This window comes from Cynoglossus semilaevis, chromosome 4, assembly GCF_000523025.1.
Source record: "Cynoglossus semilaevis isolate Cse_v1.0 chromosome 4, Cse_v1.0, whole genome shotgun sequence".
Lineage (NCBI taxonomy): Eukaryota > Metazoa > Chordata > Actinopteri > Pleuronectiformes > Cynoglossidae > Cynoglossus > Cynoglossus semilaevis.
In genome coordinates, this window is record NC_024310.1 from 17,749,237 (window position 1) to 17,802,746 (window position 53,510).

General features: G+C 38.2%; 5 protein-coding genes and 1 long non-coding RNA gene across 7 annotated transcripts in view; 2 read left to right on the forward strand and 4 right to left on the reverse strand.

The window, feature by feature from the left end:
* Positions 1-11,751, forward strand: part of LOC103378503 (cGMP-inhibited 3',5'-cyclic phosphodiesterase A-like) — a 30,214-nt gene extending 18,463 nt beyond the window's left edge. The window contains exons 3-15 of the mRNA XM_008309751.3: positions 2,339-2,484; positions 2,568-2,683; positions 2,764-3,007; positions 3,214-3,290; positions 3,516-3,703; positions 4,366-4,503; positions 4,615-4,726; positions 5,383-5,490; positions 5,693-5,892; positions 6,052-6,255; positions 6,405-6,566; positions 8,610-8,871; positions 9,325-11,751. Of these exons, the coding sequence (XP_008307973.1) occupies positions 2,339-2,484; positions 2,568-2,683; positions 2,764-3,007; positions 3,214-3,290; positions 3,516-3,703; positions 4,366-4,503; positions 4,615-4,726; positions 5,383-5,490; positions 5,693-5,892; positions 6,052-6,255; positions 6,405-6,566; positions 8,610-8,871; positions 9,325-9,671 (2,304 nt within the window). The 3' untranslated portion in view covers positions 9,672-11,751. The remainder of the gene's footprint in view (positions 1-2,338; positions 2,485-2,567; positions 2,684-2,763; positions 3,008-3,213; positions 3,291-3,515; positions 3,704-4,365; positions 4,504-4,614; positions 4,727-5,382; positions 5,491-5,692; positions 5,893-6,051; positions 6,256-6,404; positions 6,567-8,609; positions 8,872-9,324) is intronic.
* A 4,495-nt stretch (positions 11,752-16,246) lies between these two features.
* LOC112486913 (uncharacterized) lies at positions 16,247-30,922 on the reverse strand. Its single transcript, XR_003049491.1, has 4 exons — positions 30,817-30,922; positions 30,119-30,201; positions 29,630-29,698; positions 16,247-16,270 (listed from the first exon to the last, which is right to left on the reverse strand). It is a non-coding gene; the product is annotated as an uncharacterized LOC112486913 (long non-coding RNA).
* LOC103378502 (solute carrier organic anion transporter family member 1C1-like) lies at positions 20,683-39,103 on the forward strand. The gene is made up of 14 exons (XM_008309750.3): positions 20,683-22,351; positions 25,116-25,257; positions 26,910-27,042; positions 27,761-27,882; positions 28,186-28,332; positions 28,691-28,789; positions 30,008-30,256; positions 30,764-30,928; positions 31,574-31,769; positions 34,936-35,101; positions 35,825-35,997; positions 36,980-37,044; positions 37,232-37,349; positions 37,866-39,103. The coding sequence occupies exons 1-14, from the start codon at positions 22,247-22,249 to the stop codon at positions 38,101-38,103; spliced, it is 2,118 nt and encodes a 705-aa protein (XP_008307972.1). The 5' UTR covers positions 20,683-22,246; the 3' UTR covers positions 38,104-39,103.
* A 1,440-nt stretch (positions 39,104-40,543) lies between these two features.
* bcap29 (B cell receptor associated protein 29) lies at positions 40,544-44,146 on the reverse strand. 2 transcript variants are annotated; one of them, XM_008309753.3, is made up of 8 exons: positions 44,002-44,146; positions 43,327-43,433; positions 43,080-43,180; positions 42,792-42,939; positions 42,556-42,691; positions 42,299-42,401; positions 42,083-42,183; positions 40,544-41,449 (listed from the first exon to the last, which is right to left on the reverse strand). In XM_008309753.3, exons 2-8 carry the CDS (start codon positions 43,416-43,418, stop codon positions 41,414-41,416), a joined length of 717 nt encoding a protein of 238 aa, XP_008307975.1. In that variant the 5' UTR covers positions 43,419-43,433; positions 44,002-44,146; the 3' UTR covers positions 40,544-41,413. The 2 variants fall into 2 exon arrangements, with proteins under 2 accessions (XP_008307975.1, XP_024911046.1); XM_025055278.1 differs by lacking the exon at positions 44,002-44,146 and adding an exon at positions 43,518-43,658 and having other exon boundaries at positions 41,319-41,449.
* Positions 44,147-44,746: 600 nt separating this feature from the next.
* Positions 44,747-46,760, reverse strand: dus4l (dihydrouridine synthase 4-like (S. cerevisiae)). The gene is made up of 6 exons (XM_008309755.3): positions 46,414-46,760; positions 46,038-46,159; positions 45,770-45,887; positions 45,524-45,646; positions 45,174-45,400; positions 44,747-45,059 (listed from the first exon to the last, which is right to left on the reverse strand). Exons 1-6 carry the CDS (start codon positions 46,503-46,505, stop codon positions 44,785-44,787), a joined length of 957 nt encoding a protein of 318 aa, XP_008307977.1. The 5' UTR covers positions 46,506-46,760; the 3' UTR covers positions 44,747-44,784.
* Positions 46,761-47,520: 760 nt separating this feature from the next.
* Positions 47,521-51,430, reverse strand: rflnb (refilin B). The gene is made up of 3 exons (XM_008309757.3): positions 50,823-51,430; positions 48,994-49,088; positions 47,521-48,885 (listed from the first exon to the last, which is right to left on the reverse strand). The coding sequence occupies exons 1-3, from the start codon at positions 51,018-51,020 to the stop codon at positions 48,567-48,569; spliced, it is 612 nt and encodes a 203-aa protein (XP_008307979.1). The 5' UTR covers positions 51,021-51,430; the 3' UTR covers positions 47,521-48,566.
* Between the last annotated feature and the right edge of the window lie 2,080 nt (positions 51,431-53,510).

Below are 53,510 nucleotides of genomic sequence, written 5' to 3' on the forward strand. Positions count from 1 at the left end.
TAGTTGTCCCTTTTTACCCAATGTCTTTCCTCAGCTCATGTCCAGACCATCTTAACCTCACTTCCAAACTGCTCCACTTTAACTGCCCCCTGACCTGCTCTAACTAGTCCTGTCCATCCTGCTCACTCCCAGTGACAACATCAGCATCTTTCTGCCACCACCAGCTCAGTACTTCAAAGCATGTCTCACTGTCTCTCCCAATGCCGGGCCATGGATCAATATAAAATAATCCTAAAATACTTAAACCAAATATCATGTACTGCCTTAGTCCAACAATATAATACACAAAGATGCAGTATATAAATATATATTTAATATATATACATATATGTTTATATATGTATATATATATATAAATATATATATATTTATAAATATATATATTTTTATATATATATATATATATATAAAAATATATATATTTATAAATATATATATTTTTATATATATATATATATATATAAAAATATATATATTTATAAATATATATATTTTTATATATATATATATATATATAAAAATATATATATTTATAAATATATATATTTTTATATATATATATATATATATAAAAATATATATATTTATAAATATATATTTATATATATTAAATATATATATATATATAGTGTAATCTATCTTTTCCTTATATTTACTTGACTTGTCTAAGTCTTGGAAGTCTAACAAGTAAAGTTCTGTCCTGTTGGGATGTTTTTCCCACTGTCCTATAAACATCAGTCAGACCAGAAATTGTCAGCACAGTAGCAACAAAAATAACACACCCACACACACACAGATGTATCTTTCTCTGCATTCATCACCCCAGTTTTTTTTTTTTTTTTGCCGCCTCACTCCCTGCGTAGCGTGGTGCTTTCATGTAGCTCACAATGACGCGATGCCCTCCCGAGGGCTTTTAATGTTTTACAGGGTCGGTGCTTGGAAATCTGTGTCACACTTAAGGAGGCAAGGAAACTAAATAGAGTGTGTGTGATGCAGTGCAGAAACAGTAAAGTGAAGGGTAGCCTTAATGTTATTAGACTCTTGAAAAACTGCAGTTTTAATGTGATATATCATATAGTTAGACATATATGTAATGCAAACCACTTTCTGCTGCATGGATATACAGCACAATAAATTACAAAATAGTTTATATACTATAATTCGAGGCGTGGTCCAAATTTCGAATACAGTAGGTATTTCAATCGTTTCTGCAAAGAAAAATAACTCACTGTATAAATATCCATCTTTTCTTTGTCACCCACGTCTATAATTTTATCATCCTACAGCTCAGTGCTTCAGATGTGCTCCAAGAATGCATTATGACAAACTAATCAAATTCAGTGCAGCAGAGGCAGACGCCATATGCTTGCAGTGATTGATATTCACCTTGTATTTGAGAGTTCTAGGATTTGATTATGAAGAGAAAAAGAAACCCCCACAAAACCTGGAATTACCGTGATGCTTCAGTGCATAGAAAAAGAAAGCCAACCTGAAGGAAGGATTTCCCTTTTTTCTCTTTTTCTACTGCATCACATTCAACAAATCCACTAGATGCATTTTCATATCTAAACACATTTATTTATGTATAAATATATATAAATGTACTGTATATATCTACTGTATATATACACATATGTATATAGACACACATATTAGAAAATATTGATACACTAAAATATCTGTATCGATATTCTACAGTGCTGTATCAAATTTTTTTATATTAACAATTAACATGCATTCATGGCGCTGGTTCATTTTATTTTGCTGATTTCTTCTCTACCAATTACATTACAGTGCTGATTTGCTGATTTCTTCTCTACCAATTACAAATCTAGATTCCTCTGTTCCTATTTCAGTTCCTGATGTTAGGATGGAACAGCATTGTGTGTTTACTATGACAGTTTTCCTACAATTACATTGTTTAAAAAAAATCAATATATTGTTGTGCCTAAAGTATTGCAGTATATTGCAATATTTCACATCGTGTCCCATGTATCATGTATTGTATCGCCGCACTTTTGCCAATACACATCCCTAATATATATGTAGTATATACATGTAGAAGAAGGAATGGATGGATGGATGGAAGGATGGATGTATGGATAGATAGACGGATGGATGGATTGGTATATGGATGATGGATAAATGGATGGATGGATGCTAGATGGATGGATATATGAACGATAGATGATGGATGGGTGGATAGACAGACCACTGACCATAAAATGCCAGAAAATTCGAGAACATCTTAAAGACTGTAAATTTCAATTTCAAATTTCAGTGAAGATAACTATTATTAATTAAATAAATTAAATAATTATCGGCCTCTTCATTTCAGCGTCTAAGGCGGAGTCTCCCCCCAGGCCTACTGAGGAGAATCTCATCCACATGGACAACAACCACCTCAGCCACAGGGCTGCCCACCATCGAGCCAGGCCCGGTCCTGCGTGACCGTTCAGCCAGCATCAAACACATCACAGACAGGTAATGTCCCCTGCAGACAGACTGAGTCACACTGAGTCAAGAAAGTCTTCCATTTGTCCTCATGTTTCTTCTTTGCAAAGCAGTGAATCATGGAACAACTCGATAATGATGACCATCTCTAAGAGCCGCTCCATGTCCGCCTCCTGTGCAGCCTCCGTCACGTCCAACCACCTCTGTAGCAAACCACTGGGACGACCAGGTGTTTGTCAAAGCCAGTTTTACATCATGTACTAAACAGTAGTTCATATTTTAAAACCCCAAACCTGTTTTTTCCCCCAGGTTTCCCCCCCTTGCATGTATCCTCTCTAGGTTCTCCGTGCCCATCTCCTCCAGTCCAGGGTTCTCCGGTCTCCAGTCCTACAGTAAAAACTTGTTCAGTGCAGCTTCCTGAGGTGGCCAGGCCACTGACAGAACGGGCCCCTGGTTCTGTGGCCCCCAAGAGCCATCACAGAGCCTTAACTCACAGCCAGAGTGCTCCGAGCTCCACCACCACACACTGGCAGCCTCCATCACTCTGTGGCAGGTGACCAACTCTCTCCTGCATGAAACCAATTTTAGTCCGTCAAAGGCTTCCAAGGAATCTGATCATTGGGAGCTGGTTTTCAATTTCCATCCCCCATACAGCATAATTGCAGTAAAAAATAACATACCCGGAGCAAAACATTCCAGTACTGATTTGACTTTTAACTTAACCATAATGTCTATGTTTCTCTGGTTTCTATAAATCAGCTGCGGGAGGCCCTTCAACAACCGCTTGAAGCGTGGTGTTGAATCTGTTGACAAAGGAGACAGAATACTTCACCCAGGTAAACAAATAAATGTGGAATTCATTTTCACCTGGGGCCACATCAGAAAAACACTACACTGTACTGTTCTCTATATTTAGGTTATAATTTGAACCCACGCACAATCGCAGGCAGACATGTTCTGCACAAGTCACTGCAACTGCCATGTCTATATGTATATTTCTACTGTTGAGCCACGGCTGGGAACAATTTGATATTTGTAAAACTATTTCTGTGTTTCTGCAGACGAGCGAGCTGTAGCATCATCAGACTATGAAAGCACCTATGACAGCACCTACGAGACCAACCACAGTGACAGCAGCGACTTTGCACAGAATGACGAGGAGGGAGACGGAGGCAAGAAGGCGTCTGACGTCAGGGAAAGTTGCAGGGACTGTCCAGTAGAGGGCCATGCTCCACTGCCATCACCAGAGGTACATATTTACAGTATTTCTTGACATGGCCAATAAAAAGGATCTTAGATGCTCGCCAAAAGATAACTTTATTTACCTATTTATTTTTTCTAAACAAAAACAAAACATTGCCTTTAAAATGTAGACTTTACAAACAAAATATTTAATTTTTTTCATTGTTAAATTTTTTTATGATAAGACCTTATAGTTAAATATACTTGCTTGTTGTTTTATGTCAGTTGTGATTCAGAGTAGGGAGTCAAAATATTCTAAGACAGATTTTCTAATTGCAAAATCTGATTTGAATAACTGTCAAGGAACATACCTCTGACAGCTTTAACAATAATTTGTCATAATAATAATTAATAATAATTTATATTTTTTTGTGAACCCCTTGGCTGTGTTATACTTTTTTATTTGTTTTTTTAACCCAGAATTATAAATTTAACTGAAATCAGAGCAGACATTAGGAATCTTATGAGAAAAATAAAAATGAAACAATGAAAACTGTTTCCAAAAACCTGAGCCTTTTGATTTGTCTGTAAACTTTTGGATTTACTAATTTCTCCTGTTAAAGTTTGAGCAAAGAAAAAACCCAAACTGTAAACAAACTAAGAATAGAATAAAATAGATTTGATTTAAAAAAATTGGCTTAAAGCTAACTGTTGATCTGTGCCTGACAGGACAACCCAAATGTAGATCTGGACACACTGGTGATGTCAGATCTGGAGCCTCTGATGAGTCAGGCCAGTAACTGGAACTTTCCCATCTTCAGCCTAGCAGAGAAGACTCATGGAAAGACAGGCTGCATCCTCAGTCAGGTAAAAGACTAGTTCACAGAGTCGGATAACTGCAGTTTAATTCTCATCACACAAGCTGGAATATTATCTGAACCTCTGACAATATTTTCTTCCTCCCCCCCGGTGGACCAGGTTTCTCATAAGCTCTTCGAAGACACGGGTCTGTTTGAAACCTTCAGGATTCCCATGCAAGAGTTCATGAACTATTTCCATGCTTTAGAGAATGGCTACAGAGACATCCCTTGTGAGTAGAACCCTTACTCTCAACTGTGCTCACATTGCATTGGGTTCTCAAACTATGGTGCGAGGCTAAAAAACAAACAAAGAGAATATTAATATTAATTGTATCAGCGAATTGGCCAAGTAAAGTTTTGATGAAAGAGAGGGGACAATACATGAACAAGAGGATAAAATGTTTGTTTTCACTTTTTATAATTATTTTTATTATATGTATTATTATATATTAATACTACAAGACGCCCTCAGAGAGCGTAGTGGATAACACAGTGGCTCGTCTGAATTGAGTACCAGTTGTGGTGCCATGTCACTGAACAATAATAATAATCTAGTAGGAATACATGTGATTCTTCTAACACGGTGCTCAGTTAACTAGAATGGGTCTCTGTTGCTGTATTTTAATGTTGTCAACATAATACTCCCGGAAGTGATACAGTGTAAAAAAAAACTTTGAATTATTAGCATATAATAGGACAATACTTCTTTCTGCCACAAGGGGGCTGTATTGCCCAAAACTTAAAAGTTACTGTATTTGTAACGGGTCAGTAAGCACACTACAACCTTGACAAATAACTACATCTTTCAAAAGACGCGTTGATATTTTTGACAATATCTGGTTATTAAATTAAATCTATATTTTTATTTTTTTTGTTTTTTACACAGATCACAACCGGATCCATGCGGCTGATGTGCTGCATGCAGTTTGGTATCTCACCACTCAGCCAGTGCCAGGCTTGTCAACCCTGCTGACAGAGAATGGAATTCACACTGGTGAGGGCTATTTATATCCACTGCAGCATCTCATGATGAAAATTACCATCAGCTCTATCTGTTCAAATTCTAGGATATATATCTCTGGGTTTCTGAGCGGTTTTAGTCTACAAAGAGAATGTATTTTAGACATTGGTACAATTAGGCAACAAAAGCAATAACATTTAATAAAGTATTTCTTATTTGATCTGTGACGCTGTAGACACGGAGAACGGCATCAGACCTGGAGCCACAGGCTTCCTGGTCTCCAAGATGAGTTTTGTGAAGGAGGAAGGATACGGATCCCTGTCGGGCCTCATTCCAGCTCTGGAGCTAATGGCTCTGTATGTAGCTGCTGCCATGCACGACTACGACCATCCCGGAAGAACCAATGCCTTTCTAGTAGCTACCAGTGCACCACAGGTAAATACAAAAAAAAGTCACAGCAGATAGAAGCAATTCAAATTACAGTGAGTGTTAAGTAAATGTAAAACTAAGCTCCAAGCTCCAGTTTTACTGCAAAGTTAGAACGTCAAACCACCAGTGTAATCTAAGTTGTTTGGTTTTTTTTCCCCCCTGTAGGCTTTGTTGTACAACGACCGCTCAGTCTTGGAAAACCATCACGCCGCTGCAGCTTGGAACCTCTTCATGTCACGACCCGAGTACAACTTCCTCACTAACCTTGAGCACGTGGAGTTCAAGCGTTTCCGCTTCCTCGTCATTGAAGCCATCCTGGCCACTGACCTCAAAAAGCACTTTGACTTCCTGACGGAGTTCAATGCAAAGGTGAAAGGGCAAATCTGCACTAGCTGAACGTGTTGATGTCAACGCGTCTATCGTCCAGATTTATTGAGTGTCAAGAGTATTCCGTTGATTATAACTTGAAGATCCTTTTGTTTCACTAAAAACACCTCATCGCATTCTTGTCCCCATAGGTGGGTGACGATGGAGTGAACGGCGTCGATTGGACCAATGAGAACGACCGATTGTTGGTGTGTCAGATGTGCATTAAATTAGCAGACGTCAATGGACCGTTGAAGTGTAAGGAACTACACCTGCAGTGGACAGAGGGCATCGTCAACGAGTTCTATGAACAAGTACGTCTATACAGTTGTATATATGGTGTGGTATATACAGTGTTTAAAGTCCCGCATGAATATCTTTATCGTCCAGGTTATGATATCCTTGTCGATATAATTCAAGAAGGCGGAGATAAGAGATAAGACAACATATATTGCTGAAGTTGTTTCTATAACAATATTACTATTTTCTTGACACCGGCAGCTGAAGATGCTTCTTACCGTGATTACATTTGGAATATAATCAGGAAATGGAGGAATGATTTTCTTCCTTTTCCTTACTTTCGTATTACAAGTGTGTCATTTGAGCACTTGAAGGCAGCAAAATTCTGCACAGTTTCTGACCTCATACATAATATTATTTTACATGTGATTACAATAGGGTGGCTGACAGTGAGGCTGGAGGATTGTAAAAATTAAAAATATGAGTGCAAATAAATATAAGTGCAATATAAATTACTGTTACATTTTTAAAATCTTAATAAAACCAAACAGCATTTTAAGCCATCTGTCTACTGTTTACCACAGGTCTATGTACATAAAACAAATCACTTGAGTACCAGCTCATGAATAACCAAAGAAACCAGTGTGGACATCTGCCTGGCAACAAATCCTCCTTGTAATACAAACAGCTGTGATTGGTCGATGCAAGCTGATAAATATTAAATTGGATTTAACAGATAATAGAAGATATGCTAACTTGCCTAGCGACCATAAGCACTTCATGAATGAACGGTACTAATAGAGTCTAATTAGCTGTAATTTGTAGCCACTTACATTAACGTTGGTTATATTTAGTGAGGTAATTTATTTGTGAAAATAAAAGACAAGGTTGGAGGTTTTGTTCTATAGAAGTTTGACTGGTGTGAAGTACAGTAACTCTCAGGGTGGCTCTGTCTGATCTGTGTCTGATGCTTATCATTCTGCTCAGATTAAAGCCACTGGCATTTTGGGGGTCGGGTGGGGGAGGAGGGCACTGAGACAGAGAAAGAGAGAGAGAGTGCGTGAATATAATTGGCAAATGAAGGCAAAAATGAATGATGTAAAATGGGTCATCCTTAAGCTCTCATTCACAGTCACGAGGAGGTAAATCACAAGCATGGAACTCAGTTTAAATGTATACACACATACACGTGCGTGCACACACACTTTCACATACGTTAACATTGCCATCTGAAACTGAATCTGGCACTCTGTTCAAATTGGCAATCCATTGCTTATGTTAATCAATCCACTCTATAGTCATTATTGGACCTCACACACACACACAGGCTGGTTTTTCATCAATTGTGAAACCGAACTCCGAACACAATCTTAAACCACAAAACCCTCCCAACCTTCACAAAGATTGGTTGAACAAGCACACACAGAGAGACATACACACACACACAGTATATACGTGTGCCGGAATTGTTACAACACCATGGCGGCTTCTGGTTGCCACGGCAACCATATTCCATGCCCCACTGCCATTCTGTTTCAAAGCCACTATGTTGGAAAGGTAACATTAAAACATCATTGTCACAATATTCAGTGTATTTGTAAAGAATACGCTATGTTGCTATATGGAGTTCAAAAAGTACATAAAGCACAAGAATTTTTTTTCCGTATGTTTGTCCTAGCTGTTGACACGAGAAGAGAAAAAATGTAGAGAGAAAAATCTATGACATTCCTGCCAAGGACATACACTGAAGTCACAGCTCCTCTCCGGATGCCATTGCAATATCCATGCACAGTTGATGTAATGTGTAGATACAGATAAAACAACAGACAGCTTGGGGGCGGGACAAATGAAATAAAAATCACATTTTTGTTATTATTGATTTCCAGTCCAGTCACAGGCCAGATTGGACAGTTCAGAGGCCCTGATTCAGCCCACGAGCCACCAGTTCAAGATCGCTAATCTAGACTTAATGCTATATGCCAATGGTCACAAGTCCAAACCCCCCCCTCCTGGGCATATTAAAGAATGCACGCCACTGTCTCTGTGTCATGTTTAAATCACAAGGGTAAAAAAATTTCTTTACACATCTAATATTTTTGCTGCATTTCTGCTGCTAGGGAGATGAAGAAGCCAGCCTGGGACTTCCCATCAGCCCCTTCATGGACCGCTCTGCACCTCAGCTCGCCAAACTGCAGGAGTCATTCATCACTCACATCGTGGGGCCGCTGTGCTCCTCCTACGACTCTGCTGCTCTGATGCCAGGACGCTGGGTCGATCCGCCCGGCACCGTGACAGAGCCAGAGGAGACACAGGAAGAACAGGACACGGAGGAGGAAGACACAGTGGAGGAAGATTCATCCACAGGATCTGACAGCTCTCGTACGTCAGGCCTTACACATTGACACACACACGGCTCAAACTGCCACTCATATGGACTGACATATCAGTTACACTGTAGGTTCCAAGGTTCCACACAGATTACAGATGGGAAATAAATTACTATTTATAGTCACTTCCAGTAGCTATCTTTTATTGGTTTCTATTTTTTATTGTAATCATGCTTAAAAGATTATGTGGGCTGGCAGAGACAGCCTTGTCTTCATGGGTTTTTTTATAAGCACAGTGACAAGGCTTGTTTTGTAGAATAAAATTAGTGTCTATAAACTTGACTGGCCAGCCTGCACTCCAGATCAGTCTTCTTTAAAAAATGTCTGGATTATCAGGACCAAAAAAAACAAAAAAAACACAGAAAACCTAGCAGCTAAAGTCAACTATTACTAGGAAAATACCATATGTAGCGTTTTGTCTAACTGTTGGGCTTGTTTCTTACAGAGCAACAGGAAATTAAAATGGTGAAAAGGAGGAAAGTATTTTGCCAGATCATGCAGCATCTTTTGGAAAACCACGAGATGTGGAAGAAAGTTATCGCCGAGGAGGAAAAGGAGGAAGAAGGGGAGAAGGAGGAGGCGGCCAGGAAAGAGGAGCCAAACTGCATCAGCAACCCAACTGTTCCGATCACAGCCATCCATGAGGAGGAGGAGGAGCAGACGAGCAGAGAGGAAGAGGACACCGCCGACGTCCTGGACGACAGGGACGAGGTGCTGGCTTTAGTGGAAGAAGAGGAGGGAAGCCTTCCACAATCAGAGACTTCAGGGGGAAAAGAGGAGGAGCCAGAGTGACATCATAGACTGTGATCTCCTCCTTAAACAGGAGTGTGATATTTGTCCAAATATGTTTTGGGTTTTTTTTTCTCTCATATAACTAAACTCTTGATATGGTAGCCAGCACATCACTTTGACACAACACTGTAGAAATATTGTTATGGGTAATATGTGCCTAACAAAAACAGGGTCTGAGAGCAGGGACGACGATGATGATGATGATGATAATAATGAAAATGATGCATACTGGCCCAGTGCATCGGACAAAAGAGACATGTTTTAAGCAAAAGATGAAGAGGCTGAAAAAAAAATAAGCTGAGAGAAAAGAGGAAGATTAAGACTGTAACTGATTTTGTTGTGGTGTTTGCTTCAGTCTGGATTTGGTGCTCTGCTCCGGACCAGGCTGCCCATCCTGCACTTTGAGCCAACTACGCTGGTCCACTCATTCACTCCACTAGTAAGTAACATAATAATGCCACCCCCTTGCCCCTCACCCTGCCACCCTTCTCGCTGGAGCCATGTCTACTGCCATCTTCACGGCATCTCCAACAAGCTCTGTCTCTTTAAGGACAACGGGCTGGAAGGCAGGGAGAAATGCTTCAGATGTCTACAGCAAAAAAAAAAAAAAAAAAAAAAGAAAAAAAAATAGCCAGCTGCAGTACAGTGTGTATACAGACACACACCCACGCGAACAGGCACACACACACATACTGTACACAATGCTGCACTAAAGACACATTCCCTCCACAGAGCCCATAGGAAGTTCAACAAAGAACCCTACTGCTATGAAAGCTTTATTCCTGCTCAAGGAAAAAACATTCAAAACAATGTTTTGTTGGCTTCAAACAATGCCGTTTCGTAGGTGCATGTTTTCTCCCCGTCCTTTGTTACTAGAGTGAGGTAGACCATAGTTTCAAGGGTACACAACTCAGGAAGAAGGGAGCCCACAAAGGAAGAAACAAAACAAAACAAATATGCTCCGTGTGTTCGTCTCATGTACTTTTATTCGGCATCACAATACTTTGATTCCATCTGTACAGCGGCACCTGCATTTAAACCGACTGACATTCACCGCGTTCAATCATCTACCTGCTTTATTATTTATCTAGAACATATGTGTCAAACTCAAAGCCCGGGGACCAGATTTGGCCCGCCAAGCTGTTAAAAAGCATTTAGTAAAGTCCATGCAGCAGAGTTTCCAAACCTATGTGATTAGAAGTTTTTATAATCAAATAATACTCAATTGCAGACTGATCAGCCAGTACCACCCGTTACAACAGACGGGTAGCAAGGTGCTAAGCATCAAAGGATCATTAAAATTTCAAAATAACACATCTTTTAGACACTGATTCTGTTAGTATCAGAGTTTGAATTACCTATTATTTCAAAATTAGATTATCTTTTGCCAGATTATCTTTAACTAAAGAAAGTAAATGCATATGGCTGGACTTAAGAAGAAAATTAGTAAAAATTAAGTACATTTTTTTTCATCGTGTCCCACTGCGGCCCAGTACCAAATAAACTATGGACTGGTACTGGTCCGCGGACCGGGGGTTGGCGACCCCTGATTTATACAGTCTTCCATTTACAACCGGCCCTTCAAGGGGAACTGTATTGCTGATGTGGCCCCCGGTGAAAATGGGTTTGACACTCCTGATCTAGAATATATAACAGTTTTGAAATCAACTCTAAAGCCGCAAACCTTGAGGGAGGGTATAGTTTTTTGGTTGTTTTTTTTGCTTAATCATTACAACACTGTATTTACACGTGGCAGACGTTGTGTATTATTTCATATCAAGGCTAAATGGGCAGAAAATGTCAACTTTTTTGTAAGTAGTTTAGTTACGACACTATCAGAGTGACACGATCTGCCTACAGCCAAAGTGCTACAAACTGCCTCTGTGGTCCTGCTACAGTCGTTTTCTCCTGGACTGTAATTTGCCATCATCACAAACACATACAGTCCTAACACGATGAAAAAAAAACAGTTCCAAGTACTGTGTATTACTATCTAGGAGGTGCTGTGTGCAAGAAAAATACAATCGTATTTGATTAATCGATTAACATTTGCTTTACGTTATATACATACTTCATCTAACTTCTCAGAAAAGTTGATCATTTATTCAGTCTGTGTCACGGTCTACTACCAGTGCTCCAGTCCTGAATGTCCTAAATGTCGAACTATGCACAAGTGACTGTCGTATTTTGTGGGTAATCAGTTTTAGACTATAAAGCAATTTCTTCATCTTAAGTCCTCAATAACGGCACTGGAAAAAAAACTAATTTATAATATCCCTAAATAGTCAAATAATGTGACAAAAGAAATGTAAACAGTTGGGCTACGTAGTAACAGAAAGAGGTGAAACAAAGGGGAACAGAGGGTCGGAAAGATTATTTAACCTGGATACTTCCTGATGATTTTTTTAAATACAGTTAGTATGTTAGATTCTTGAATATTTTATGGGCAAAATGTTGCTAACATTTCAAAATGTTTGGGACTGTCAAAAATTTAAATTTCAAAATCTAATCATTTCAAAATGTTTGGGACCGTCAAAAATTTAAATTTCAAAATCTAATTTATCACAAAGAAGCAGAAGCAATCACGATTATTGGTGATAAATCAAGATAAATCAATGTTATTACTGGAACCGAAAGACGAATAGCACGTAGACGTTTAAGCATCATTATCGTGGATCTTGAACGCCTCGGTCCCTGACAATCCACGACTTATTCACTGCCCTTCGCTCAGGGAGGCGTCTGACCTGGAGTTGTAGCCTCCACAAACACACGCGTACTGTTGAGATGGTATATAAAGCTTGAGGTTTTATGGATGAAACCAAAAAAAAAAAAAAACTTCCCCACAACATGTGTAAATGACAACCTGAGACTGTAAAACAGAAATGTTAACAAGTGGACCAGGAAGACACTTAACTGTAGAAGCTCTTTGCACTGGCTGAACTTCCCACACTTGAACCCTATTGCTTAACTCAATTAGAGTTTTGCCGGCGTTAATTCAGTCTAAATCCTCAGCTGTATCCATTGCACTGTTAGCTAAATGCTTATCGTGTTAAAGAGGGTCCAAACTTGGAAACATAACACCCTTGGACTGCTTATTTCCTCTATGGCAAACACAGAGAGTCTGTTCTAACCAAAGCTGGAGCTTATTTTGCAACCTTTTAGTGTCAACTCATAGTGTGACCTTTGAATAGGCACTTACTGCCAACACTTTTGTTTCCTTATTTCCTTCAAACAGGTTTTGAAATCCTGAAAAATGTAAACTATGTGAAAAAACCCAAACTAGCAGTAAAAACCAACTGCGTGTCCTACAAACGAGTCTACTTCTGGAACAAATGTCTTCCCGTGAGGTTACCTGTAATAATATGTGGTACAGTGGCAGAAAATATACATTTGAAATCAGCTGATGAAGAACACGAGCCAGGGTATTTCCACCAAGTATTCTCAAACCCTTGTGCAGCAACACTACTTTACCACTACAGTACATGTTTGAGCTTCAGCAACTGTAAATACCCCGTAACAATGCCTCACAGGCGGCTTAACGCTCTTACTGATGCAATGCATTCTCACATAATTACACACACACAGAACGCACCGTCACATGTTCCTCTGTGTTTCAACAAACTGGTTTCCTTCGATTCATCAAAGTCCATTTTTTTTTCTACATGAAGTCTTTGATATAAGCAAAATAAGCGAAAAAAAAGAAAAGTTTTTCCAGCTCTGATCTCATCCTCTCATCGCCCATGCCTCACTACAGTTGTACGTAAAAAAAAAAAGCAGCAAACCAAGAGACTATCTAAGCTGTGATAGAATTTCTGGGTGGCCATTTGCTGTCATGCACAAATAAAATAACTGCAGGTTGCATGCGTAGTCGTTCGGAAAGCTAAGAGTAAGTTGTACGAAAGTGGTCATAGACGAAGTACAGTAGGGCTTGACCGATATTTTTGGCAGTGAAATAATAGCGCTGGAATTCTTCGTTCCGACTTCCAGCCTTTTAACAACATGTACGTGTTATTATCAGATGTTCATTGAAAAAAAAAAAACAGGTTAAAACGGTTTAATAAACTTTCCATATTTGGTGCGGCCAGCGTAGCTTAAGAGATTCAGTAGAGTATAGAAAGGTACAGGACCCTGATAAATTGTAGAAGGTTCTCCGTGTGAGCAGCAGGTCTGCATTATATTCAACGGTTATTTTATTATTGTAGCATCTGTAATACAGGTTAAGGGTAGAATAATTCGCGGTTATTTGGCTAAGTACCTGACGACATGTTCTTTTAAAAAATTTCTATCGAGAATGTCACATATGCGGTCAGTAAGATTGTTAGAAAGTGACAAAAAGACACGGGACCGTGGTTCCATGAGCACTTTTAGGAATTGTAAGGAATTGTTAGGAATCTTATTTTATTAAACCAAAATAATATTTAAGATTTTTCTTTTTTGATCATCCTAGATACATTGGCCAATGTGAACTGAACAAATACAGGGCATTTGCTTGTCTGCTTTAACAATTCTCTTGTGTTAAGTTTAGGGAAAAAACCCTTCAGGTTCTACAGTTGGTATCAGTGATCGCTTGTAACTTGTGCAAACCAAAGAATCTTTGGGAACTTGGTTGTTTTTTTGGTGGGCATTTGCACAAATTGAGTCCTAGAAAAAGACAGACGAAAACAGCCAGACGTAGCGCTACAGTGGAGCTGTCCAAAACTTTGTGTTCTCACACTGAGGCCCCTATGTGTTTTTTTTTATTTTATTTGAGCCAAAAATATTTGCTTTTTGTATTGTTTGTTGTTCCATTCATTCTCCAAAGGGAGCTGTGCGTCTGTGCCATAAGGTTTTCACGTGTGTGTGTGTTTCTGTGTGTATACATACATACATTGTTCAAATGGGACATTGTCAAGAAGGAAACCAAAACAAACTTCTTTTTTTTTCTTTTCCCGCCACCTTTACAACGGGACGTACGAGGCAACAGCAGGCGCTTTACACATTCACTTCTTTTCTTCTCTCCAGTATCTTGCACTTAACAAATGTAGCAATACCTACAGGATGGGGAACTTGTGTGTTTCACCAGTATTTGTTTAAGTGGAATATGAATTTTATTTCTAGACATGGTTTGACTTTGTATTAAAAAAATATATACTGTACAGATTCAGAAATATATTACAGTAATAATGAAAAGAAAACTTTTAGAAATTATTTATTTTTAATGTTTTGTAATGTAGACACAATACTGTAGCTCCTCTATTGCCAGATTTACTGGAAGTGCCTCTTGCCAATGTATTACAACATAACTATACGATATATTGGGATTATTAGAAGCTGTCACTAGCAGAGCAGTGTTGATGTTGTAATGTGAATAATGTTAAATAATAAGATTTATAAATGCTCAACGTGTGTCTGTCCTGTTTGTCAAAGTATGGTATGCAGAAACTTCCAGAAAAAAACATAAAACAATAGAGTCATACATATAATCAATTTTGTTTTTCTTTTTTTTGTCACTGAGATGCAGTAAGATTTTGGGCTAGGTTGATCGGCAGGTAACTCCTAACACCTCAACCTTTGTATTTCTCTTGTTTTATTCTTGAGTGTTTGTAAAAGAGGATTACAGCAATTTAATAGTAGTACTGCCACTTCGAGGCCGAAGAACAGCCAATAAAATGTTAAAAAGTAAAAAAAAAAAAAAAGCAGTTAGTTTAGCTCTTTACAGATAAGATTTTGTGCAGTGAATTAAAGATTATTTTTAAGGTAAGAATGTACTGTCAAAATTGGCCAATATTGTTGTGTTTGTTAATGTTGGAGGTGAAAGGCTGCACGAACAAAGGAGGAATGCTTGATCCAGTTATAAGGGCTTAGAACAGGGTTTGCCAAATTCTATGGCGCACGGGCCGGTTCAGTACTGGTTTGATGTTGGGCGAATCAATGTTTGTACATAAAATGTACAAGCATAAACCTAAACCTTCAAAGATAATTTAGCACATTTTAGGTCTACTGCCATCTAGTGGCATCAACAGAAATGACAGGCGATTCGTTATAATGCATGAAATAGAAGGATTGACATCATTCTTTACCAAACCTAGTACTAGTGTTTGACTGTGGGCCACATTAGAGAGCCTAGTGGGCCCCACCTGGCCCACAGACCATAGTTTGTCCATGTCTGTCTTAGAGAAATTTATATAAAACATGCTCTACATTTAACAAACACCTTTATTATCCAAAGGTGCTAATAATTTGTATACAATATATTCTAGTTACATTACTGACAATCACATATAATGATATAATGATGAATCATATGACTGAGTATCATTTCAATATTTCATAACTAGTAATTAAAACTCAAATTACTTATATATCTCACCAAATTATTCTACCCTTATATTACTATTACATTTCTGGCTCTCACAGATTTGAAGATGTGCAACAAAGATCATCCTCAGCATATAGAAACCAAACCGTTGGTGTGGTTCATCACAAAAGTGTTACACACTGTCTGCCTGTAATTTGATTACTGTTGTGTTTTAACTGTAAGACTTGTAATCATTGTGTGTTTTCTGCTGCCTACCTTTAGCTGCCCTTGAAAAAGAGGCGATGGATCCCAATGGGATTTCCTAGGTAAATAAAGAAACACATTAAATAATATTTTTCACTGAAAAATTAAATGAACCCCTCAATGACAATCTCTTGACTCCTGCTGCTGCTGACGCACAGTCCGTGTTGTTATGGGTGTGAGTGGGATTATTTTGGTGGAGCTTTGAGTAAAGGCACAGAAGAAGCAGCAGTAAGTTTTTGTCTTTTCTCCATACTGTACACGGTACGATGGTGCATGCAACCCCTCAAACCTGATAAGGTCATGTGATACGTCTGGTTACTGGGAATCAAAAGTCATACTGTGATAACTCTTAAGACGTACAACTATCTCAGACTGTACTGGCACATGATATCCTATGTTAATGTCTTTGTTTCATATGTGCCCGTGTCATTCTCACATATCAGCCCAGCCACCAACTGGGTGTGTTGTTTAAAAAGTAAAAGTAATTAAGTGGTTCTTAAGGAAATCCTCCAAACCAGAACCCTGTCACGAAATCTGTCTGAAGTCAAAGACCACTGTCAGCACTGTCAGCCACAGCAGCAGCCTCCGACATCTGCTTGAAATAAAGCAAGAGCACCTGAATTACACTGCATGTGTTTCTGATAGACGCGCGTAACATGTCGTAATCCGAACGACCATCGAGGGTGCCGCAGTGTTTTCAGATCGGTATCATTGCGAGCAAAATACCAGAGGTATTAAGAAAGAATGTTGTTCATACTGACGGAGGATAAATGTAGTGAGCTGTTCTGCAGTAATGTGAAGCAATTATTGCTGTGGTCGGTTTTATTGTCTACATTTTTGGGTATCAAAATAGTGCATGCTCAAAATGTACTTACAAGTACAATGCAACACGAACCGCACTCTAACAGGATGTTAATTTGTGGGTTGTATTTATAGATCACTATATCAAAAATGCTGAGCAGAAGTGAACCAAAGGACGGTGCGATGTAAAAGCGACAGAAGCCTGTATGATTCCAGGTTAATGTGTTCAGTCTGAGTATGATGCAAAACTGCACAACTCATGCTATAGTCATAAACAAATCTGCTCATAATTCATTCTGAAAAGATGATGATGTGGAACCTACTGCATAATTTGCAATTTATTTCAGTCAGTTCTAATTCAAAAACATATTCACATTTATTAGTTGGGACCTGGTCAACCCAAATGTATTATGAAATAAAATAATAATAATAATAGGAATAATAATCTCTTATTAAAGTTCAAGATGGGACTGAATAAGATTGGCTACTGTGTGTGATTGACAGCAAAATTGTCTATTAGAAGCCCAAGCACACAATGATATCAGAGAATAAAGAACTTGATGTCAGTGACGTTCATTATCTAAAGGCCCCTTGGACAAATATGATGATATAAATAAAACTAACACTTATCCACAAAGGGACCTGCTGCTGTCCTTTCACAGTCTGAATCTAACAACCTCAGTCTGTTGGATGTAAGGACAGCACTTGACATCCTACAGTAAATGCTAAATATGGAACTGCATTTTTTCCCCCATTTACAGCAGTTGATCAGTGTACCGTATAGTGTCAAAGGGGCGTCCCCTGGGGGGAAATGTAAATAGACTTTTTTTTTTCCTTTTACCTGAGAAGGAAAGATGTTGGTCATCATTGTTGAAAACGGATGTTTTTGTTCATTTTTTTTCTTAGGAAATAACTAAAGAAATATATAATATTACATAATATCCGCTCACATTTCACAGAGGTTTATTTATTCAATTCTAGTATGACCTACGTAGATGCCCGTAAATGACTGCATGGCAGTGGAAAATGCTGTGCTGTACTGTGATTCTAATAAACCTTATTTGAATTGTACAGAAGTTAGAGAGGAGAGGAAGGAGGAGGAGGGTCAGAAAAAAGGGGAGGCACCGAGGCAAAGAGGAGGAGGTTGAGTCTCTCTCTCTCTCTCTCTTACTCACACAAACACACAGACGGACAGAGACCATCCACGCCTATAAACATGTGTACATCTGACCATTCGCAGCTTCTGTCGGCACCTCTCCTCCTTCCTTCACCACCTCCTCCTTTCCCCTGATCGCCCTCCTACTCCTCCTCCTCCGCCTCTTTCTTTTCCTCGTTCTCTCCCATCTCTGTCAGAAGTTTGACCAGAGCTGGTTTCGAGCTGCTGCTACTGTTGAAGCTCTCCTCTACACCTGTGTTTCCCATTGGCTGATTCAACCTCTGGACTAAAAAAGAATGCAGATGGATTTTTGACAGGACAGTGAGGTAAGGGGGCGTACATCACAAATGTACTATACAACATGTTTAATTAATTTAAAAAAATTATCAGATTAATCACAGGGCAGCTGTAGATTAATCAATTATGTGTGGCTGAAACAGGAAGACAAATTTCAGCAGTTAGAGGCGTGTCTCACACCTGTTTGTACTTGCGACTAATATAAAGGATTGGATAACATAAAATGTCAAGACAATTATGTATTATAAGTATATTTGAATATATTTATATATGTATGTGTTAACAGTGTATGTATGTATTTACATGTATGTATGTATTGACCTGTATGGATAAAGGCCAATATATGCTCATATGCTATATGCTCTCATTGATAAAATATTCATAGTGGACTTTCAAAACGTCAAGATCAAAACAAGATCCACTTGAATACAAACTGGCTGTGGTCAACTGAAACCAGGTCAAGCAAGAAGAAGGGAAAACATATTACCATGGACCTCAACAATGTAGTTAGACTCAAATTAGGTTACACATAATGTAATGTTTTAGGAGGAAGAAAGTGACACGGTGACGTGGGGACAACATGAGAGTGAATCTAGAGAGAAATGATCCTGAACTAAACAGCGGCTGAAAATGAACTCACCCGAAAACAATGCACACAGACAATAATATGCAGACAATCAGTTAGAGGTTTTAACTATTGACGGCAGCATAGAGGCACTACAGTAGAAAACACTGTTTCTGGACTGTAATTCGTTACTAAAATAGTGTAAAACACTACATTTAATATACTGGATGGAATTAGAGCCAATGATTATCTTCAAAAACACATCTTTACTATAGACAACTTCCACCCATTAGGAGTGAGTCCTTTAAATTAATTAATGCAACCAAAGTATCTTTGCTGGTTTTCATTTCCATCCAACGGTTACATTTAACAAACATTGTAAGATTTTTAGCCCTAATATCATCATACAAACTCATTCAACAATGTCAAACTATCCACTCCCGTTGATTTGAAAATTCTTCTCACAGCACAAAATACTGACCGTATGAGCTCCAAGTTTACACAAGGAGACAGACACAAACACTAAAAAGCGACCAAAACAACCTCAAAGAAGGAACTAAACCTACAAAAACCTTTTAGCGCCCCGTGAGATCAAACCCTTTTCTGAGAATAATAAGCAGAGTAAATCTCCGGCCTCAGCTCAACATCACGAACGGCACATCACATCAATAAACAATGATTTATTTTAATACAGTACGGCGGAACATACCATACAGCCAGCATGATAAATGAAATATGCTTTGTATTTTTTTTTTCTCTTATCGTCTTACCGTGATCGTTGTTTATAGGTTAAAGGTCATGTTGTAGTTGTTGGGATTTAGATGTAACATTTCGCTGTTACATGTGCACAAAGCTAAAATGAACCTGTACATTTACTTTACTTAGACCAAACACATTAAATGACACAGTGAAGTGATATATATACTATATATATTGTAGAAAATCTGTGAAGTGCCCACTTTCGTAGATAACAATGGCTTTTTAAAAAATAAATAAATAACACATTTCCAGATTCATATTATTCCACTCAAAGCTGCTGTGGCTCTAATTCCTTGAATGTAGGTCAAAGCTGGTGCGATTAGCCAGCTCTCAGGAAAACCATTAAGCGAGTAATAATCGCATGTTGCATGTGACTTTACTGGCCCTCAGTTTTCTCCAGCAGAAAGGGTGACGGTGTTACGCTGGTGAAACCACAGAGCCAGTGGCCTGAAGCAATTGCATTTGCTATTTCACATGACTGGTGGAAATGAGAGCCTAGGGGGAGCAAGTGGGGCGGGTACATTTTAATAGGCAGGACCAACGTGTGGAGCCATAGTCAAAGGAGGAATAATATCAGTGAGATGAAAAAGAAGGGAGGAATGAATAAAAATATAATTTCTGTCTTCACATATAAGAAGTCAGATGAGTCTTTATTCTCTTTATTCCTAGATCAGAAAATGTTGGTGCCGTGACTTTGATCGTTGAGCTGATATAATTTAAAAACAATTGATAGATGTATGGATAGATTCTTGCATTCAATTAATCAGCACTACATTCACAGATCAATACAAACTCATAGTACAATTACAGCCATTGTATCCATGACTTTTTTTTTTAGTATGGATAGATTCTTGCATTCAATTAATCAGCACTACATTCACAGATCAATACAAACTCATAGTACAATTACAGCCATTGTATCCATGACTTTTTTTTTTTTTTTTTGATGAACCCTGTCATCATGTCTACTGTGGTCTGGCTTGTCTGGAACAGGACTAGCTAGCATTAGCTCTGGTGTCTGGGCTGATAAGTGAGAGTAAGAAGAAAACTCTGTGTTGCTCAATTTTCACAACCATGGTCTTATCCCAGCTGCCACTGGGAACTTAGGTTTGTATATATAGGTTTGTCCAACAACACTTCACAACCCAGTCTTGTTCCTCATTACTGTTTACCAAAATGTTTATGTATTATCTTGACTGTAAATGAATTAATAGATATGAACACAACAAGATACCAGCCCTAATTCCAATGCAAGAAATTGGTTTATTATGAGCTGTTAGCATTTTTCTAACAATAGTAGATGTTGATTTTCATTTATACAGTGGTTCAACAGTGCTAAGAAAATCTTACTTTGTCACAACCAGACGACGGTCCGTTCACATGAACGGCATGGATACTGCATGGGTCGACTCAAGAATGTGTTGCTGCAGAAGCATTTTCAAGCAGCTTGGCACAAAACTAGTTACAGTTACTCTGTAATGCCAGTAGAAATGCCCGCGACCATGTGCATGTATACGAATATTATACTGTGCCCAAGTGCACATCGTTCATTTTGGGGTTTGCTTGGGTCAGGGCTACAAAATCAGCATGTGAAGACTGTTAGATTTGAACAAATATCGTTAGCAAACTAGCAATAGCTTAGGACGGTTATAATCCAAATTTAAAATATCTGTTAGCATTTCCGTCGATAGTGTGTGTCTGCGAGTTTTACATGAACGTTAACTGAGGTTACACACCATCATTTCAAGTATAAATAAGTGACATAGTAATGTTGTTGACGTTCTGAATCACTGGCATCACCAGCGAGAGTGTGTTTGTGAGAATGACTGTACATTTCTTCTGGCTCTCAAACCATTCGGTGAACAATGACATCAACACTTCCCTTGCACATCAACCAATTATCAACAGACGGAAGACTGTCTCCACTACACAGTCACACTCAGCGTGTCATTGTTGTCTGTGTTTCTGACACGCAGGATAACGCCGACGATAAGCATGCGCTCAAAACAGATGTCCATCAAGACAACGGAATCTTCTCAAATCAGTTAGACATCATTCGATAACATCGAGCAGGAGCTTTCGCCATTCATCACAATTAACAAATATACTGCATTTACTTCAGTCATGTGATGCCTGACACTGTCTGAACAACTTAGAGTTTTTCCAACTGCAGCTTATGCGAGAAACAACAAGCCAACAAAATAAATCAATCTTTACGTTGAATTCAAAGTGGAGACTAACAGCCTAAGATCTGAGACAAATACAGAGAGAATTATTGTGTGTTTGTGTTTAACAATGTCACTACTGGCATGATTTTCTTTCTTTCTTTTTTTCTCTCTCCAAGATAAAAAGTAGGTCACATGCTTGAATTATCCATTTGCAGGGTCGTATGCATCACTGCCAAGAAATTGCATTACGTAAGGGACTTCTGATAAGGAGACGCACAGACTTGGAGGATGGCGGACAGAAATGATGAAGGATGCACACGAGAGAATGGACGCAGGAAGAGCGAGGCAGGAGAATCACACCCTTCTTCTTCATCTTCCTGCACGAGTCTCAAGGTAAAAATTAAAAAAAGTTTGAGTAGATGGAGTTTTGGCCAAATCTTGTCCAATCTTGAATCTATTTGGATAATTACACAGGAAATTATTAGGAAATATCTGGCTTTACTTTTTCTATTTTCTATTGACAAGTAGGTCAAATCTGAATATAATTAGAATATAAGTTGTGGCTCAGATTCTGTAAAATACTGTGTATTCTGTTGTTTAGTTCTTGGATATTTTGGTTATATTTTGACATTTTAAAACACCAACTTTCTTTATCATTCTTTGAATCAATTTTTTAGCACTTAACCCACGGACACAAGAAAAGAAGTTATGTTACAGAAGGGCTATCAGTTACTACAGAGATCAAACCAATGATCTTCCGACTGTGGCCAGGGCTTTACCCCTTCATCCACTGTGTTGCCGTAATTTAGTACATCATAGCATAACTTTATTAATCTATTCACCAATAAGGTACATTTTGTGACATTTTATAGCTACAATTGTATTGTCTGTCTAATGGTCAAACACCCCACTCCATCCTGCTTCTGTTCACCTATGTGAACATTGGCACCAGTGAGAAGATTAAAGCAAAACCGTTGTGCTTATAAAACCATGGAAGTTAGTTAAAAACCCACGGTGAAATCACAAACTATTGTTTCCTGTTCGCCCCCATGAAAGCGAAACAGCACAATGGTGGTCGTGCAGAGCGTCATAACACAGCCTGTGGTGAAAGAACATTTTCTCAGAATTGTTTGCGTGCCCGACCAAGTGGGTGGGTTGAGGCACGGCCCGATTTTATCCTATCCAGTTGTGCGCTTTTTTTTTTTTCTTATTATTCCATTATCGGAGATCAATTACGAGAATATTTTCAAACTTATTTTCGCCTCAGATTTTGTTGGTGTTTATGGCACCAATGTGACCTATCACTGTTGTGGCCATTGTGTCTCAAAATGGCATTTTATTGTTCATTGAAGGCATCACAGGTTAGTTAGTTAGATTAGATGCATTTGATAGATGGGATTTTATTTTTTTAAATCATACACCGAATCAAAGTACTGTGTAAGATTGTGGTATGCACAAGCAAGTACTTTCCTATTTTATGGCAACAAAGTGTTGGAGGATTACAGATTAGCTTTGCAGATTAAGGGAATATTTTTCTTAAGATGATTAGCGTGAGTCTGATGTATGATAGAGGCCATGCGCTTAATACTGGTCTGTCATGGAATAAATCTTTGTAGATTTGAATGTTCACCGTAGGGCAGTGTGATTTGAATGGTAATGTACTTATTATTATTCCAGCAAAGTAAAACAAAACAAAAACTGAAAAATGTAGATTAACACTGACAGTATTAGTGGATATTCTAGTGGAAATACTGAAATTACAAAACACTGTAATTCAAATATTAATAAATACAATTTTCCAAAGTGGCCAGCACTAAAAAAATAACAAAAATAAAAATAAGAAAATTCACACAAAAACCCTTAAATTTGATACTAGTGTGGGTTTTCAGTTTGGATCCCTTGTAGTTGCTCTAATACACTATGCACTGTGTGGATTTTTTTTGCCATTGATTTTATGCCATGGCTGCTTATTTTCTAAAATGTTTAATTTAATTACTACTTGTTTGGCTATCATTTATTCATTCTAGTAGGGTTATTTAATTTTGAATTCGAATTTGAATTTTGAATTTGAGGGATAAGACAAAAAGTAGCTGCGGTACTTCTAAGTAAATATCCCGACCCCCACACAATTTCTGTTATTTTTCCTACTTAAAAAAAAAAAAAAAAAACATGTTCCTGTCTCTAACTTTGTTATGGTTTATCTACCAGCACTAAGAGTCAGCTGCTTTCTATTTAACTACTAATATACTGTGTGCTGCATCCGGAGAGTATTTGGTTTTGACATACAGTCAAACATAAGGAAATTATGATGTTAGTTCACCCACTATTATCTGAATGAAATACTATTTAAAGCCACTGAATGCACTTGTTGGATAAAGTGAAACACAAAACCTGCTTTGTTTTTAGCTAACTGCTAATTACTTATGTATGTATCTTGCCGTTTTCTATGGAATTCTCGATGTTCAAATTATTTTTATAGTGACCTTGAGTCATTTATTTCCATTTCTTTTTGTTCAAACTTAGCTATTCCTACGAGTGAATTTGTTTTCTGTTTACAGTTAGCAATTTGGCTAACTACTTATTAAGCAAGGATTTTCATGACGTACAAGTCAAACAATATGGGACGAGACCAATCACACTGAGGTATCCAATGTATATCAAAGTCACATGATCTGTGTGTGAACTGAGATATTTCTTCAGATCATGTACGGTTCAAACTTTGGCTTTCAGGTCAATTTATGCATTCCTGTAGTCGTTACTGCGTCTCCTCTATGGTCTTCATGAATAAATGCACACGTTTGTTTGTGAACTCTCCGAAATAAGCCAATTATTCCCTCGGTGGTGTCGACATTTCGTCCTCTCTTCTCTACACTTGGTGTTCATCATCATCAACCATGTCCTCTCATTTTAAACTCCTCTCTTGACCCTCTTGACTCATTATACAGCACCACCTAATTACTGAGAGATGGAGGAGGAGTCCACGGTAATCAGGGGAAATATTGTAAATAATATAACACATCAGCGTGACAATTTAAAGCAAACTGAACAGCACATTATTAAGTAGATAAAAAGCGTTACAAATAAGCTATAAATCTGAACAAACACTGTTCGCATATCAACTCTTTTTTTTTAAAATCTCATCTTTTCCCCTCCCCAGATGTTTCTGGGAGCTCTGTCTTTTGCCTATTTTGCGAAGGCTCTGTCGGGGAGCTACATGAAGAGCACAATTACTCAGCTGGAGAGGCGCTTTGACATCCCCAGTTACCTAATAGGAGTCATTGATGGGAGCTTTGAGATTGGTGAGTGAGTCCTACTAGTCATTCCTGTTTACAGCCTCTACTTCAGCGCTCTTTCCAGTCTTTGGGTCAAAAAAAATATGAATGGGTCACAGAGACACTCCAGCTGCAAGCTGATAAAGGATTCATCAGGTTTCCAAGAAGAGTGCACACCTGTTTGGTGTGTGAGTCATGAAGTCAAGCAAGGACAATTATGGCTCTGATCGTGTCCTTTGCTGTGGACAGTGAGAGTTATGAAGGTTTTATACAGAGTATCAACATACACGTCATAAGGTCACTGTTTTCTTATTCTCCCTCTTTCTAGTTGATAGAGTTGAATAGCCTTCAATAATACTAATAATAATAATAATATTTCGAGGTAATGTTTTAAATGGCTTGGACATGTGCTAACATACTGGACAAATGTCAAAATAAAGAAGCCACACAGAAGAAATAGATGAAGAGTAGTGAGCAGAAGACGAAGAAATTAGTACTTAATCCATAGATGTGTGACTGCAACTGAGTCCTTACCATCGGACAGTCTGTTTGGGCCAAAGCTGATATGATATGATAGTATTGGATCTTTAACTTGGTCTGTAGACCAAGAGTGTGAGTGACGCCCGCTCATGACGCTTTGCTGTAGTTATGGCTTAGAGACAGGTGAAGATGAGACCTCTGGGGAAGTTGGAGCTGAAAATCCCAGATATCTATCCATCGTCTTCTGTTAATGCAGCTTCTCTCATGTGGCCAAGGCAACACGCTTTTTCTATAGGACTGTTGCCAGGGCAACATGAAGCAGAGCAGGGCAGCATGAAAGTGAAAGGGAGGGAAAAAAAGGATGAGAGCGTAAAGAAACAAGAGATAACAGTGGGGACACGGGGGAGGAAGAGATGGAGAACTGGAGAAGAAAGAGATAAGATGGGGATAAAGTGCAATAATGTGACAAGATCTGTATGGAGATCCGGTTAGAGCTGTGTGAGCTCAGCTCTTTGGCCACAGATGATGTATTTGCAGAATGTCATCAATATTTAGGTAGTTTTTCTTCCGATGAATATTTGATATTGCAGCTGAAAACAGCAGTTGATGTCAATGAAAAATACACACAAAGAAAACACGTTGTGTTTAATTAACCCAGTTACGGACTATTAACATGGACGTTCAGGCATGCGACATTAGCATTTTTTGTCTTTTTGTCTTTTTATTCTAATCTTCGACTTCTTCCAGACTGTGGAGTTTTCCATGTCACAGCGTACTGTGATAACGTACGACAGCTCAGGTTGATAGATGTGCACTCAAACAAAGTGAGAAATTTCATTGTAATGTATGTTCTAGTGGAGTCTTCAACTAGAAGGTCTTCAACAAGAGGTCCACTACCCCTACAGGTTTCATATGTACTGCAGGGGGTTGTACATTTCTTTAATTGATTAAACTATTTTCTTATATTTTTTCTAATTTTTTAAAAATGATTTTACAAGTCTTAAATTGCAATATAAAAATAAAAGAACCAGTCTTTTTTTTTAAACAAGAGTTTCAGAATATTTTAAATTGTCTAAATAACATTAACATGCAGTATATTCAGGGATGTAGCCCATATTTGGTCTGTACAGTGGATATATTGTACATCTAATTGCATAAGGGGCCATGCAGCGGGATCTAATTCACTGTCTTCCTTTCAGGAAATCTGTTAGTTATTGCTTTCGTCAGTTACTTCGGGGCCAAGCTCCATCGGCCAAAGGTCATTGCAGTGGGATGCGTACTGATGTCCATTGGTACCTTCATCATTGCCCTGCCTCACTTCATCATCGGACGGTGAGCAAGAAAAACCTGGGCCTAGTCTTAGTTATTGTTAAACCTTTTTCTTCCTACATTATTATTTTAACTATATAAATGAATCATTAATGTTAAAACTAGGTATGCACTGAAATGAAAATTCTTGGCCAAAACTGATAACCAAAACCCAACAAGAAATTATTTTGCCAATTATTAGTACTATTTCATTATTACTATAGCTATGACTGCGTACTTCTTTACTAAAACCAAGGCATTGGAATTGCATTAATTAATACCAATGTTTTAATGCTGCTTTATTTCCACATCTAAATAATGACCTTTATAACATGAGTCACGATGAAATGTAGAGGATCCTAAAAGATTGTGCTGGCCACAGGTTTTGCTTATGTTATTACAAAGATGATCAAAGTCTTTAGACCAAAAAATTAAATCCACCAAACATTCGGTGCATCGCTAATAAAAAAAGAAACTTCCATTCAGATAATCGCTTAAATACAACAGGGAAATTCTTGACACTTGTTCTACTTTCCACTTTACACGTTATTTACAGCGCGAACTGTGGAAACTCAAACACAGTGAATCACTGGATGTGGCGTTGAACTCCCCACTTCAAACTTATTGCCATTTCCTGCCTCTGGAGTGCAGACGCTTCTCTATCTTTTCTCTAGCCATTCCTATTTGTTAACGTGTCCATGCATCCTTGCAACAATTTGTGACACTTGTTTTGTGTGCACAGCTATGAGTTTGAAACCTCAGTGAGGTGGATAGAGAACTCCACACTTCATCCCTCACCATGTTCAATGGGTTTACCTGCCGAGGTAAAACAAGGAGGTAAACTACCTGAGGCTCCAGCTGCTGGTGAGCATTGTTTTGTGAGTACTTCACTCGAACAAAATGCATTTCTTTGCCCCTTACTCTGCTTAAACGATGAGAAATATATGCCTAATACTAATCTCTAAATCTAAACTGACCCTAATTCTTATTCTAAGTCCAAACTAAAACATCGTCTCACTGGATGGGGACCGGCAAAATACCCTAACCAGTAAAAAAATGTTCCCACAACTAGAGTGTTTTTTTCAGATGTCTCACAAGTATAGCTACAAGAAACAAACAAACAAACTACTACAGTGAAGTAAACCACACTTTGATTGTGGTTCTCAGCTTGTGAAAGTGAGTCCAACCTGTCAATGTGGGTCTACGTTCTCCTGGGAAATGTCCTACGAGGGATCGGAGAGACACCCGTTCAGCCTCTCGGGATCTCGTATATAGACGATTTTGCAACAGGGGAAAATGCTGCCCTCTATGTGGGTAAGAAAGAGCAACACCTTCTGTAAGGGGTTGATACCCTTTCTATCTGCTTCATCCAGAATGAATGTCGTTTTATTTTTCCCAATGCACTCACATGTCCGATAAACATTGCAAACATACTATGCTGCTATTAGTTACACTAATACAAAAGAGTCCTGTGTACATGACAGTTAAATAGTCATATGGCTGTATTCACCCTGCAGTCGTCATACCAAACTGTGCTATTTATGTGCAGCTGTATTTTTTTTCTCATTGATATACTGTATATAATAATCTAGTTTTATCTGTTTGCAGCGCTGGACAAAAGTTCAACTATTTTGTGTGTGTGTGTTTTCCATGTCTGTCCATCATGTCCTAGGTTTTGTTCAGACTATTTCAGTGATTGGCCCTGTGTTCGGATATCTACTGGGCTCCCTGTGTGCTAAAATCTACGTAGACATTGGATTTGTAAAGATGGGTGAGTCGTAGCACAACACAATCATTTTCTTTTTAAGAGCTTTGGCTGCATTTAAACAACAGTCATGGTTTTTTAGCAATAGTTTTGTTGATTTACAAACCTTGAGAACAAAGAAAAATATAGAAAACTTATGAAAGCCTATTCTTTTTACGAAACAGATGTTGAAGAGGAAAAAAAGACAACAACAACTATGACAACAGTTTCAGGGTTAATACGCCACTTCACCACCACATATCAGGATGTTCTCCAAAATGTCATCTCAGGTCACATTGCATGCATTCAAAGAAGCGCTCATCATTCATAAAACCGAGGCAGGATGTTATCAGATACAACATCAGCTGCAATACAATGAGTCAGAGCAGGTGTTCTGGATTAGCATCAATTAGCTAATGAGCGAGGCAGGACAAAAGCTTCTGCCGGCTTGCACAAGAACACAGTCAAAGGCAAAGGAAAAAAAAAAGTGGAGGGCATTTCAGGTAACGGGGGGCGGGGGGGATTATATCATAATAAACCTTGAGAAGGAGTAGGGTATTCTAGGGTAAAGAGAGTGAATGGTTGAAGCACTGATAAAGAGAAGAAAACACATGATGGGGATTGAGCTGAGCTAAATTTAGCTGACATTTCAAAGTCTCTCAATAAAACATTATTACATAAGGGGTCTGAATTTAGTTAAAATAATAAATAAATCTATCAAAATAATTCTGACAAACCTAAACATGGTAGAAGGTATTTGTATACCTACTTACTTACTACAACTTCATTACAACCAACCATCAATGAGATTTTTTTTTCTCACATCTCATAAGTTAATTTATGTCAGAAACATATTATATGACTTACTTGTTAAATTCTGTGCACAGTTCACAGTGGAGCAGCCAGGTGGCACCAGATCTGGAATAACGTTGAACGCTAAAGTGAAACATAAATAAACCACAGTTTTACACAAATGTTAAGTTTAGAGTGGTTAAATGTTTATAAAACAATAATTGTTGTACTAGTTAATTTATAGAGCAGGAACTGGGTTCACAGCACCCCCTGCAGGGGATAGTGAGTGGCAACATCTTTTTCATAAAAGTACATTTAATAAAAAATAACCCTTAAAAATTAGACCAACTGTATATTACATTTTTTGCTTTTGTAATTCTAAATATACTAATTACAACTAACATTTATAAAACAAATCAGTTTCATCTTTCACTTCCTGTTCCCCTAATACAGAATCCATCACCATCACCCCCAATGATTCCCGTTGGGTGGGGGCCTGGTGGCTGGGCTACCTCATAGCTGGAGTCATCACACTACTTTCTGCTATTCCTTTCTGGTTCTTACCCCGTTCCCTGCCCGACTCTGGCCCCCAGGAGTCAGCGAAGTGCCCACCAGAGCAGAAAAGCTTCATTAAACAGCCATTACATCTGAAACCCACATATCCAGCAGATGAACACAGCAGTTTTATAGAGATGGCCAAAGGTGAGAGACGTCCCATTGGATAATTTTTTTAGAATAATTTTGGTGAAGGTTGATGTGATTGCAATACAACTATGCACTGCAATTAAAAACAGATTTATATAATGCTACATTTGACTACAGTATGTTGCTGAATGTTATTTTACATTACAGTAGATGGTTATAAGATGAAATAGTACTGAAACCTACTGTTGTTCAATAGTTTATTTTAAGATAATTTAAAAAAAAAATCTCTTTGGTGGAAAATACACATATTAAATATTGCAATATTTAGATATGTGTAATATATTTCACAACATTTGAGTGGTATACTTTGCAGAGAAAAACATTAATAGTGACTTGTGTAGTTTTACCACATGCATGGACTTTATTCATCCCATTGCTATAATAATAAATAATTAAGTTAATGGTTTCATGCTTTCACTGCAAAAAGAACATTGGAGTGACATCTAATGGCAGCCATCAGAAGTGGTGACATGCAACATAAATATGCCTACTCTCTCTCTGCAGACTTTATTCCAAGCCTGCGCACCCTGCTGGGACACCCTGTGTATCTCATTTACCTGTGTGTGATAATCATTCAGCTGAACTCTCTCATCGGCATGGTCACCTACAAGCCCAAGTACATCGAGCAGCACTTCCGGCAGTCCGCATCCAAGGCCAACTTCCTGATGGGTAGGAAAATGATACATTCCATAAATACTCCATGTAGGTAGCACATGAATTAATCATGTCTTACAATCTGTGGCAATCATCACAGGAAAGGTTTTATCCTCCGTTGTTTACCTATTACAGCGGAACAAGCTCTGAAGCATGATTCCTTTTCTAAGATTCAATAATTCCAATAATGAGCCTTATCGTTAGCTCATCGCACATTCATAATTCTTTCTTTTTTCGCGACTACACTATCATTTATATGTTTTATATTCACTTCCTAAAGCAATGAGAAATGATAGAGTCGGGGTTTGGTCACGTTAAAAATCTGTCCACGAACACTACAGAGGCTGAGGGAGCAGATTTATGGTTAGTAGAGAGGGAGGGTGTATTTCATGCAAATTTAAAAAGAGATAAGTATTCAGGCTCAAGTGGTTGCTTCAAAGAAAATGCCAGGCCTGAGCACACTGGCTACATATTACACAAATGAAAGGGAATGCAATATAAGTAACCATCGCAATCACATACTGATAATAACTGCATCAATTTGATTTGTTTTGTTTTTTACCCACAATGACCTGTGATTGTGATTTACCCACTTAATCACATATATCATGGTCCTCTTATTTTCTTAAACATAACAACCCTGCGTTTCCCTTCTCTAAGGTGTGATCAACATCCCTGCTGTAGCTATGGGGATGTTCTCCGGTGGTTTGCTCATGAAGAAGCTGAAGCTGAACATCATGGGTGCGGCTAAGTTTGCCTTTGGCACGTCTCTGATTGGCTACATCCTTTCACTCTTCTTCTTTGCAATGAGCTGTGAAAACGCTAAAGTGGCCGGAGTGACTCTTTCATATGACAAGTGAGTCGCAAGCAACCACACAGCGGGAGTTAGTTTCATTGTTTAGCTCTGTATGTCGATGATGTCATCATGTAGCATTATAAAACTCTTTGGCTCTTTCACATCAACTCTAATTAATACATGTGAACACATGTGGCTGACATGTGTTGACAGGTGTCTATCTGTCCATCTGTCAGAGGCAGACAGATGGACAGATATGTATATATTATATACATTATATATAATGTGTATATGTATATGCGTGTATATGTATACATACAGACATATATACAGACACACATACACATATACATATATTGAATAAAAATATTTCAAATTGATTTTAAAATGATAATGATTAAAAAAATATATAAAACAGGAAGATTTTAGTGAATATGTAAATTATCCACAATGGCAGAGAGTATAAAACATGCACAATTGTAATGGTATTACTTTGTAGCTTTGCTGTTTGGTTCAGCCAGACTTCCTTGTGATGCTGCAGTGGAACAGAAATTTCCTTTCTCTTTGTCTCCTTGACCTAAAAACATGGATTTTTCATGGACACTGGCAGCTCTGTTTCAGCAGAATACTTATATTTATAGATGGCTGCTGACTACAGACAGTGACAGTTAGCCAAACTATTATTTTTATGTAAATATGTTTATGTAAATATTATTTTTAATATGTAAATATTTAATTAATCTCAGAGAAATGGTGCAAGATAACAGTTTATAGCGGTCTATCACTGCTTAGTTCTCGACATCTACATAATAAAATGTGGCCCTTCCTCAATTCCAATTGATTAAATTGTCATGGCACACCCCTAAACACAAATGACACCCTGAGCATTAGAGCCGAATCAAGTAAAATATTACCTTCTCAATATATCTGTAACTAAAACACCCTCAAACTAGGGCACAGAAAAGCCTGGTTACTTATGAACTTTCATGCTTACCTTTGACACACACCATACCTCTTATATATACACAATCAACAGACATAAATGACCATTTGTAGCAACTTATATATTTTGTAATTACATGAACATTTATTAACACAAAGAAATAAACATGTATTTTAAATGTACCATGACCTTTGCAATCAATAAAATAAAATAATATGACATAATACCCAGGGTTGGGGCCATTTGTGGCGTCAACTAAGACTACCTGGTCTTTATCACCATGTGCTAAATACAATCCTCTTATTTTTGAACGACCAAATATTTTAGCTTCATCAAGTATTTCATTAGCAACTTCAAGAGCAACATCACTAAGCACAATCATTTTCCTACCATCAAAACCTGTGTCAACACCCCATTTTATTATTTGTTTTGCCTCTAATGTTTTGTTAGCTGCACAAAAGCTATTTACAAAAACCACACTTCCAACCAATTACATAGCTATGGCTGCCTCAGTTACCATTTACGTTTTCCACATTTGCTCACAACTCTAAGGAACAGTAACAAAATATAGGTCATTAAAATATTGGCCCACACATGTTGCCATTCCTCAATTCCAATTTTATTAAATTGTCATGGAATACCCTTAAACACCAATGACACCTTGAGCATGAGAGGCAAATTGAAGGGACTCTACTAAAATATAAAATTCTGTATATATCTTTAACTGAAACATGACAGAGAGGCCTGGTTACTTTACATGGACTAATGCATATCTTTAATACACACCAGTTACGGTCAAATGTCGTTGGCGTGCTTGTTTGAGCTAAGTTCGTAAAATGTTTGTTTGTTGTTTTCTGTACTCACTGATTCATAAAAAGACAAGTTCGCTTCACAGCCGCTTCCTCAAACTTGCCATTTTGTGGGAATAGCGCAATAAAATGGGGGGATCCGATAACGATAACAGTGAGGCCTTTCAAGCACCCATTACAGTAGTCATTGCTACCTGCGTAGTATAAGAGGTATCAACCCACCCCGGATGCAGTTACTGCCCCCTACAGGTTTCTACCAAACAAGTCTCAACTTCGGCACTGAATCAGGAGAATGACCACCAGGATTTGGTGGCAATTTAAAGTTTATTTCACAATAAAGTTTAGAGTAAATACAGAAATGCAAGGGAAAAGAAAGACCGGTTGTTCAAAAGTCAAATGCCGAAAAGAGCGGCGTTCAATAGTCCATCCCCGGACATTCGCGATGCACACACCCACATTTACTTAACGTATCTCAGTAACTTGGCGCAAGTTGCCCACACATAGTCTCTTTTGTCCAACTATGAATTGCGACGTACCATTCTTAGTTGGACGACTTTTAATACTGCGGCGAGGTTAAAAAAAAAAAAAAAAAAAGCTCTACAACCGAACTTGTGTTTCTCTCCAGTTCGGTCTTCTTCCTTCTTTTTTCCCACCCCTTTTCCCAGAATCCCGTGGGTGGTTTACGCTTATCTTTGACAGGCACTGATTGGTTAATTGGTTAAACAGACTAACTGAAAGACTGAGACCTAACCAAATGAACAGCAGAACACATGGGACATAGAATCTTTCGAAATAAAATGATCTACCATACATTCCATAAATAAACACGTGTTTATAGAACACAAAATGTGACAAATGTCAACAAAGAAGTTTGAAAGTTAAGAGGAATCTGCTGAAACAAATAGCAATAAAACATATTTTTTAAAGTACTGCTGAGTCTCTATAGCAATTCACAGTGGGCCAAAATTAACAAGTAGGGCGAAGATGTGGGCCAAACTTTAAAAAAATGACTACAATTGTGCATGTTTTCCCTTCTCTCCAGATATGTAATTTAGAATATTATATTATAAACACATGAGAAATAAAAAATTACTATTAAACTATTATAAACACATGAGAAATAAAAAATCCTATATAGGGGCTATATTCTGGCGGGCCAACTCTAATACCTTCAGTGCGGGCCAGATTTGGCCCCCAGGCCTGAGTTTGATATGTATGCTCTACAGTAAAGATTTAGCTGCTGGTTAAACTGTTGTCATTACAGGTTCATGGCAACAGTGAATGGTTGCATGTGTATTGTCATGCAGTGTGCAATTAATGCACAACCCATCAACTGTATCTCCATTACTAGACAAGACATTAATACGTTAATTTCTACAGAAAACATCGACCAATGTTCATAGTTCATGTTTCTTGTGTAATCTGTTAAAAGACAAATCAAAAAAAGACCAAATGTCTCTTTCTCTTCCTCTAGCATGGAGGCAATATCTTATGACAAACACCAAGTGTTCACATCCTGCAATTCCGGCTGCTTTTGTTCAGCCAGTGAGTGGGACCCAGTGTGTGGAGACAACGGCGTCACCTACATCTCCGCCTGTCTGGCCGGCTGCAGAAGCTCTGCTGGCTCAGGGAAAAATACCGTAAGTGGACACGGTGCTCATATATACACTTTAAATATACTTCAAACTATATCTTAAATATGTCACACAAAACACTGTAACATAAAATAGAAAGATGATGAAGAGGGGTGAAGAGTCTGTCAATTCATCATTTTATTTACACACAATCAATATATGGGAATATATCTCTATATTGAAAAACTAATTTCAAATCTGTATTTATTAGTCAATTTGGGTGTTTTTACCCCATTTCTATTAGTTAATTATTTCTTGCACACAGCTAATGAGAATGCTAACACTCCAGTACATTCAATTTTTAAAATATTACCCAAAATTTGTTTGTATTTTTAATTGATATGAATTAAGAAATTTCACTTTTTGTGTGCCCTATGATGAACAGGATTTATTCATTTTCAAACTTACTAATAAAAGATGTGTGTTTGTTTGTACTGCTTCCAAATTACTTCTAAGCATAAACCGAAGAAAATAAATAACATATTCAAAAAGGGGTGAAAAGAAGCATAGCTTAAGTCCCCTATTGGTCCCACAGTGGGGAAATTCACAACATATATACAGTATTGAGGTGTACTGTTACTAGAAATATACCCTTTATTGTTACTGCGAAACACAACAGTTCAGTGCAAAGAAAATCGGACAAAGGCCCTCTCATCAATCATGATTGCTGTTCTCTGCTCGTCTCTCTCCCGCTGCACTCACAACATTCAACTCGATGTGTTTGTCCAGGTCTTCTCTAACTGCAGCTGCGTCGGTGCCGTTGGTAACTTCACTGCCAGCACCGGCCAGTGCCCTCAGAAGGACGACTGCGACAGGATGTTCCCCTACTTCCTGGCTCTCTCCGTCATCACGTCCTTCATCATCTCTCTCGGTGGGACACCAGGCTACATGCTACTCATCAGGTCAGATGATAATATCACTACCAATATCAATATTTTTATACCATTGGAAAAATAGAGGCAAACTTTAGGGTTAGGGTTTTTGTATTTTTTGTTAAAAAATGTTTTAAATGCACTGTGACATATTAACCATCATCTTACTGGGAGGAATATTGAAAAGTGTTTTGTAGAAAACCTGTTTTTATTGTTTCTTAAGTTTGAAAATTTTGAAGCAAAAAACATCTGATAAAAATGTTAATGATTTTTAAAAAAAATCCAGTATATACCAGAGCTGTAATCCATTATTTGTTTAGGTTTATTTCACACTAAACACAACCAGAAAGTGAAATCTGGAGTAATGAAAAGTTATGTTTCTCCAGCTTTTGCAAACTTCCATTTTTCTTGACAGTAAACAAGTGAAGACAAAGGGGTGGGGGTTAATAAAACAAATACTTAGTGTCAAAACATTCCTCACGTCCTTCTTTAGTGGCTTCCTCTGTGTCTGTCAAACTCAAACTGGAGATAATGATTATCGATGATGTCAAACATGTTTCCGCTGCTCAGACAGTACATTCTGTGTTATTGTGCCTTTGTGCTTGATAACATTATCTCATTACTTTATTTCCCAAACAGAACACTGTCAGACAGAGAAGTACAAGATGAAAGTCTAGAAATTGTTCATGTCACCCAAAATCAAAGCAGCTCTGATTTGGATGATCTGATAAAAATTAAAGAAATGTCAGATGTTCGCTGCTGAAGCTTCAAAAATAACATTTAAGTAAATGAAAAGCTCAGAGTCCGAGGCTTTGACTGTTATTTCCAACCAACAGAAACAGCAACTTGAACAGTGAGGTTCAGAAAATTGCACTTATTATTAATGTTATTTAAAGGTTTTAAGAGCAGTTTGTGTTCCTGCCTGGTCCTTAATGGCAACAATCAGATTCCTGTGTAATTTTTTTGTAAGATTTCCTGATTTTTACTGAATTTTTTTTTTTTTCTCCCACAGATGTATAAAACCTCAGCTGAAGTCTCTGGCCTTGGGTTTTCACACTCTGGCGACACGTACCCTCGGTAATTGCCATTTAACACTCTTCTGAGCACACGTGAAGTGACACTAGCTGAACTGATCATCTGAGTGTTGAATACACTGGAAACACCGGCAACAGCAAGAAATAAAAATCCAAATAAACTGTATATAAATAAAGTGCTGCAGCTGCTCCGAGGAACATGATAATGAAAAGTGCCTGTGATTCCACAGCAGGGATCCCAGCTCCTATTTACTTCGGAGCCATCATCGACACCACATGTCTGAAATGGGGTCAGAAGAGGTGCGGAGGCATAGGAGCCTGTAGAGTGTACAACACCACCACATACAGGTACACACATGGATTTGATTCAACATATACGGTACTTTTTTTTTTTTAATTTCAAATGTAAACGGCATCAATGTCGTACTTAGCTGTACAGTAAAAAAACATGAAAAGAAAGTTGTGTTAACAACAGATCTGCTGCAACAGGCTGCCCAACATGAGGCACCAATTATGTGGTTCCTCCGGGGCTCAAAGCCAGGCAGATGCGTTAAAGCAGGCACGAAATGAATTGAAATCCACAAAAAATGAAATAAAATAGAATAGAGTGACTGTCATTTTGATGGATCAAAAACTGGAAATCAGAATAAAATTCCATTATAAATTACAAATGATCATGTCAATTGAGTTAATTAATTAACTTGCCTTTTACTACTAGGGAAATTAACAGCAGATCTAGTGCAACACGCTGCCCCCCTGGAGGCTATGTGGATCCTATGGGAATCGAACCCAGGACTCTCTGCCTTCCTCTTCTGTTTCCTGTGTTTAACAAAAAGTTATTCAAATGTCGTGCACACTTCCCAGGGTTGCGTACCTGGGCCTGACTCTGGGCCTGAGGACCGTCTCCTTCCTCATCTGCATCCCGGGCTTCATCCTGCTGAGGCGACAACTGAAGGAGGAGGAGAGAAATGGAATCCACGGAGCCCTGGCCAACGGCAATGCGGAGCTGGAGGCGCTCAGGAAGGAGGAGTTTGTGATTTCTAATTCTGACCAATTACAACAGATATCAGAAAACAGCACAGACAGAGAGACCCGGCTGTGACAGACTCGGCAAATAGTTTTCTCTCAAACACACATGAATCCATGCATTCATATGAATTGCGCACACACACACACACTTTGCAGTGATACAGTACACATGGGCGTACACAAATAAGGTTTGCAGGGAATCAAAAAAAGTAAAAAAAAAAAAAAAAAAGTTGTATAATCTCATGTCTAGTGTAAATCCTATATTTTGTACTGCTGGATCTGTTGAGCATTTGACAAGAGATTTGATATGAAGCTAGAGCATTTCTTGAATGTACTTTCATATTCCTGTTCAGGACATAGTATTTATTTTACAGTTTATAAAGCAATGCAAGAAAATATATAAACAAAAATGTGAAATTGTTCACTCCGCTGAAAAACCATATCGTTATGGAAACACCAGCATTTATGATGTTGCCTCAAAATATTCTGAATACCTTTTTTTTCCCAGGCACGTGTATAACTGTTAAGTGGCCTTATATCTGGATGACATGTTCAACAATTAATGTATTATGAAGTTAAAAAAAGATCATTTGGACACAAAGCCTTTTAGAGACTAATAGCATAGCTCCACAAACATGGCGCGGGCTGCCGTTGCCGAGGCGATAGTGTCCTTGTTTAAGACGTCGCACAAAGTATTTGGCCTTAGGTGTTGGATCAGACGGGCTGTAGTGTTGTTTTTCGATGTTCAGTTCTAAAATTTTGACCAATACAGGACTGATACTGATTCGAGTATCGAACCGAGCCATACCTAATAAAAATAAAGTAGTTGCAACTAACTGTGTTAACTCTTTAAAATAAGAGATTTAAGATAAATATATAAAGCGTTAAGTATCTCTCATGATTGTTCTGTCCTTGTCAGTACTTTTCTGTTCCGGTGCATGTGAGAGCTGCAGCAGTCTTTTTGTCAGTCAGTGATGAAAACTGTTTTAACTTAACTCTGTTAACACACAGACCCTCGGTATAAACACATATTTCTCAGTAACGTTTAATCAAATCTGCCTCACTCAACTATTACCTCTTAAACATGTGCCTTTTCTTTTGTTTGTTTTTCAATAGTAGAAACCTGATTTACTGGATAATTGTTCATGTATTTTTGACTTTCCGATGTGAATGTTTGACGACAAAGTTGCTTTTCTGTTTGATTCTAGAACTTTTCTTTTATACCTGGAAGAAAGGTAGTGGTGCGTCTGTTACCATGGGTTCTGATCTATTTGGATGTCAATATGAGTCGGCATTCACTAATGCAAATTTGAGCGAGTTCCTCTTTCTAAGTACAGAAAGCAGGACTACTTACTGCCACACGGTGGCAGTGTATCATAGATTTGCAGGGTATATTTGTAAAAAAACAAATAGGAATACTCAGTCAGCATAAGACAATGACTGAGTGAAGGCAGTATATTTTGCAGTGATAGGTATAAAATGGTATATCTGAAGCAAATGTTTAAGTTTTCAGACAGACTTTTGTCTCCAATAAAATACATCTCAGTGTGTGACAATTGTAGTGTATTTGTGTGGCAGTTGTGTAAATCCTCTTTAATACCACTAATCTAAGCAACAGTATTTCACTGTTAAGTTGTTTTTTTTTTATTTGTTTTTTCCAGCCTCATGTGCATAATTCTTTGTGCAGCACACATACTTTAAAAAAAGTATTTTTTAGTTTTAATTTTAAGTTCATTCTCTCTACGTCAGAATCACTTTTCTGTGGAGTCAGACCAAAGTATTTTTCTGGAACCACTGGTGTTACCTAAGAGATTTGTATTTTAAAAAGTTTAGAAGATTTTGTGTGCATTTTATTTAATGTGCCAGTTTGTTGTGACTGTATTGTCTTTTGAATTCAGGTTCAGAATCAGGCACAGGTGACCATAAGTGCAGACTCAGGTGCAATGAAAAGATGTGCATGAAACAAGTCGGTCACACGTGACATTTTTCTGCATTCATTGTGAATGTAATTTTTAAAAAAATATTTTTTGTAAAATTTCAAAGAATATTTTTCATGTAATAAAATAAATAAAAAGAAACAGGAACCTAAACAAATAATTTGTCATTTAAATCTAATTGTGTTTTTTATATAAGAGGTGACTTAATGACCGTGGTGTGGTGTTTTTTTAAATTTAATTGTGTTGTTTTTTAAGAGGTGACTTAATGACCGTGGTGTGAATTTATAGTGATGATAGGACTAAATTTCTGCAAAAAATAAGGTAAAGAAATTAAATATATGTATATATTTTTTCCCTAAATTCTGATTCATGGCTTGTAAAGACAGGACTATAGTCCTTCCTTATTTAAGTTAACTTAGATAAAATCAGAGACTTTGTACTTAGGTTTACATCAAGTGCTTTAGAACAACTGACCTTTGTCTCATTTTGTGGTTAAAACACACCTGCATAATCAAACACAAACAGGTGTGTAGCTGAAGACTTACACACCTACACACACAAGAGTAGACAAAAAAATATGATTCATGCCTGCAGCATGACACATGGTGACTTTATTTTTTTTTCAAACTGAAAACTGGACTCACAGCCAGTTCAAAAACAAATCTCCTGTCACAGTGTCAAGGCTCCGTGTGTTCTTCATGCAAAAATATATTCACTCGAAGAATTCAAATCAACTACAGTGCTTACTGTAAAACATACAGTTGAACAAATATAGAACATGAAGACTTTTCATATGTTAATCTGATAAGATAACAGCGTTACAAGATCGGTGTCACTAATGATCTATTTTTATTTTGCATGTGAGGAATTATGTCAGCATTTACAAATTAAAACAGGAGTAGAACAGGAAACGGAAAAAATGCCCTCCTTTAACTTTGCACTGTAACAATGTGGCTTAAAAACACAGATAAAAAAATATAAGAAGAAAATATAGATGATTAAATGACTGACTCTGAGAACTTTAGAAACAACAGCCTAATCTAAATACATACAGAGGTAAAGGAAAAATCTGTGTAAAAAATACATTCAAAGTGGTGGAGAAAAAAAAAGACTATACCGGGAACAGTACTTTAATCAATGACAAAAAAGGCTTAACAGAAAAACCTGCATCTAAATTCATCTGCCCAAAAAACTGTGCAAAAAAAATTAAATCAAAATGTGCTCTGATATTAATTAAATTTCATGCTTTAAAAACCAGAAGTGATATCAGTCAAAGGTCTTTCCTTCTTGGGCGCTGTAAAGAGTTTGTGAATAAGCTCTATGACACCACGTGTAATATCAAAAGAAAAAGGTGTGTAGGTGTGTGTACGTGTGTGTGTGTGTTGTCAAAGCTCTCTTATAGATGACTGATGCCGTGTAAACAGTTGCACTAATTTGTTGTAATATTTAGTCGTCCTTTTTGTCTCCGCTGTCCTGGATGTTCTGTGAACACGGAAGGAGAAAATGTCAGTTATTTACAAATGAACATAAATGGAAAAGGTGAAGACAACCTAATCATGACTTATGTTTCAGATTGAGAGAAAGAGGCTAAACATCCATTTACAAAATGTTGCACTTTGTGCATTACTATGAACAACCAACTGACTGTGTTTACACTGGCCTGATTTATTTAAGTGATCATAGGGATATGACTATCTTTATTTGTCCGTCAATGGTACATTTGTGATTTCCAAATAATATATATGGTCAAACATAATTGAACTGACTTGTAAGGCAACTAAAGTTAGATTTTCAGAACAAATTTTATCACCATATTTATGGTATTTCGTAATAAAAGATCTATCGATGGATTAATAAAGTTCTATCTATCTATATTGTGTGTCTGTCTATAATGAGTACAGACAGGAAAACGAATAAAACATATAAATGAAATGTGTCTATAATGAGTACAGATAGGAAAACGAATAAAACATATAAATGAAAAGAAAATATCCCTCAACTACACAAAGGTGTCAAGAAAAAAAGATTTGTTTTTAAAAAGACAACAAATATAATGTAAACATATACACAGCTGTAAATTTGGGAAGATCCATTACTGTATTTTACCGACATTACCTGGAGCGCCTGATGTTCATTCAACAGTCGGTCGTACTCCCTGGCCAAACCCTCCGACTGCTGCTTCATCACCTCTGCCTCAGACTGAGACTTTTTCAGGGCTGGAGAGAAAACAATATTAATGTCACACATCAGTAAATTATATCTTTATTCACTTAAATCATGGGATGGGACAAAAACTAATTTGGAGGAGAATGTTTCTTTTTTAGTTCTAACCTTCTTCTGTGGACTTCAATTCCTGTCTCAGTTTCTCCATCTCATTCCGCAGAAACTCCATGCCGGTGGCCGTAGCTTTGTCTCCTTTTCCTTCCATTAGAGTCTGGAATACAGATTTAAATGATGACAATATGATGAAAAAAAACACAATGGAGTCAAAAGTGACTTCATTAGCTGCAAATCAAGTCATGTTTTTTAATCAGGAGAAAGGCAGGAGCTGTTCATAAAGTTGTTACTGAACCAGTTTGGCACTCAACCTGTTTGAGAAGTTCATTATCCTCCATGTATTTCTTGGCCGTCTGGTTTGCCTTGTCAGCCTGAACCTGAAACTCAGCCGTGGTGCAGGACACTGTAGCCAGCTGGTTAATTAAGGTGACCACTCGCTTCATCACCCTGCGAATACACAATTGGCCAAACAAAGTTATCATTCAAGGGAAAACCTTGTGGTTGCAGTTATTTTTAGTCATTTAATGCATTTTTAGTGCAAACTCACAGCCAAAGGAAAACTGCAAAACCAGAGATGTAGAGGTTTCTTTGGGCTCGGAAAAGCTTCATGTGCAGGTGGTCATACATGTTTGGCTGTAGCTTTGCACTGGTATCCGCTTCCTTACTTGAATACTTTCGAACTTCACGGACAGCATCTGAACAAGAGGGAACACAACATTGCAAATTTCAAAACTTCAATTCAGGTGGTACAGCCCTCACTGCAGGATTATGAAAAACTAATCTCCAGTTCAGCTCCACCAAAGTTCACAATGAAACTTATTCAGTTAACACTTACCCAGAAAAAGAACGACTAGTACGATGATCATGGTTAGGAAAACTTTGTTCCAGAATCTTGCCATGAAGCCCCAGATCCTCAGATGGAAAATACTTTGCCATCTGCAAATAATCGTGAACCATTATTTACACACAGGGCAGTGTAAAATGTATTTATTTTTTGTACAAAAGATACAAACAACCTTGTTATTTCTGTTGCCAAGAGAAGAAAACCATCCACAAATGCACCTGATGCTCAGTGGACCTACCTTTTGGCAGAGATGAAGGGTAAACAAAGAATGACAAGGATGCCGATCTCGACATAAAGAAAGAGGGCCACAGCTGTCCACTGAAGTGTCATCTTGGTCGGTAAATTCTTCGAAAAAGGAAAGACAACATTTACTACATTTTATCCGATATATACGTCTGTGACATACTAAATTAACAAATAATAAAGTACTTTTCCAAGTATTTTAAGCAGCCTTGTTATATGAAGATATAACAGCAATAAACTGCCAATCACGATTTTGTGCACATTACAATAGGTGAGCACTTCCGGTCTTTTTCCGTAATTTCGAACCAAGCAGCTGGCTGCACTTCAACCTGTACAGCCTTGGGTAACAGCTTAAAATTCTTCAGGGGGCGTAACACACTGTGACTTAAACCTTCTTACCCACTGCATTTTTTTTGCAACAATAAAATCATGTAATATTTGCTATGTATAAAACAATACGAGATACACAGCAAAAATAATGTATCAACTTAGGTTTGAAAAGTGACTAGAAATTATACACTTTCAGTACGAATTGTCAAATGCGTGTTATAAAATACTCGTGCTAATGTTAGCTCAACATGTCTACACTATAACCAGCCAACAATAAGATTAAAATCACTAGCATGAGTGTTAAATTCTTGTCACAACACAGGAAAAAAACAAAACTTACCGACAAATTCACATACACTAGGAGACAGGAAAACACATACGAAAAAGTTTCTTTAGCCACAGCTTCCTGTTTCAGTGTAGCTGATTAAAAACTTCTACTTCCTGTCGCGACTTTAAAAATAAAAGATGATCGCGACAGCTGCGCGATAACCCATCTGAATATGGAGAATAAAAAGGTTTGCGTTTAAGATATTTATCAAACTTTACTATTTGAGTCTACGTGTTTCGTTATTATTTTATTTTCTCCTGACAAAAACGTGTTTTACTACACACCTGTACCACATCGGTTTTTTTATTTTGAAGTTAATACGACCGTTGCGGTATTGCGGCGAGTATAACAACGTTAACTGAACTCCATAATACCTTGGATTTCATTTCTCATGGTTGCATCAGTTTTGTCAGGTGTACCCAGCTAATCATACAGTAACGAAAATATTTACAAGTACTTGTAGTATTCTGTATTGAGAACATGTAGGCAATCTACGTGAATCAAATGTCAAAAGTCATATCAGGGAAATTGTCAACACTAAAAGAACATATAAAAACATGTCAAACTTGTTAATGCTATGTGGGTATTTATTTTTATTTTTAACACTGCTCATTTTTACTCTTTAAATCTTTTATGTAACTTTAAAGAAATGAATGTGTGAAGAGGTAATTCCTAATGAACAAATGAGAGAAAAGGAGACTTAAACAATGAACAAAAATCTGCACAAAGATCATTGACACAACTATAATTTTTAAAATTTTATTTGGCACAAAGGAAATTTAAAAACACAACACTTCAGCATGGCGAGGTTCCCAAATCATCAACTGACCCGTAAGTGTTCTGGAGGTAGTCTATTACCGCTGAGGTACTGGACAGAGAATTAAACACTTTTCTCTCTGGCTGGGAGCTGACCCTCTCCAGCATGTAGATAAGATGGTGGTGGAAACAGGTAAATGGAGTCCCCTGCTCTATAGAAATGTCCACCCAGTCCCATATGCATTCCAAAGGGGTGTCATTATATCCAGCAAACATGGCAGGGTTAGCCAGCAACCCCCGTGCCACCATTACACCTGATAAAGAAAAGAGGAAAAATTAAAAAAAAAGGTTACTAGGTGAATCTGGTGTGTTTATCATAAGTACACATCACGCAATAAAACACACACATTTAACAAAAATGGACTTACCATCAACACCAGTGACCTGGTAAGTAGACTCCACATCCTCCAGGTACTTTATGTCCCCATTTGCAATGACAGGTACAGACACACTGTCCTTAATCGTCTTAATGGCATCATAATGGACTGGTTGGTGACGTTCTTCTGCTGTACGACCATGGACAGTGATCCACGACACACCCGCTGATTCAGCCTTTTGGCACAGATCTACCGTCTTCCTTAGGTCCTTGTGAATTCTGTGCAAACCAGGATAACAACACTGGCTATCAGAATGGTCTTTAATGTCCCTTAATATACAAAAGACGTAGATCGCTAGGCTTGTTCTAGTCAAATATGAACTTTGGATCCCTTTTTCTTACCTTATTTTGATAGATGCTGTGTACTTTGGATTGTCCACCTGGTTCCTGACAAGTCTGACCATGTCTTTGACTAGTTCAGGCTTCTTGATAAGGCATGCGCCATACCCTGCAGACATAGCCCACCTGTAAACAAAATTTAAAAATAATCATACATACATTTTTATGCAGTGAATTTCTATAATTTTGTTTTTCTCTGCAAATATAAAACATGATACAAGACCAAACAAGTATTTTCAAAAATCATACCTCTGGGGACAGCCACAGTTAAGATCAACACCATCTGAAAAAGGTGCCACTACACAGGCTGCATCAGCCAGAGTCTGGGCATCATGAGCAGCAAACTGCACAATTAGGGGCCGGTCACCTGAAGATTCAAAAGATGGCTGACATTAAAAACAATAGCTCTAAAACATAATTATGCATTGCTGTTAACTAAATATGTATGTGTGTGTACACTTGAAGTTGTGTTGGAATTTAACTTAATATTAGTTGTATAATGGGTTATTACACTCACGTTCATTGGTTGTGAATTCACTGTCTCTAGCTTTAGTCGATCGCATGAAGTCGGCAGCAACAATCATTGGAGTAAAGCAGATGTCACAGTTGTATTTTCTAACCAACGTTCGGAATGCAAGCCTGTAATAAACAAATAAATATAATCATTGCATCGTCTTCAAACTTCTCCTGAAAATTTACAGTAGCTGTATAGCCTTTATAGTATCTGGTGTAACCGAAGTGATCGTATGTCATTATGTATGTACCAAGAACCGCTTTTATTCCAATAATGTTTTATTAAAATAGTTCTATAGCAGCCGTCTAGCGTTTAAAATGTTTATTTCTCCCTGTTAGAAATGCTCAGTAAAGAATGAAAGAAAGGAAACGTCACTTACTTTGAATATCGAACCATAGGGGCACATATTTTCACCACTTTCCCCTTTTCAAACAGCTCCATAACGCCCGTATTTCCATTACAGGTCCTCATGCTTCTCCGAATGCAGCGCTAGCCAGCTAGCTACAACAGTCCAGATGTGGGCAAAATTTACGGATAAAAACGTTGTAATTTTACATGTTGTTGTCCAATTAAATACGCGCTATATAAAAGAAAGCCCTGCAGCGCCACATACTGAGCGCGTGGTCAGCTGGGTTTAATAAAAAAACATAAGTAATAAGCGACTCTTTCTGCGTCTTCTTCTTCTTCGCAAATTACTGTATACATGTACTCGTTCTACTGTTTCAGTGGCTTCCTTTGAAAGCGTCACCAGCTCTTTGGGCCTTTGCTGCCATCTACTGTACAGTTTTGATAAGTGCAGCCATCACGACCTTGAGAGTAAATATGATTTACTGCGTTAAAATGCGTATCAACATAGCATCACAGGTAGTTTTCAGCAGATTTTGTTTTTGTAAACGGTTTTCCTTATAATTTGAGATCAAGCAACGTATGGTGTTTTGATATAGCCGAAATCAAGGCGCAGTTCTGCATGAACACTGTAGAACTCCGATAATGTTTGATTTCTGGGTTCTATGCTTTATTATGCTGTCATAACTAGATATTAAAAATGAGTAGATATTTGGTTATTTACAAATACGTTTATTTTCAAATAAATAGTTATCTATTTTGTATATTGTATATTTCATTTACAAATACGTTTATTTTCAAAAAGTTATCTATTTTGTATATTGTATATTTTTTGTATTGTATATTTTTGTAGAAAGCAGTGTAGGGTCGCGGGTTTTAAACTGCCGTTGCTCTAAATATCAAGTAGTGACTGACTCATTCAGCCTATATAATTAATCTACCGGAAGAACCGGTGGGACAACCATCTTTCCTGGAGGTTTACATGTAAATTTTGGGGTTTAACATTTTAGATGGTTGGTTGAGGAAGTTCTTTTTCAATTTGAATTTCTCTGTGTAATAATGTGTGTATTATTTTGCGTTAGACAGTCACACAAAACAATAAACACAAAAACAAAGAATGCATTAAAAAAAAACAACATTGTTGATAAAATACCAAATACTTTATTTCAAACAGGCACTGGAAAAGTAAAAAAAAAAAAAAAGCATCAACAGATCCATAAGCCACACTGGGCCTCACAAATATTTCCATGAGCTTTATTACATAGCTGAAAAAAACTACATCCTAAAACTTCGACAGAATAAATAAAAATTCCAATCCAGCCAAGAAGTGATAGCAGTGGAATGCAGCTCGTTATTCCCGACATAAGCCAGTGAAAGATAAAAATCAACCTTTACGGGGAACACCTCAGTCTCGATCAAAAAACTCTCAGCTTTTGATCCGAGCCTTTTTTCAGCAAACAATTTGTGATCGCCAGAGATGTTCCCTTAAATACGTGAAATGTACAACAATACATGATAAATCACAGCTGTAAAGTGGGAGGAGGGTGGGGGGGAAAAAGGCTGAGGAAGAGCTTAACTAGTGACATATTGTGCAGAAACCAATACAAAAATAATAATAATAATGCGGATAAGCCTTCCAGTCACCTCTGTAGATAAGTTTGTGATTTTTCAGCATGTCCTTAAACACCACACCCACACTCACTCTCTTCCTACAAACCACTTGCTTTAAAGCCTTTGTTTGAAGAACATTTTCTCTTACAATGAACTTCTATGAAACCAAACAAGCCTCACTGCTTTAATTCCTAGTTTAGTTCCAAATAACAACCAGCACTGACGTGCACTTACCTCATCTCTTTCCATGTAAGTTAGAACCAGAACTAAGAGCAACAATAAAACTATTTTTTTAAGAAAAAGTACTGTAACAAGTTACAAATTGTACTATGCGCTCCCAAAGGACAGATCGGTTCAAAGAGGACCTAAATGCACCTTCTGTAATCAGTAACATCACACCACAAATGCACTCTGTCCACAGCTTAGATCGTTCTTTAAAAAAAAAGGATTAAAAGCTACACAACTGCAAACATACAGCACAGCAGGTTAGTGACAGCCAGCCGTCGGAGGAAACGGCGTACACAGGGTCATGGGGAATGATCACCGTTGCTGGTTCCCTGCCACCTGGCCCCATCCTTACTGAGGTAGCTTCCTGTGGCCAGCCGCCTCCAGCTCCACGCTGGAGAGGAAACGTCTGGACAGCCGGTGGCAGTCGTAGCTCAGCTCCGTGGTGAAAACGGCGCTCGTTTTCTTCGGGTAGATGATGGTGGTGCTCCCGAAGCGCTGCAGCTGCTGGCGAGGCTGGAAATCCAGCTGTGTTTTGTAGTGGCGCCAGGTGCTGTGGGGCACGGCCACGATAGTCTGCCTGCAGCTTTCAAGGCCGCGGCCCGACGGCTGCAGGTCCACCTTCTGGATGAAGTGGCGGTCCGAATTGTAATGCACCGACGCGGTGTATCTGCGTAGAGGTGTGACATGTAAGAGCTTGAACATTTCAGGTGGGATTTTCCGATTGTTTTGACACTTTCACCACGTTCAGTCCTGCTCATTACAAACAATTACCCACCTCATTTGTTTCGGTGGTAACGGATCCAGGGATATGCCCTCCCCAAAAGACAATGTCTGAAGCAGTGGAACGGCTCCAGAGGGTACAACTGGAAACTGCATCGCAGGAATCAAGCAGCAGCAGAGTTATCACACACACACACACAGAGAAAGAGAGCCAATTATGCTATAAAAGTTCTGGCTGGCACAGCCAGAGTGCTGATCTGACCTACTTTCTTCTCAGGGCCAGCCACAACTTATAGAAAATCATTTCAAGAATTTCTACAGGCAGTTTAATGCCAAGAGAAAAAAAAAAGAAAACAGCTTTTTTTCTCAGCAACAATAACCTGCACCCAGTGACTGCGGTGTACAATTATTGCAAGACGCTCTGTGTGTGCAATCAAACCAACAACAATGTCATTTTGTCAGGATGAGTGGCAACTCTACCATTTGCTCACACTTGCGAAAACAACTGGATATCAGTCTGACAGCCTCCGTATCCATTTAAAAATAAATTCAATTGTGGTTTGGAGTTGTTTGCCTGGCTCCCCAGTTAGGAAAACAATTTGAAAAATACAATTGTGTAACATTTAGCATGTCTCAACGGCAAAACCACCTTGTGCTGTAACATTGGGATTGTCAGAGGGTGTGTGTGTGTACAGTGGTTTCCCTTTGTGCAAAGCACTGAAAACATTCTTCTATATCCATTTGCATCTCAACCTTCCTGCAGTAGCCTGAAGAAACAGTCCAGTCAGAGCTAATGGTTTTCATTGAGGAGCTTAAGCTGGCTAAGAAAAAAAAAAAAAAAAAAAAAAAAAAAAAAACAGGACCACCCACATAAACCAGATGCATCAACCAAAACAAACCAAGGAGGAAGTGCTGATAGATGTGAAAGAGCATTAAACAGATTTAAATTGCGTATTTGTGTATTAGCTTTGTCACCTTTGAAACACGACTTCTTGAGCGTTAGGTCTATAACAGAGCTATTGTGAGTAAACATATCACTCCGACTTAGACTGTTAGTTTGTGGGCTCAGAAGCGTTTTAGCTTAATGTTCATGTGACCTGGCAATTATTATCCTGCTGACAATTTGCCTGATGGTAGAAATATATATTTTTAATAAAATGATTGGTCCAATTGTGGGTAGAAAAATAGTATTTAGTACAGCGGTCCCCAAACTTTTTTGTACCAAGGACCGGTTGGCTGCTATCAGCCGCTACTGTGGACCGGCAATACCACGCTATCATTGAAGGATCATTAACATTTTCAAAATAAAACCTCTTTTAGACTTTATTCTGTTCAGTATCAGAGTCTGAATGAGCTGTTGTTTTGAAACATTACCAGATTATCTTTTAATGAAAAAAGTAAATTTATGACTGGAGTTTTTTGGAATGAAGTAAATTAGTAAAACTGAAGTACATTTTATTCCCTCTGTCCTAATGCGGTCCAGTACCATATGATCTATGGACTGGCACCAGTTCCAGCACCAGGGTTTGGGACCCCTCATTTACGACGTGGATTTGGCCCTTTAACTCGTTTACATTTCATTGGATATTATCACACCTCGTACCTCTTCAGATGAACGAAGTCGATCTTCATTACAGTTATGTTTTTGTCATCATTCGCAGTTTTGTTAACTTGTAGATTTAGAAGTAAGTTTACCAGAACTTTTTTTTACCTGTCTCTGGGCTAACCTTTAGCATTTTCCAAATTTCATCTTATATTTCAGTTTGTTTACGTTCTCTTTTTGACTCTGTAGCGAAGTTTGACACTTTTCAAGGGAATGTGCTCCAAGTACACTTTCTAATTTCTAACTTTCTGTTCCTAGCGGATGAAAGTAGCGCCACCTACCAGGGTACCCCGACCTTCGTCCTCAGACAGCGGGCTGACACCTCTGGTTTTGTCCGCACACACAGGCGGCTGCAGCAGCCAAGAGCTGGGGCTCGGGGGTAAACCCGAGTCCGGGCTGTCGAGTCCTCTGTCAGCCCTGCAGCTCATATCCAGCGGCTCTCCTTCACATACATTTGGCAAGTTCAACCTGCCTACCATTTCCAGAGAAAAAGTTACGAAATCCACCGTGTAACACGCAGGCTACGGAAGAGGAGCGTCTGTCTTTATTTGTCTTCCAGGTTCAGGGCTGTCTTTTAGATCTGTTTGGTTTTCAAATATCCACGCAGTCACACCGGCGGACTTCCTGCCGAGCAGCACCCCCGACTGGACCCGCCTGCAAATTGCTCATTTACCGCTGCACAGTATTCCAGTTAATGTCCTTAAAACACGCAAAAGTTTTTTTTTTCTTTCTTTTTTTTGCATCGGCGTTCAAGAACCTGGCCCACAGCTGTTGTCTACGCTATAATAAAGCTGTAAAGCAGTCAGAAATCTGGGACGTGACAGTCCCGCGGCTCCTCTTCAAACTCCTTCTTCCACCAGGAGTTTTCACGTCCACAAACACAACACAGGAAACGCCCTTTCAAGCTTTTACTGGATTCTGATTGGACGAGAGATTAAAGCAGGAAACCAGAGACGAGGGGAACCAGGGACGGGGAGGTTTTCAAAACTCTCCAGTCACCGACGCTGACAGAATGGTTGGTATTAAAACTCGGTTCATGTTATGAACTCGGTCCCTCGCACAGTCACTCAGTATGGGCAGTGTTTACCAAACTTTTTTTCTGGGTACCCATATTTTAAAAGTCACAAACCTTCGCGAGCCAAGTCAATAAACATTATCTAGAACGTCACAAAATAAAGGTATACTGGACCACTGACTGGCACAGTCACTCAGTATGGGCAGTGTTTACCAAACTTTTTTTCTGGGTACCCATATTTTAAAAGTCACAAACCTTCGCGAGCCAAGTCAATAAACATTATTCGTTAAATCACAAAATAAAGGTATACTGGACCACTGATGAACATTAATGAGGATATTTTATTGTTGACCAAGTGATAGCTGAACAATTAGCATTACTCAAATTTTAAACAACGAAAAACAGTAATTGAATTACAAAAAAGGTATCCTGAAGTAGCCTATTTGACATTAATGAGGATATTTTATTGTTGAAGCTAACAATAAATACATAGGCTATAATTAATTATACACTATTTAAAATAAATCATAACCACAGGTGGAGCTTTTAAAGGGGCAGCTGTTTTGAGGAAGTAGCCTATTTGGTACTAGTTACATTGTGTTTAATCGGTTCTAGAACGCAGTTGAGGTAAGTGGCGGCTTTTTGCGCTTTTGTCCAGTGTGCAGAAAGATAGGACATAATGTTAACAATAAATACATAGGCTATAATTAATGGCTTTTTGCACTTTTGTCCAGTGTGCAGAAATATAGGACATAATGTTAAGAATAAATACATAGGCTATAATTAATTATACACTATTGAAAATAAATCAGAGACATAACCACAGGTGGAGCTTTTAAAGGGGCAGCTGTTTTGAGGTTGGATGCAGACAGCTGTTGCGATGACTGTGAACTCTTGCGAGAAAACCCCCCCCCCCAAAAAAATGCGAGAAAACCCCCCCAAAAAACTCTTGCGACCTTCCTGAGGGTCACGACCCAGTCTCTGGGAAACAATGCACTAGAGTCACTGTTGTTGGCCAATGCTACTAATAGTAATACTAATAACAATACTACTACTACTACTACTACTAATTATCATAGCTAGTTAACGAGTTGTTCATACAGTGAGTCCACTAAGTCGAGTCAGTCAATCAAATCATCTGATTCCAAACGAGAACTGTTACTCAAACATGGACCTGGAAACATTAAGGTTGCTAAAAAAAACACAAAAACTCCCACTCAGTTCCGTAATCCCAGTTTGTTGAGCTATTCAGCCAAATCATCGGATTCTGCAGTGTTTTCGGTGAGTCTGCAGCAGCCAGATAACTCCACCACTCTCTGCCCCTAAATTTAACACGCAGTACATTCTAATAGTTTCGATTAAACATTAACAAAGCCCGAGGTTAGCACTACCACAAGGTGAGTGGTTACTGGGGTCAGAGCTGCTGATAGTGTTGCCTGGGGCCTAGGGCCTGGATCTTTGCCCTCTACCCTGGGTTTTGGACAGACTTGTTTGCCCCCCCCCATTAAAGTTAACACAAAAAACCCCCCAGTGTTTGGCATGTGAAATGAGATCTAAATGAGAGTTCAACGTATCAGTTAATTCAGTCTAAATCCACTGGTTTCTTGAGACTCCATTCTGACGTTCTTGTCAAACAGGGATGATAAAATGTGTTATGATTATTTGTGAATATTAGTGCAAAATGAGACTGGTTTGCCTCCTGCCTGATTCTAATCTATTTTGTTTTGGTGTTGGTACAAAATGATACTCACTTGCTGCACGATGAGAAACAGCGTCACAATCGGAGAAACTAGAGCGCACACAGTATGCTATCTACCTGCTGTATCCGACATGACTCAGACTACTGCGAAGAATACGAGAGCTACTGCGCACTGGTGCTGAGGTTTTACTTCTGTTCCTACAGCATTTAACAAAACAACTATTTTCCACAGCCGGTTGTAATTTGACCTACACA

What these genes read in the sequence shown, in the direction of transcription:
- LOC103378502 (XM_008309750.3), top strand. Translation starts at nt 22,247, where the DNA reads ATGGCGGACAGAAATGATGAAGGATGCACACGAGAGAATGGACGCAGG. An exon ending in GGCTACATGCTACTCATCAG is followed by an intron (nt 35,998 to 36,979) that starts GTCAGATGATAA and finishes TTTCTCCCACAG; the next exon opens with ATGTATAAAACCTCAGCTGA. An exon ending in TACAACACCACCACATACAG is followed by an intron (nt 37,350 to 37,865) that starts GTACACACATGG and finishes CACACTTCCCAG; the next exon opens with GGTTGCGTACCTGGGCCTGA.
- bcap29 (XM_008309753.3), bottom strand. Translation starts at nt 43,418, where the DNA reads ATGACACTTCAGTGGACAGCTGTGGCCCTCTTTCTTTATGTCGAGATC. An exon ending in ACTAGTCGTTCTTTTTCTGG is followed by an intron (nt 42,940 to 43,079) that starts GTAAGTGTTAAC and finishes CCTCTTGTTCAG; the next exon opens with ATGCTGTCCGTGAAGTTCGA. An exon ending in TTTGCAGTTTTCCTTTGGCT is followed by an intron (nt 42,692 to 42,791) that starts GTGAGTTTGCAC and finishes GTGTATTCGCAG; the next exon opens with GGTGATGAAGCGAGTGGTCA.
- dus4l (XM_008309755.3), bottom strand. Translation starts at nt 46,505, where the DNA reads ATGAGGACCTGTAATGGAAATACGGGCGTTATGGAGCTGTTTGAAAAG. An exon ending in TGAATTCACAACCAATGAAC is followed by an intron (nt 45,888 to 46,037) that starts GTGAGTGTAATA and finishes TTGAATCTTCAG; the next exon opens with GTGACCGGCCCCTAATTGTG. An exon ending in ACAGCATCTATCAAAATAAG is followed by an intron (nt 45,401 to 45,523) that starts GTAAGAAAAAGG and finishes TGGTTTGCACAG; the next exon opens with AATTCACAAGGACCTAAGGA.
- rflnb (XM_008309757.3), bottom strand. Translation starts at nt 51,020, where the DNA reads ATGGTAGGCAGGTTGAACTTGCCAAATGTATGTGAAGGAGAGCCGCTG. An exon ending in ACGAAGGTCGGGGTACCCTG is followed by an intron (nt 49,089 to 50,822) that starts GTAGGTGGCGCT and finishes CCTGCGATGCAG; the next exon opens with TTTCCAGTTGTACCCTCTGG. An exon ending in TTACCACCGAAACAAATGAG is followed by an intron (nt 48,886 to 48,993) that starts GTGGGTAATTGT and finishes ACCTCTACGCAG; the next exon opens with ATACACCGCGTCGGTGCATT.